Raw genomic sequence first — 71,135 nt, forward strand, 5'->3', positions numbered from 1 at the left:
TGGAAGGCTTTCAAAGAAGGAAAAAAAAACTCCTTAGGTTCAACTTGGGGCATTTATATCCTCATATAATGAGGTGATATAAAGCCATAGGCTTCATCCAATAGGGGTAGGATGATGCGAAGCAGACGAAAAAATTAAATCATTCGGACCCCTAGGCTAAGTCCCTCCCAGACTAGGAAAAATGGATAAGCTACATTTGATTAAGTTTGGTTTTGAATTGGTTTAGTCGAATCTGGTAAATGATCCAATTGTTAAGCAAACTGAGATTCAACATGCATGCAGTCTCAAGATCGAACATAAATTCGATATGTGATAAGGGTTTGACCTTAATTATATATAAATGTCAATTTTTATGCCTATCATATCTGAATTCAGTTTTAAAAAATAAGGTCAAGCTTAGAGACTGAACTTGAATCTGATTACGCGACATCTAAGCAATGGGAGAGCAAAAAAATTTTAGCTAAGGGGTACTGATTCATCTTATTATTGGAATTGATTGGGTGCATATAAAGCTACAGGACATTGACATGGGTCTGGTGCGGGCACCCCATATAACTAGGCTTGAGTCCAACACATGATAAATAAAAAATTTATAAAAGATTACACAGGCTCGGGCAGGCAGTTGCTCACACTAGCCCCATGGTAGCTCCGCTATTGTGTCTAAGTCAGTCCAATTACTTATAAGTTTGATGTGACTTGAATTTGAACCGTTTGCAGTACAAGTATTTTGGCTGAGGGTTTTCTCTCTCAGGTCCGAGAAAACATGGCTATGGGCATCAACATGCAACACCCCCAATCTCAAAACCGTGGATTTTGCCTCCTTTGAGGATTTGAAATTCATGGTTTTAAAATATTATGTTCGATAAAACCATAGGTTTATTGGCATATCCGACCCTCGGGATCTTAAAACCAAAGATATCAAATGCAGCTTAAGAGGTAGTTTGGTATCAGGGAGACGACGGTAGTGTCCTGCACAATCTGCCTCAAGAATCTGGTAGATTCATAGAACATTTTAACTAGCTTCTATTTTTCCCAAATGGTTAGCCACAGTTCATGAGTTCTAGTTTGTTACCCACTAGCACAAACTACATGAGGTTAAGTTTCCCCTTTGACAATTGAAAAGAGGAGGTCAAATTGAGCAGGCATTATATGATTTAGCCAGGTCCATTAAATTGGATGGCATCCAAGTCCGACCCACCATTTACTTTGCTTAAAAGAATTAAAAGAAGAAGATTCTTACACCTAAAAGAGCGAACTTTGCAGCTAGTCTTTTACTTCCCTTAAAAGAGGAAGATGCTTACACCCTGAAAGTGCAAACTTTGAAGCAAAAACTAAACTTAAGTACCTCTTCATGAAAGAAAGCTGCAACTGATTTTGTAATACGTGTTTTTTCAGCAGATTCTTTTCCATAAATCCTCGTCTTTGGGACCTATTTAAGATCTTGATGATTGACTTCAGTGGCGGAGCTGGGATTTTTTTGGCTGACGGCAGTTTGAGTCGCCAACCCAAGTCGGTCTGATGTGGGCATTGCATGTGAATGAACCCAGGTCTAGTTTCACTGCAATGGCATTTTTGAAGGGCTAGTGTGGGCAATTGCCCGCACTAGCCACACTTAGCTCCCCTATTGATTGACTTTGTTCAATGGTGCCAAGCAACCTATTCTTCCCAATTTCTTATAAGACCGAAGCAGATGAACCTGAAGAAATTATAACTTCCTCTCTGATAAACCTTATATGATTGTATCGTATTGTTCACTTCCATGTGTTAAACAGGAGGTAAGAGGGACCTCGCTTCCGCCGCTCACTCTGCCATTGTAAGGTTCTCGAAGCTTTCTCATGACGCTGTCCTTGTAAGAATTGGTGACATGGGGTCACCGGATACATTCATTTATTTTTAAAGGGTTCTTAATTCGTCTTCATGTTGTTCAAATCACAAGCTAAATATTCAAATCTATGGTAAACGGCCAAGAAAATATAACATTCATGCATGAACAATCCCCACTACTGGATTCTAACCCATGATGTTCTGTCAACTTGGTGACTTCCATGAATTTCAACCATTAAATAAAAAGATGCTTTTATTTGTTAACCGAGAAGACTATGATAAAGATAACTGATTAAAGTTGTTGGCTATAAAGATGCCAATCTAATGAGAAGACGAAGAGTGATTAGGAGGGAAAAATTCCATGAATGACAGCAGAAACCGTGGGAGAATTAGGTCAATTCGTCATATACTTACATATTTGTCTTGTTTTGATGTATATATATATATAAAAAAAGAAATGCCTGCAAACTTAGCAAATCATGATACATTCATTTATTTTTTAGTGAATTCAGAATAGAGGCTGATGTTAATTAAGTTGACAGAACTCAAGAGGCGTCCCCTATTTAAGCAATCAAGTTATCCAAACATAAATTTTCTTGTCCGCTTGTGGTGTGAAGGGCCATGAGGACATGATTAAATCATTCACGCTGTTAAAATCATGATCGAACTAATTAATTAGTTCCGATCGATCCGGAAGGTCTGATCTCAAATCCACAAATCTCGAAATCCTTCTTTAGTGCCTTATGATTCTGCACCGTTTGTTAATAAAAGCGAAGGAAAAAATTAAGGAGTTTGTGCAACATTTAGCTTGGTTTAGGATTAAAATCTCCAACCAGATCTATTTGAGTAACTCGGATCACTTTTCCAATCTTGATGCAATGCAATTTTCGGGTTTAGATCTTGCAAGATCCGGCACATGTTTGACCCGTTTCACACCCCATGCATGCTGGCTTGGCGGTGAGCAGATCTGGACAGAGACCACCAAATTAAATCCATGCATGTGAAGTGTTGGAATCTTAATTATTTGAGAGAATGATCTTAGATCTCGTCATTTGTTAAATAAGCGCTGCCGCCATGAGCTGGTTTTCCAGGTAATCAAACTTTCGGACTTTCTTCCGCGAATGTGCTTATATATATAATGCATGTGTACAAATTACACGGTTGCGGAATGAGCGAAGCAACTTGAAGACCAGCTCAGCCCAATTTGCTAAAAAAATGCTTATTCATGATCGTCAGCTAAGCATTACTCTATAATGTTTCATTATTATTATTATTATATATATATATATATATGTTTATATAAAGTAAAATTGAATGGTGATTCTGGATTTTTTTTTTTTACATGAAGTCTAGGCCATAGATCTCTCCCCTCTCTCTCTCCTCCTAAATATCTCTCTCTCTCTCTTCTCTTATAAACTCACCACATATGTACTCCTTTTACTTTCTAATTGGGGTGACAAAAAGGATGTATTATACTACAAAAGGTGAAAACAAAAGGTAAACTGCTTTGTTTTTTTAATAAAATTTGAGGTATAGTGATCGAGTTCATGATCAAACTGGGGCTCCCTGATTCGGGGGGATGCTAGTTCGACGAAATAGGCCAATTCATCGATTCACTTGAATATTCAAGAATGAATCAGCAGAGAAATATTTTAAAGATAATTTCTAAGAATAAATAAAAAATGTATGAGGTTGATGTATTTATTTACGACTAACTAGCTAAAAGTTGTCACGTGGAAGTCTTGAACTGGCATCAAAATCGAATTGGGGTTTGCCACGAACTGAATTCTTCTAACTGACCGATTCTAGCAATGGTACTGCATGTAGAGAAGATGAGAAGGAACTCGAAGAACAACAATAAGAAAGAAGGCCTGTTTAACTAATTGTCTGACGGTCGATGCAAATTCTCGAGCAAACAATACACATTTAAGAATCCAAACTAAAAAGTGTTAGGATTTGGCATCTGCCCAACTTATTCTCTATTTTAAAGCGACCGTACTTCCTTGCAGTCGACCGTAAGGCACACCATTAATGCTTCCTGTAACGGTGAACGTCCACTGTAAAAAAAGTAAAGAGCAGTAGACTCGGCAGGGATGATCGTGGGCCTGAATCATGCAGGAGTTTCCTGATCGACCCTATGATAATCTGCTCGCCTGCTGTGCAAGTGCAGCAGGAGTGATCGGAAGGTGGGTGTTCCGGCCGGTCGATCTCTTGTCCTCGAGGGGAGCAGGAGATCTAGTTGCAGCACAGGGATACGGTGGACGAAGCATCCGATGTCCTTGCCGGCGATGCCCTGACAAAAGGACCAGCGCTTGTTCCCTCCTCCACGATAGATGAAAAAGAGAGAGGGAGAAGCTGGCGAGCGAACTCACCTGTCCCTTTCCCCCATGAAAGCAACACATCATGTGGGCCATGTGGAGAGAGATAGAGGGAGGTCCTGTTCATCTCTCATGCTGCTGGCTGGGCATGTACCATACAGTAGCCAGTCCACAAGTTTCTTTCCTTCCATCTTCATTTTAATCAGTACGTGGCCTTTAAGAAGTAATTGAAACAAGAAATAAGTTTCCATGGATTTTATGTCTCAAAAGATGTGAACTCTTTTGGTGGACGGAATTGAGCTTTTAGAGTTTGTATGCACAGTGTTTGCAGCTTCTTCGATGGTCGGACTTCCCCTTCCCGGCCTGCATGGTTCTATGGCCTGTTTAGAATGCTGCCTCATTTAAGACCAAATACATGATTCCTTTTCTTTTTTTCTTGGGTGTATCGGAAAAGAGAGAAAATCGTCGATATTTGGAGCTAATTTTGATGTCTGTCTTCTCGCAGATCATGTGTTTGATTTTTGGCAGGTAGTAATATGTGAAAATTGAGAGTGAAGAAATGCCATTTAGACATCCAAATATATATATATATATATAAAAAGGAGCACGAAAAATAGCATAAATGTTCTTTTTGAGTTTCATCTGACATGTGCAAGCAATCATGTGAAAATTACCATACAACAAATGGCGGAGCCATATGGTTCCCCACACCAGCTTCACAATATTTGTTTAATATGTGTGTTAATGTTTTGATATATGGTTTCTTACACCAGCTTCACAAAATTTGTTTAATATGTGTGTTAATGTTTTGATATATTTGTTTATTATACATATAAGTATCCCAAACAAATTAATGCTATTGAATGAATGCCCCCACCAAAAAAATTTTCTGGCTCCGCTAATACATACAACGACTTTTCCTGTTACCAAAGTGTTTTGCCTTATGCCCCCACCCCCCCGGGAATTCGTTCACAAGGCTGTCAACAGCAAAAGGTTGAATGCTCGAGTGGACGGGATGTTAGTTTAACTATTCAATCATTATTTGAAGATTTAAGTAAGCTAATCTCGGGTGGATCGATCACTTAAAGTTACTACAGATTCAACTATAGTTTCGGATAGGTGCGAAAGTTATCCCACTGCTCGAGCGAAAGCTGAAGTTCCTTTCCTTTTCCGTGCCTTAAGGTCTAAAGCTATGTCTATGTCAGGACTAAGTGGCAAGATGTCTACATGCTTCAACTTACATGTAAGACCCACCTTTCATGTAGTTAAATCAAACAGGTTGTTCAAAAATTGTAGTGAAATTATTGAAAGAGTCTTACATCCTGATCTTATTATATGCACGATAAACTTGTAAGAAATGATGATTGAGTGAGTTGCAATGGGTTCACTGAACCTTAGGAAGTAGGAACTGGTTTCCATCTGAAATAATTGAGTCATTTTCCCACTCTTTTGACAAATTTCTCATGGTGTTTATATGGTAAGATTTGATAGTCACAGCTCACTTGGGAAAAAAACTAGGTAAAAATAGTCCCAAAACAAATTTAAAAACCCAAAAAAAGCTCTTTTTTCTTAATTTTTTGTGAAGATTTTGTTTCCCTGAAAGGAAAAAATAAAGTGGAAGAAAGACCAAGAAGAAGGCAAGGTAATTAAGGCTGGCAAAGTCTCAGCTGGCGTTAACTTGACACTGCAGCAGTGGATCAGGACATATTCCTTTTAGGTAAAAGGGGTCAATGCAACTTTGGAGATATAACAGCTTCTTTAAACAATTCTTTTTTTTCACAAAAAAAAATAAAATGTCTAGTTTGGAAACCATTACTCTAGTTTCTGTAAAATAAATGCAATCTAACGAGTATAAAAAATGTCTGTTCCCCTTTTTTTCTGGGGAGGCTGCAATTAAAATAAAAAAAAGTATACCTCAATGAAAAATAAATTGAAAACCAAAATTATGAGCAACAAATTTAATGACAAGTACTGCTGGTTGCAGGCCCTCGTTCAGGCAGCCTCCATTGAAAGTGGGGCTCGAGTCAATTAATTCAAAGATAAGGCACTGTTTGGCGTTAGTGCTAAAAGGTGGGGCCACGAAGGAAATTATTTTCCAAAATAAACTAAAAATTCCGTCGATATAAAACGCTGATATCTCAGCTCTAATGGGTATGAGTAAAAACAAAGTTACGAGGAGAAGAAGAGGAGAGAGAGAGAGAGAGAGATGAAGTTACACGCGCTTCGCAATTAAACGTAAATTAATTATAAAAAGACGCGAATTGAAGGCCAAAAGAGAAGCCGATAACACAAGGCAAGAATGAAGGCATTATTATTATAATCATCGTCAGAAGTCAGAAGGAAGGAAGGAAGCGAAGAAAGAGAGGGAAGGAGGGAGGGGTTTTGGAACGTCGCCGTTGGAGGGGAGTCGGAGCGTCGACCACTGTGTCGATCCCGGAGAGTTGCTGTTGAGAGGATCAGGCGTGGTCTTTCTGGTAATCTCCGGTTGATCGTAGTTCGTCTTTAAATTGTTTGTGCTGACTTGAATTTCGATTTGCATTTGGTGTTCTCTGTTGATGGCCTTGTTGTTACTATTCTATTGAGCTTCGTCGTGGGAAATGTCCATAGGAATTTAGGGTTTTCGGTATGCTGTTTGTCATTGTTGTCGTTTCTGGTTAGTCGCGTTTGTCGTCTTTGAAGGGTTCTTGGCTTGGGGAGATCAAGATTGATTGCGTGGGAGCCAGTTGTTTGAATGGCATTGATGATACGAAATTTGCTCTCCCGCTGGGGGTGTTGTGGGTTTTAGAAATTTATTCTGTTTTAGGGAGATTGTCTCCGTCGCGATTATGGGGTTGCGACATGGGATGGTGATCTTCTGTTCTTTCCGAATTGGCGTGGCTTTGCTGTCGTTTTGGAGGTGTCATCAAGTGCTTACGTTGGGACGACGTTTGTTTTTTCTGTTGGCTTCCAATCTCCAGTATAGTTTTGGATTTACTGGCGTTGAATTTGGGAAGGACTTGATGCGGCTTAGCAATTTAGCTTTGATTACGTGGAGGCTTAACGGTGGTTGCATTCAGATGTTATCCTGTTGATATGACTGCGGAGGTAATGCTTGTGGAACAGTGGAGATTGATGGCTTATTCATCTAGATTGAAATTGTTGATGATCTTTCCCCGCACGTTGGTCTTCGCTCACACTCGAGCAACTTGAACGAGTTATCGCTGCGGGATCATAAACAAGTATGATATATTTTTGGAGAAGGTAGTATTTAAAAATACAAGATTTTCAGTACAACGACTACCTCGACAAATTGTTCAAATCATGATACTTTAAAATGTTAGTAATGTCTATCATATACTTGCAGACCCTTTTAGGTCTTCTGTTGCTCTGTTTCTTGCAACTGTACATGCCTCATTTACCTATTCGCGATGGGAACAATGAATAGAGAAATAAGAGGACATTGTGGAGCTGGAAAGCTACTGTTTGTTGGCTTTGTGCCTACACGTAGTTCTTTAAGGTCTGGGAATGGGTGTTTCCACTGAGATTGGCTTTTTTGTGACAGGCGCTTTTGTATCTGCCTGTTATTCTTGATTTGCTCTTTACAGTTTGCAGGGATAGGTTGATTATCTCGTTTCAGACATGCCCACAGAAATCTCAACAGGATTCACCAGTAGCAACCTTATATTATGAAATCATATAATTCAAGCCCATGAACCAGCTCAATTTAGTTATAACATTACCATGAATTGTCAATGGAGCTTTCATCAACTCACTTGGTGAAGCCACCAATGGAAGTTGAGGATTCACTATAATCTTGAGTGGGCGGTAGTCCTTGAGTCAGTTTTCATCTAATTTGAAATTAGTGTGTCTAGTTGCTTGGCACTTTTAGTGGTGAATGGAATTGAATGGGGAACAGGACACGAGATTTTCCAATAGCTTGGCTCTACACATCCAGGCAGAATGATGTTCTCATTTAGAAATTGGGTGTTTTAGGAAGGCCCATATTATCTTTCTTCAGGTAAGACAAACCATGTAGTGGTTTATTTGCACTGCTTGGTGTACCCTTGTTCCATCGTGGGCCCTTGCACTAGTATTTTACAGACTTCACTAGTCTGCACTTCAACTCTCACGTGAATATGAAGAGAACGAAAGAAAATGGCCAACCTAGTTATGGATTATGCAGAAATTTTGGGCTAATGGATTATACAGAAATTTTGGGCTAATGTATGTTGAGGATTGCACCGAAGAAGGTTAAACAAGTGTTCACATTGAATAGAAGGTCAATCTAGTCATGTAAATGAAAATATCTGGTTTTTGCAACTTCCTCTTTTTGCCTTTTCCTCTCCTTTCGTTTTTCCTTTGCTTTTGTTTTTTGGGATTATGAGGCAAGCAATTACTCATTGTCATTCAAACTGGCTATGGGTTGAAGTATTCTTCTTTCTATAAACAGTTGTTCTTGCTGCCTTGTTTGTCTGTCCACTAGGTGTAGGAATGACAAGAATGAACTTGAAACCAACTATGACTTTCCCATTGTTGGTTGACTTTGATTCTTTTTGTTGCTATCAGAAAGATGCTTAAATAATAGCATGTGAAGCACTGTTGTTAATATTGGTGTATATCAACTTGTTTCAGCTGATCTGCATCCGATTAAGGAGGTGACAAGAAAAGGGTGCAAAATGGCCCCATTGAAATATTGGCCGATATGGGGCCTATATTGGCCAAATTTGTGTATTGACTGATATAGCCTTGTATTGGCTGATGTATTACTAATATTACAAAATTCAAGTGGTCAAGACTATCTCAGCGAATATAGATCACTTTTTAAGGATTCCAGTACTAGGTGGAATCTCTTAATAATGGCATTGATCTAACATGGCAGTCTGTGATGGCCATACTTACGTCAAACTTTTTGCTGATGTGCACATATGTGAAGCAGTACACTGTTTTCTGCTTCTTGAGATTAGTCCTATATCATGTGTTATGTGAGTCCCATATTCTATGAGCATTTTATATGTGAAGATTGAAGAGTGTGTTAAAAGAGGATCTTGCATGTTACACATGGCATAAGGTTGATCAGTATTTTGGTTAGCGTAGCTGTGGGCCTAAAGTGTAAATGGAATTGATGAGTTGTCATCTCCTGCTCAGGTTTATTCTTTTTCTTTTCTTTTCTTTTTTTTTTGTTGAGAGAGGTCAATGGTATCAGGAATTCATGGTTCTGTTTTTTTCAGTTGTTCATATTCTGTAGGGTATGTTTCTGAGCAACTTGTCAGAACTATGATTTGCTAGTTTGGTGCCTCTTTTCTTTTTAACTGCATAATCCAGTCAAGCAGGATTTTTTGTGAGTTTTTTGCATTTTTGTTAGTTCATTTTTCCGCAACCATCCCTTTCACTAAGGCAGAGCCTAATGCATTGAGTAGCCTTACATGATGCTTTGACATATCTAACTGAGATCTAACAAAAACATGTTTTATTAAGTTAGATTTACAAGTATGGTTGCTGAAAGTGTCTGCTCATAGATGTCATGCAGCTTCCTAGATGTTGATATCTACTTGCTCCACTCCCTCTTTGGCAGTCCATGCAGGGACTTACTACACATTCAAAAAACTGAAAGTTTTGAGAGGAAAAAAAAACTTGAATTTACTAAGACCAGTCTGTTGACTAGTCCGACCAGTCGGTTGAGTCATCTGTCAACCTTGTGTTGCCAAACCAGTGATGAGTGGGTCCAACCAGTCAGGTAGTCGGCTCTGTGGTTGGTCACCCGACTCATCCCAGTTGACTTGGACTGGTTTGAACTGACTAGTGCTAACTAGTGCCAATTAGTCTTTTTAGAGTCTTGATTCACCTGTGACTGGCTTACCGATTTTGGCAATTTAGGATAGCTAGATTCATATGATTGTTCTTGATTGAGTACGTACTTGTTTTCTGAGAGCAGTTTTTTTTTTTTCCTTCCTTTTCTTGGAGTTAGTTCATAGATACAGGAGCTTTTACAACACACTCAAAATGTTTTTACAGCCCATTTACACCCTCTACTTTAAGAGTGACCAGTTTATGGTTTCAGTTATTTGTTGGATTGTCTTAACTTGGTTATATGGCTACATTACCAATTTTCCGTATGAGCTTCTATCTTTAACCACGAATTTTCAATACTAGCACAAGAGAGGCTTCATAGTTCATCTCAACTTTCACTATCTTTTTTGTGCTGTAATTGTTGGGCACTGGCAGTATGCTGTATTAAATTGTTTCATCTCAGGAACAGGTACACAATAATGTGTCCATAATTTTTTCCCAAACTGTTGTAGCTTGAGAATATTTGCTCATTGAGCTGCAGCTATGAGAACTAGAAAGCAAGTCAGTGAAAACATTCTACAGTATATGTTGTTTCCCTCCTTTAAATGTCATGTGGCTTGTGCTAACCCTATTATTTTCATGTTAAAGATAGTCCTTATGTGTCTGCTTTCTGAAACCTTGTTATGTAATTCAGCTTTTGCTACATCTCATTTGAGTTGCATTTATTGTTATTATGATTCATTGATGAATTTATGGAAGAAAGGAACTGGAACTGCTATAAAAGGTGCACCACAATGAGTCTCTCTCTCTCTCACTCCATGTATATAAGCAAACATGCAGGATCTGCTCACACGGACACCAACATATTCATATTTATATGTATGATTGAACTTGAGGTTTCGGCGTCAAACTTGCATTTATAATAGTGATTGCTTTGGTTTTCAGTTTCTTTGTGAACAGCTTAAGGATCTATTTCCAGCAAGAGGAAATAAAAACCAATGGGTACCTGAAGAGAATAAAGAAAGGGCTTGGGACCAAATTCTCCTACTCTTTCTCCCTCCAGGAGATTGGGAGTATCCTCCTGTTCTGATTTTTCTCCAAGGAGAAATTGTTCTAAGGAGAAGAAAAAGGAAAAGATGATGCCGTATGCAGATGAAGAACGTACTGAAGACTATCTGTTCAAAATTGTTCTTATTGGTGATTCTGCAGTTGGAAAGTCAAATTTACTGGCTAGATTTGCTCGGAATGAATTTTACCCTAATTCAAAGTCGACAATTGGAGTTGAATTCCAGACCCAAACATTGGAAATCGAAGGGAAGGAGATCAAGGCCCAAATCTGGGACACTGCAGGTCAAGAACGTTTCAGGGCAGTCACCTCTGCATACTATCGAGGTGCTGTTGGTGCTTTAGTTGTATATGACATCAGCAGACGTCAGACTTTTGACGGCATTGGCAGGTGGCTCAATGAATTGCAGAGTGAGTCTCTCTCTCTCTCTCTCTCTCTGTGTGTGTGTGTGTGTGCGTGTGTGTATTCTGTAACTATGTGTTGTGTGAATGTTTTTTGTAGCAAGGTTTGTGCACATGTTCTGATTCTTTACAATTTGAACAGCTCATTCTGATATGAATGTCGTCACAATACTGGTTGGAAACAAAACTGATCTTAAGGATATGAGAGAGGTAACTACGGAAGAAGGTAAGGCTGTAGCTGAGGCTCACAGCCTGTTCTTCATGGAGACATCGGCACTTGATTCATCTAATGTTGATGCTGCATTCCGGACTGTTGTGAAGGAGATATATCGCATATTGACTAGGAAAGTATTCCAGTCCCAAGAGCTGAAGAAGCTTGAGAACAAGCTAGGAAACGGGAAGACAGTGGTCCTGCAAAGCAGTGAGAGTGAAGCACCCGCCAAGGGATGGTGCTGTTCTTCCTGAGCACACTTGTTTGTCATGTTTTCTTTCCCTGCATTCTTTCTTATTCCATTCTCAGTAGTTTCCTTATGATGTTTGCCCAACCTGCTCTCGCAACTGTATAGAAACTGTGAGACCCCTGCTGTTGGCAAGTCCTGGTCCAGTTGGGTGGTGTTGGTTGAACATGTGCCGGGACTCTGAATGTGGATCTTATCAATAGTCCTTTGTTTAATCAATCTTACCCATGTTTCTTTTGTCCTGTATTTATTTGTTTTTCCATGCAATTATCAAATGTTATTATAGATCACACAGTTTCTTGGGATGGAGGACGAAGTTGTTCCTTCTATTTTCGGTACCGAATCTCCTCCGAGCTTGTTTTCTCAGTCGATGCTTTCATCCCGCATTATATTTGGAGCTTCTATAAAATCTAAATTGACTGCCACTCCTACTTCTGTTGCATGTGAATTCATAGTTCGTCATAGACTACCGAAATGTGGTTGCTGGGGCAGCAAGAATCCCTAGGGCAGAATTCAACTGATGGAAATGTAGAAGAATAAGAGAATCGCATGGTTCACAGGCAGTGTCAATGCAGTCGAAGCTTCCACGCCCGTATCTGAAATGTTAGTGAACGGGATAAAATGATCTGCCATTGTTACTAGTGACATAATCTATGCTGAATCTGCAGAACCACGGGCGCTGAGCCTAGAAATCAAGACCATCAAGTTGAAAGCGCTACCACAGCAAGGCCTATGTATTGGCATAATCTGGTAGGCATCTGTTGTTACTGTTAAAGGAATATGTGGTTACTGGCCTCATTGGCCTTATCTTTTGAGTTGATAACCAAGGATGGTGAGCCCCATCAGCTCGGAATATTCTGGAATGTTCCAGCAGTTGGTTGGTCGTCATAGCCAGCGATGTCCTGACTGAGGGACTGGGCTTCTTGTGTTTGCTTCCTTCTTTCAAGTGACAAGGACGCGTGCCACCACGTGAGCAAGTGGAAGTATGGAGTACTGGGACTGCCATGCTCTTCACTTCTGTCCATCTGAATGAGTTTTTGGCGACTCGTGGCGATGAGCTGGGCAAGCCGAATCAGAACAAAAATTGCAGAATTCCATGTACGTTTTTTGAAGTCAATATAAAGGACCTTATTCCAGTGGTTGGTTGTTTTAAGCTCTTGGACAATGTGTGTCTTGGTAAACAGGTATGCAATTCGATTTCAATGTATTTTCTTGATGGAAACAGCTTAACCTTGGGCATCGGTAGCTTTGCAGTGGCGGAGCGACATATGGGTTTGTGTGGGCAGTTGCCTACACAAACTATGTGGGCATCTGAAGGTTCGATTCTCATGAATGTTCGCCTCTTGCATAAGCTAAAGCAGGTATTTATCTTGAAAATGAAAGACAATGATCATGTAATGTTCCCTCATCTAGGCGAGTTCACTATGTATGTTCTTATATCACGGAATGGGTGAGGAACAAGACCGAGTACTCACAAAAGTCCCCCCCCCCAAATACTTGAGCACTTTAAAATTGAAGAAAGTGGAGGAGGTTGCTGCTAATGTGGCAAATGCAGGTAGCAACGCTGTCGTGTATCGTTTCTTATAATGTTTCAGCCAAAATGGGTTGATTGCCTTTTGACTTGTGTCGCCGTTGTCTTCATATTGAATAATTCTATAAATGTTTTATTAAGATATGATATTAATGGGAGGGTTACGATATTTTAAAAAGGAAAAGCAAGCGGTTTGTAAATTTGGGACGAAAAGCAAGAAAAAGATGAGGCAAGGCTGGCAAATGTTGAACTGGCGTAACTTGAGGGGCGGGGCCAGATACCCTCATGCACGCAACGCATCATCCCCTTCGTGGGGATAAGATAAGCTGACATGTCCAATACATGTGATCTTCTCTCTTTATTCTGCCTTTTTTTTAACAAACTTCAAATAATTTTTTATTTTTTATTTAAAAATCACTAATTGTTAAAAAATAAAACTTGTTCTATTAATTAAGAAATGAAAATATCCAATCCAAGAAAGTCAACAGTTCAATATGTGAGTTATGTTTTCTACACCTACAAGTCAATATACAAATCCTAAGAAGAGTTGAAATCCTTTTTTGCCATCTGTTCGATCCGCTCCTCACAATCATGCAGCAACCTAAAAGTTGTAAGCCGGAGCATCGAGATGGCTGGAGATCCACTTGCCATCCAAATCCAATCTCATCATATAAACACTAGGGTTGCATTGGAGATCCAGAGTGATCTCAGATCTATGAATTTAAGATCAGATCCACCCCTACATCCTTCCGATCCGACCTATATAACATGGATTTCAAATCACATTCTGAATCAGGATATGGTAATTGATGACTGATGATGAACTGATCAAACTAATGGCCATATCCAAACATGGGATTCGGGGAACTTCCATCTAAAGAATCCGAATTTCACCACTCAAATTCGGATTTGGTATCCAATTTGATTTACACGTTAAATTGCGGATTCATATCCGAAAGATGTGGTAGTATCTATACTCGATCCACATCCGAACTATTTCAAGAGGATTTGGACCCAACATCAGATCCGAAGAGCCTGACAAGGACCGAATCCGACCCGATTATTCGTTAAAATATCGGAAATACGTGAAATAAAAAACCGGCGGTACGAATGAAGGGATTACGCCCGAGTTTTTTTTCAAGTATTTTAGATGAGGAGCTGAGGGTTTCATTCGTCGTCTTTCGTGGGAGCACGAAGGGGAGACTGAGGGAGACTCGATCCCTTCTTCTTGAGCAGAAGTAGGCGTCCTGCAGATCCGCCATGGCTTCCTCCGGTAATCTCCGTCGGCCGAATTTGTGCTTGAATTTTTTATGTGAAAGGAGATATGCTTCGACTTTCTTGCCGTTATCCTCTCCCTTCTGTTGCCCTTATATGTTGGATGACTGGAATCCTTGTTGTTGTTTCAAGCTTAGGGATTGAATGAGTTCCGTTTGTTTCTAATTGTTGCACTTTCTGCGTCTTGGTTTCAAGCAGATCCAGAAACGACCGAGTGGGGAATATTTCCGCTGACAGTGAAATCGGAAGAATTTCGTGTTCTTCATTCGTTTTTTTGGGAGTTTTGGACCTTCTAGATTGGGTACTTTGGGTCTCGAGTGACTGTGAATAACGGTGCGGTCTTATGCGTGAGATTATCTCATTTTTATGTGGCATGTAATTTATGAGGTTTATTCCGACTTCCGAACTGTCGATTTAGGATCGGTTTTTGTTTGCATTTAAAGGGAAACTGGGTGTTGTCTAATCTGTACTGTTTAGTTTGATTTGGGTCCAAAGGACATGCTTTTCTGTTATACGTGATGTTGGATGCGGTTTAGAAAGCCAGGCTTTGAATGAGTTCTCAATTAGGAGTGTTTGGGAAGGCGGATGTGTGAAGACGGGTCATTCGTGGGTTGTCCATCTTTCAGATGCCTTAAACAGTGGTTGAACTTCCGTCATGATAAACATTGCGAGCAATTAACGTGTCACATGCGTCTCGCTTAACTACTATATGTTGGAACTTTAATTGCTTGAGAACAAATGATAAGGTTGTCGCCTTGGTCATGGACATTTTTCGTGTTCAAGCCCATGAAATTTAGGAGCTTTCCAGAACTTTTCGAGTTAGAGAGAAACCTGCTATAAGGTGTAAGTGAGATACTGAAAGAAATCTTGTTTCATGGAGAAGCAAAGCCACGCCGTATTGGCATTCAACGGATAATGTCAAATTTGTCACGGTATCTATTTGTGCCAAGCAGGCCACAAAAAGTGGTTCACTCAGTGTAATTTCTTCTTCACACCATAACAAGGAACTAATTAGATGAACGATATGCTTTTAACTGCAAATCTTTACAAATTTGATAGAAAGAACTTACGAATTATGTCTTTGTAATACTTCAAGTTTTTTTTTTTTTTTGCCGTTGCTTAATAGTTGTAATTTGCATGTATGTACAGAATGACAACAGTGTAATTTCAGTCATACTTGCATTAACTAAAATGTAGCCTGTACTTTTTGTCTTTTATCTTCCTGGTTCCTTTGTAATTGTTAAATCTGGTACCTCAACGATAGAGTTATTATTGTTCTAATTGAATATGTCATATTATTACAGTTTAAAATTTTAAATTGTGTTGGTTCTGTTTGTAATTTTTTTTCTCTTTGTCAAATGATAATACAGCTAGTTGCATTGATTCGGCAACACTTGCTAGTTGCATATGTAGGACCGCAGATTGTTTCACAATTCTGTGCTTTATTTCTTTGGCGAAAGAGAAAGTGAATGATTGTACCATGTGACAGACAACATGTTTTGTAGTTTCTTGTTAAAGTGAGAAAAAGTAACTGTATGGGACTTAGATGTTTTTTTTTTTTGGAGCTTTATAGAGCCTTATAAGCATCAAATTTAGATACCAAATGAATCTTTCTCTCTCTCTCTCTCTCTCTCTCTCTCTCGGTCACACACACACATATGTTAATTTTTAGGTTTTTTTTTTTGCTTGCAGATGAAAAATCTCCCAAAGGTGAAGCACGTTCTACCGATTCACAGTCTCCAAGTGGAAGGGCACCTTCTGGGACTATTCCAGGACTTATGCCAAATCCATTTGACTTCTCAGCAATGTCTGGGTTGCTTAATGTATGCTCTATTTTCATTTCCTTGAGACTGAAAGTTAGCATTGATATGACTTTCACTGTATTTTTTTGCTTCAAACATGCATTTATATCAACTATCAATTATTCAAATTTTCAAATGTTTTCACTTCTCTAATCTCAACACTTAGTGAGTTCGTGCTTACTTCTCATTTATTTATTCTCTTTGATGAATCGGTGACTTTTATTATGTGTCATTACTGAATATGCCTACGTGGTATAATGCATTGGACCTTCCTTTGTCGCAATAGATTTACTGGGTTCCTAAGTCTTAGTTTTACAAGATTTCTTGCTTTCTCAGTTATGAAATGTTTTTGATGGGTGTGCTTCAACTATAAAATTAACTGTGGTAAATGATAATGTCTTGTTCATGCATTATAATCTAGTAGATCATTTTTCAATATTTAAATAAGCATGAGTTGACAGCAAGAGGATGCTTGTTTGCTTTTCTCCTCAGGCTTCAATTGCACACTTTGGTGCAAGATGATTGCTTAGATTTTTAAAGTCTCTGAGAATCTGAAGTATTTATGAACATTTATATTCTTAAACATAAGCATGACCAAATATGCCTACCTGTTCTTACCAGGACCCTTCTTTTTAGTCCTCTTTGGATGTGTTTTAAGAGCATTACTGCTGGTTCTGTATGATAATCTGGTGTTATGTGATATTCTGGAAACAGTATGCAATTTGTCATTCAGCTTCAACTTAAAGTAGATTTTTTCTCGAAATTTAAATATGCCAAATCACAATGATTTGCGTGATGTTTTTTTTTCACTTGACTAGCTCCTTCAGACTTATTTTTGTTGATCATTTACCTGTTATTGCGTGCATCTTTCTTTTTCTTACCTAAAATTTTCCACCTGCAGTTGGTTGAAATGTCCTGTGGAAAATCACAACCATTTTTCCCTTTTGCTTGTAGCATGTACTTAGGAATATAATAAAACTTAAGGGGCCCGTTTATGCAATTGGAACTTGCCTCTTATTGTCAGTCAGAGATTTTATGTGGCATACTATTGGACATTTAAAACTATCCACGTCAATTTATAAGATAATTTTAGAACACAAGGGGTTATTTTTGTCATGGTTAGCTGAATTGTTGCTGAATCATTTTTCAGGATCATTGAAAGGTGACTCCTGAAGTATCTTTGGCTATATTGAGTACTTGACTCTCTTGTGGTGGTGCTTGAATTATTGTTAACGATCCATACTGTTTCCTTCAAATGGGTTATGGACTTGATAATGTTTTTAATAAAGTAAGACACCTCTTTTAATGGTTGCTATTGTCTTTGATGACAAACTATCTGACAATGAATCAGGAATCACATATATGTTGGTTCATATGACTTTCATACTTTTCATGTTTTGGCAATTGGGCTTGAAGCAATATGGATTTGGAAATGTGTCATGCCACATGATGCTGCTTATATATATATATATATATTTATATCTAGAGAGAGAGAGAGAGAGAGAGAGAGAGAGAGAGAGAGAGAGCTTTGATTGATGTGAGCTTCGAGCACTCTCTAGAATCTTTGATGATGACAAAGATATTTGGTTTTTATACATTTTTAAACTGTTTATCTTCGATCATCAATAAGGCATTTGATAACTGAAAACAGGACCCCAGCATAAAGGAATTAGCAGAAGAAATTGCAAAGGATCCTGCTTTCAACCAAATGGCTGAGCAGCTTCAAAAGAATGTGCAACTTGGTGGTAGTGAAGGTTTTCCACAAGTGGATACGCAGCAGTACATGACTACAATGCAACAGGTTATGCAGAATCCTCACTTCATGACCATGGCTGAGCGCCTTGGAAATGCTCTGATGCAGGTAACTGTTGGGCTTAAGGAATTGCGATATTGGGAATGTCAACATGAGTAAGTTCTGAAATTTAGTCAAAATCTGATCCCTTTGTTTTGCAGGATCCTGCCATGTCAAACATGATGCAGAGTTTGACTGATCCTCAGCATAAGGAGCGTCTTGAGGAACGGATGGCGCGCATTAAGGAAGATCCATCTTTGAAGCCTATTCTAGATGAAATAGAGAGTGGAGGGCCGGCTGCTATGATGAAGTAGGTCATGATGTTTAAGTTGTTACGTGGAGTTGATATTATATTATTGTGGCTAATACATACTTCAGGTACTGGAACGATCCGGAAGTTCTACAGAAACTCGGTCAGGCAATGGGTGTAGGTCCGGCTGGAGAGTCTGAAACGTCTGCTGCTTTGTCTGGAGCTGCAGAAGCTGAAGAAGAAGAAGAGGCAGCTGAGTTTGATGAATCTTCTATTCACCACATTTCTAGTGTTGGTGATGTAGAGGTGGGTGGGCTTCTGTTTGTGTATTAGTTATTACGCGATCCTTTCAAGATTGTTAATTGTGCCTGGTTCAGTGTTGTTGTCTGCATGTGTTGTGCGAGTTTCTGCTTAGTTATTGAAACACTGAGATGCATGTGCAAATGATATACAAGGCCTGTCTAAAACATCAAGAATTAGGATCCGCACGACTTATGTTCAAAAATTGCAGTTCTTGATGGATTCTGGCATTCTGCTTGTTTTGTGATTGCGTGATCTTTGTCCTATGCCTTTACTTGTTTCGTGATGTTAATTGTCAGGTAGCAGGTGATTAATTTCTCTGTATGGTACTATGTGTTTCTCATATTTAGGGACTTTTGGTGTCAAATGTTGTATAGCCTTGATGGTGCAACTGCCTCATGCTAAAATTGACAAATGGCGATTGCTACTATAGTGTGGACAACATGAGACCTTTTGTAGTCGTATCATGGGTGATTGGACAAAATCACAAAAATTGCCCACTTGGGTCTCTGTTCCTGAGGCCGGTGGCCTTTCTATTTTATCGGTAGGTCACTTGGGCGGTTCTTAAATGTATTCTTCCATTTCTTTGATATCTAATAACTATTTAATTGGACGACATTGGACTTGGTAACCCATGTTTGTGGATTGTATGTCCTTTGTTATGCTTTATCATTTCATACATTCACAGAAAATACATTATTGAAAACTGAGGTACTCCACTTGAAGGGTATATCATCAATATTGTATGATAAAGACATGAATGTCCAAATACCGTCTATGTTTTTTCATGATAAAAAACTGAGGTACTCTACTTCAAGAGAATCCTTAATATTTGTATCATAAAGATATGAACGTGCAAGTACCGTCTATGTTTTTTTCCTTGGTCATCAATTTGAGTCTGGCCTAAATTCAAAGGTATCTGCAACTCTCACGATAGACATCTGACACAATTGATTTTAGTTGGTTGTGGGATAATTTGGCTTTTCTTGCTTCCTATTCAATGTTTGAGCTTTCCATGTTTGGGTTAACAGGGTCTGAAGAATGCACTAGCCGCTGGAGGGGACAAAAATGAAGAAGACTCAGAGGGTCGTACAGCACTTCATTTTGCTTGTGGTTATGGCGAGGTATGTCCATGCTCCGGTTTCAGGGTCACATGAACCATTTATTTCCATAGATCCCACGTTTGATTAAACATTAGGGCTTGTTCTTTACGTCTAGTAATTGGCTGGCCATGTGTTCCGGGATGTTTGTTGGTAGGGTTTACTGGACTTTTCCAAATGTTACAGGATGTTTGTCAATAAGTTTACTAACATCGCCAATTACGCATGTGATATTCGAATCGTATATAGTGGGTACTGTGTTCGCTTCGAGGGCCTTTGTCCTTCGTCATGCTTTGAATCGTACATACTGGGTATCGTGTTTGCGTCATCCTTAATGCGCTGGTATCAAGCGCGGCATGGACAAGTCATCTTATGTTTCCCCACAGGGATAACACATCACCATGTCACGCGGTGTCAATGTGTGTCATAATCCAGCCAAATGCACGTGTGGAATTTCTGTGGATGTTGTCCAGAAAAAACAACCATCTGAAATAACCTGAGCCTGGAAGTTCTCCATGTTCAGTGTCTCAAGGTTATTAACTTGATAAGTTCAATAGTACACGCTCATATTAAAATCGTACCATTTTGACAACTAGTTTCGCCTCAATTTTTGGATTCCACGATTTTTCTCTAGTGGTTGCTTTTGATCGCCTATTTGTTGATCTGGTAACGATTGCAGGTGGAGTGCGCTCGAATCCTTCTTGACGCCAAGGCATCAGTGGACGCTCTCGACAAGAACAAGAACACCCCCCTCCACTATGCGGCAGGATATGGCAGGAAAGAGTGCGTCGCCCTCCTCCTCGAGCACGGAGCTTCTGTGTAAGATTCTCAATGAACAAAATTCGCCCACCATTGTTATTGTTGTTATTTTCCCCCGACGGTAATACGCCTGTTGAATGTTGGAAAAAAGGAAAAATGGCTACGGGCTTGTACCTTTTGTTGGGCCGGTAGACCAACCACCACTTGCTCGCAAAACCCATTCTCGCTTTGACCTTTTAAGTTGGGCCGTCTCATGGGGAACTATCATCAATCCAAGACCGTAGTTCTGTTGAATTGAGATCTGTTGCCTCCTGTTGCATAACATGTAGGAAAAAGAAAGATGGGTATTGTGGCCGATTTGTGTTTGCAATATTCTCAAATTGTCTAGTTTTTCTCGGTCACACCACTTTTCCTTTACTTGGCAGGACATTGCAAAACTTGGACGGGAAGACGCCTATAGACGTTGCCAAATTGAACGAGCAGAAAGAAGTCTTGAAGTTGCTTGAGAAAGATGCGTTCCTATGAGGGGGATGCCCCACTTCAGAACATAGATCCGCTTCTTTGGTGGGTGCAGGGGCTATCGAGTTGAAAGAAGAGGGGCTTTGGTTGAACTTATTACCTATTCTTCTTTTAATTTACTGGTTGCTTGCAAATGTTTTTGCCTGTTTAGTGGCAATATGACCTTTTGTGAAATATTTGCATTACGATGTATGGAGTGTTTATTTTGTTATTCCAACGCGAACAGTGAGTGTGAAAACAGAAGATCTTGAGTGTGAAAACAGAAGATCTTTGCGTAATTCAGCGGAGGAAAAAAAACACAGGTATGAAAACCGAAGATCTTTGCGTAATTCAGCGGAGGAAGAAAAACACACAGGTAACGAACAAAAGCAGATGATAGCTCAACAAGCGGAAATTACAGACAGCAAAGGCGGCAGGAAAGAAGTTTATAGTTCCTCATAGGCAGCCTTGGGGTGCTCCTTGGAGTCTCCGACTACGGCGTCCTTCGCAGCCTGGTAGGTCTCGCTTGCCTTGTCTTTGGCCTTGTCGTAGGCATGGCTGGCCGTGTCTTTGGCTTGTTGACTGCCTTCTTTGGCCTTGTCCTTGGAGACGTCGTAGGCGTAGCCGGCCGTGTCTTTGGCTCGCTCAGCGGTCTCCTTGGCCTTCCCCATGGCCACATCGTAGGCGTAGCCGGCTGCGTCTTTCGCTTGCTGAGCCGCCTCTCTGACTTTCTCCAAGGTTTTCTCGTAGACACTGCCAGCAGTGTCCATCGCCTGTGAGGTCCCTTCTTTAGCCCTTCCCTTTAATTCGTTCAGCAGCTCATCGGCTTGCCTGATCTTCTCCTCTGCCACCCTTTGGCTTTCTTCCGCCATGCTTTCTGTTTTTTCTTGTGCATATTCTTTGTTCTCCCTTGTTTTCTCTTTGGTGCGACTTGCTGCTTCTGCAGAGGTTAAAAAACCATCTTTAAGATGGATGTATGGGTGGCCTCTATGTATCTGTACATATCGAGTCCTTTGTTGCTTACCAGAGACTGCTTGCTCCAATTTCTCTTTGGCAGCACGGATTTTGTCCTGTGCTTGCTGAAGGTCTTCCTGTGAATCGTCATGCTTCAGACCAAGGCCCCTGTAACTTTTTCCCAAAACGTTAGAGAGAGAGAGAGAGAGAGAGAGAGAGAGAGAGAGAGAGAGAGAGAGAGAGGTGTCCATGTTGGTAGTCTGGTTACCCTGATATCTTGTCCTTGGCCCATTCGGTCCACGACTCGGAGGTTTCTTTGGCCTTGTCTTTCCCAGCTTGAAGGTTCTCTTCGGCGGTTCGCTTGAGCTGTTCAGGTTTCTCCCTTATGTTTTCACTTGCGGGTGTGGCCTGGTCCTCCACTGAATCTCCAGCACTCCCAGTACCGGCAGCACATGAGACAAGCAGTATGAGAATCAGCACGAGGAAAGCAACAAGTAGAGACGCCCGACCGGCGATGACAGCCATCGTGAACAAAGAGGAAGACGAAGCAAAATAGCAGAAACGGTGTTCTGGTCCTGCGTAGCGTAAGAGTGTTTTGAAGAGAACCGGGCGTTCTCGAGTGCAAGAAGATAAAGCGGGAAGAGGGACGCTGGGAGAAGAAGGGTTTATGAGAGAGGGCGGGAGTGGTTGGTTACATGTGGCTGTTTGGCAGAGAAGTGGCTCCGTCTCAGCACTGGCCACTCCACGCGTCATACCATGAGGGTTGTGATGCATGGCTTCTCTGTCAACCGCTTGTTCATTTGAGCGCCCTCCCTTCATCGTGCTTTCTAGTCCTTGCTAGTACTGAGGCTCTCTCTAAAGAACGCGTTGGGCGCAAACATTGGACAGACGTTGGGTACGGTTGTCGTGCGTTGCGTGGTGGAAGTGTTATGGTGGCTCGTGTTCGCAAGATCACAGGGAAAGAGTTCATGGCGTATATAAGCAAATACGGAACAGTGACACGTAAAGGAATATGAATAAACACGAGCTCTTTGAAGTTTGAAGGTACCATAATGACCAGTGATACACCCTGTGCTACTAAATGGGAACACATCCGAGGAAGAAAAGATAAATAGCAAGCGTGATATTTTAAGAGAGCCCTAAACAATTGCTCATCCTTTCGAATTGTAATGAATTTGGTTCCCCAGCTCAGGCTTTCTTCACTTTCTGCGCCGAAGGAGAGAAGAATAGCCGGAAAACCCAAGCGGCCAGAATCGACCCGACCAGAGGTGGGAGCCAGTAGACGTAGAATTGCTCCCATGTGTTGTGTTTCTTCCTGATGTAAGCCCATCCATATGCCTGCACCAACCAACAATGTCCACAATAAGATAGGCCAGCATTTTCTAAATCAAATAATACAATATCACGTTCACATTCACGTAACATTAGGGCCAGTACAAGAAGAACAATTATTCCGTTATTGAAACTCAGAGTCCATAAATGATAGGGAATTGGAAAAGTTTAAAGGCGCACTATCAAATGGTAAACATATCGTATCGTATATAGGTGATTTAGAACAATAACTTGTTGCTATATCTAACATAGAATTGAAATTCTATTCTAATAGGGTAGCTTGATCCCGCTTCGACAATCTCAAAGTCCCAAATTTTACTGCTTTTAGTCTTAAAAATCAATGTGCTTCGCATATCAACGGACTGGCACAAACTTAGCTCGTGTAAGTTAATTTCTCATAACCTTGAGTTTGTCTCAGCTTACTGTGGAAGGAAGCCAAGCTCAGGGCCATTCTCATTACATGCCAAGGCAACAGCTGGAGCAAGACAATTAATATCTGATGTTGCTGTGAAATGAACGTTACCAATGGAAGCAAGTGCGTTCTGCTCCAGTCGAGCCTGCAGCCTTGACTAGAGTAATCCCCAGCAGCAGCCAATGGGCATTCTGAAAAACCTTGATCTCTAATGGATTTCCCTTTGTAGCATTTATTTCAATTTCAAGTGACAACAAATTAGTTGAGGTGGGTACGCTCATGCACGCCATTTCAAAAAGCCTCGCCACTTCTGGTGGGTACGTCAGATCATGTGAAACATGGAGGGTACACTAAGATAGTTCGAAACACTGTGCTCACGTCTGACTACTGAAGGCTGCCCAATTCCATGACATGACAAGGAATCGCCAAGAGCAATGTGGATCTCCTGAGTTGAGGTAGAAAAGATGACACTAAAATTGAACTTCTATCGACTTCCAGTTGTAACTTGAATCGTGCATCAAATGTCAACGTAAAAGTGTGTGTGTGTGTTCATAGCTCATCCACTTAACAGAATTGCGAATCCCTAATATCGATTAAAAAAAACTAGAAACATGCTATGAATAAGGAAAAACACTAAAAACTCTGGACTCATGCAACCAACCTGTTTAGATGTCATGTCCCCTGATCTTCATCTTATATCTTACTGTGATCTTGTGCACTTCACACTGTCACTTTACTGGGTTTCTATCTTTTATTCTCTGCGCCCCTTTTTTTATGTGCCACATCGTTGGCAACCTCGTGAATCGAGTCCAGACCGCCTCTTTTTTTTTTTTGTTTGGGTAACAAGCATCTTTCTGTGGGCACCTTGATTTAAATCGGAACGAGTATGAAAGAAAACACATAGGAAGCATGCCTGAATTTTATTCTTTTTTTAACAAATCTTCGTCTTGGAGAAACAAAACTACATTTGTTAATAATTCTGAACTGCTAACCATTTGGGCTCCAACTCACGTCGACTCAGATGACTTCTGTTAATTTTTATCCGGTTTGCCAACTGTTGCACCTTCTGAATTATGACTCCGATCTTCTACGTCCTCTCTGAATATCCTTTCTTCCAGATGCAAGATCCTTGTTTCCCAATAGCTTGTAAATTCTACCTGGTTTATAGTTGCCTTACATATTTAGGCACAACAAAACAGCGTTTTAGTTGAACAATGTATTTGACACCTAAAGGGGCGTTTGATGGTTTGAAATTTTGATTCAAGAATGAAAATTCCATAACCATAGTTCCTCCTTAAACTGAAATGGAATTAAATTTCAGATTTCGGTCTCCTAATTCCAGAAACAAAATACTAAGTTTGTTTAACAATTCCAATTTCTTAGAAAATGAGCACTTTGATTCTAAAATCCCTTAAAACTCTGAGTAGATCAAATGCCCCCTAAATGAGGACCCTTGAAGTTTCAGTCTCCATGGAGTTGAAGCCGTGACCATGTTACTGCAACTTAAACATCTATGGGCAAATTCCAACAATCTAATCTAACAAATACTACTAAAAACTAACCTTTCATCCGCTGAAATTAGTGCATTTACGCTTCAACATCCATATACCCCTCTTGATTTTGACAAATGTGTGATCCCTAAACTTTGGAAACTGCTCTGGAGGTCCCATTGGTGAGTCGGTGACCAAGCAAGCTGATCAAGAAGAGCTTCTCTGACAAGCAGAGACGGTTGAAACACTCCTCTTGAAAGTATGTCTCTAGAGAAAGGACAACTCCAAAGCATCAATGACCCTCTGAAAGTGTCTCCTAAACAGTGCCACCACATTTTTGTTTTCGAATTTTAATGGCCCAAAACTCAGTTCCATCCCCATACATCCGAATTGATGTCAGCAAAACTATAAAGCATGAGAGAACAAATAGCAAAACTTGGTATAAGCCAATCAAGGAAAGCAGGACTTGGTCACCTACGAAAACAGAGACCCTTAACGAAGCAATTTCAAAGCAACCACCGGGGAGATAAAAAAGCAGGAGGCTGAGCTTAATAGAAACTGAAAATCGAAAAGCAGGAAACAGGAACGGAAAAATTAAAGGGGCAGCACGAAACAGAGTATGGAGAGCTGCGAGCTTACGTTCACGGGGTTCAATGACGGCCCAGTGTAGCTGGATCCGGCAACGATGACCCCTACAGTTGCCATGGATATCAGTAATGTCTGCAGAAACGAGCTTTTCGGGCCCTTGAAGATGATGAAAAAGACAGTGAGGCTGATAACGAAGGTCAATACTCCTTCAGCAATGGCTGCCGTCTGCAAATCGACCTGCACTGCCGGGCCGGCCAGCATGTGTTTGTACTTTGCAGGCGCGTATTCGGCCATCGCCAATACACCGCCCACTGCCCCAATTGCCTGTGGAAGCAAAACAACATCAGCAGGAATGCACGAACAGGGGCATCGGATCTCCATTAAAGAGAAAGAGAGAAGAGGAACAAATAACCAAATGGAATTGAGGGGAAGATCTCGCTTCCACCTGAGCGGGAAAACGGATGGCCATGGAAAAGAGGCTGTCGTTTCCCAAGCCGGCAGCGTAGAAGGAAGCGTTAGCCGTCGGATTGAAACTGGCATCACCCAATAAGTCTCCGACGACGTTGAAGACGACGACGAGAAGGAATATGAGGGCCGTCATCACGAGGAGATCGAGGGGAGGCTGGACCTGGAAGTAGGACGTTATGATGGTACCCAGAGGAGCCAAGGAAGCCGCCACGATCACCCACAAAAAGGTGATTACTGCATCCCCGATGGCCAACCTGACCACACCCATCTTCGGTCTTGTTTCTTCTTCTTCTTCTTCTTCTTCTTCTGTTGTACCTTCTTCTATTGTCCTTGCCCCGCTATCGCAAAAAGCACAGCAAAGGCGATGAGGGGTCAGGCGATTACTCTGAATCAAGGGGAGAATCAGATAAGCAGAAAAGGATGGCAATCCTTTCAATCAATCCCGCTTTCTGCGGATGAACACCAGGGAGTCTGGGATTCTCCCAGAGAATGCCTAAAGAGCCCCTCCTCCAAAACTCCCCACCAACATTTTCGGAACCAAGAATGCCCGGATTTAGCTTGGACGAAAAATTAATGACGACAAGCCGCACCGACCACCGTCGCTTTTCAAAGGGAGAGGACATTTTTCCACGCCATGATCTCAGCATGTTCATCCCGATTGGTGAACTCTGAAGACAAAAATGCTCTCAATGACTCAATAAAACAATAAACAACGCCCCAAAACATCTGGCATGTGCTAATCCAATTCCGCACTTTCAGACGTTGCGGCCTTGTGGGTAGAGAAGAAGGATTTTTCTCATTTGAATAATCTTCTGCAATCCTATAAAAAATTCAAAAATTTTGTTGCATCTATGAATTTTTTTTTTTTTACTAATATCTGACAAATTAAGATCTCCAGGCTGAAGTTGTACCATATTGGAGTACAAGAATTTTTTGTGCGACCATTTTTGCAAAAAAATTGTTATCTTTCAAACCCAAGTTAAAAGCTAACCAAAATCACATGACAGGCAGTAGTGCCTTTCTTCATCAAGTGTTTAAAAATGGTTAGCTTTTCTCTGTTTACGAGTGCAATGAAGATCATTCTTAATCCCGAAAAGATTGACCAGAGGCAGCTTTCTTCAAACCTTCGGCGGGAAGTCTGAAACTTTCAGAAAAGTGGAGATACTAGGGGGCCAAAAAGCAGCTGGTCCCTCAACAAAAGAGCTGGTGTTTCTCCTTCAAACTGGAGCCAAGGGATCGTTTGGCCAATTGGACCGTTAGTTCCACGAACCTGCTCATTTTTTGGGGCAGGTTTTATGAGAAACATACAAGAGATAAGAGAGAGAGAGAGAGAGAGAGAGAGAGAGAGAACTGAAAATGAATTCATTCCATGAATACATACAAGGGCCAGCCATGGATGTAAAGCATACAACAAATTAGAACAAAAAATGATGAGTAAATTTAGATGTAAATTCTGGGCCAGAACGCCTTAGCCTTAGCCTTGGCAATGGAAGTGACGTTTGTTCAGAGACTGAAAAGTAAAACTTTGAAAGCAAAACACCTTTCCTCTCTAAAGAAAACATTATTCTTCATCCTCCTAATATGCCACTATAATCTCTTGAATTTGTGGATCTCCCATGAACCAAAAAAGAGGTCACGCGCAAACAACTGATCGGACAAGAAGGGAGAAGGATGATCTCATGACTCATGAAAAGGATTTCGTGCTTCTCGACACTAAGTGAAATGTACTTTCCTCAACCTTGTCACATAAAACACACAGGCTTGCTAAAGAAAAACCCAAAGATTTTAGGTTGAATTGGGTTTTAGAGAGAGAACCAAGGAAATGAGAACAGGTAACAAAATTTGGGACAAGAAGTCTCCTAAATATAAGAAAGAAAGAAAGAAAGAAAGAGAAAGAGAAAAAAAAAGAGCAACAAGCGCGAAAGGTTTTTTGTTTCCATTCTTGTGAACCTGAAGCATACATTGTTACATTCCAGAATATATTTTGATTATCAGTGTACTGTTCGTTAGCATTCTCTTCTTCCTTTGTATTGCATGATCTTCAGGAGAAGTTGCCTTTTTTCTTGATATCATCTTGTGTAAGTTATATGCTTCATAAGGGTGAACAGGAAAAGTATTTCATCTTATCACCCATATAAAATATTTCATCAAGAAATTTCTCTGGACTTTTTAAAATTTGTGATTTTATTTATGCCTAACATTTCCTTTATTTTCTTTTCCTTTTAATTAAGGCTGGGCATCGGGCCAGCCCGGCCCGAAAAAGATGCCCAAACAAAAGCCCGTTAAAGCTTTCGGACCAGCCCGAGGCCCAGCCCGAAACTAACCGGGCCGGGCCGGGCCTGTGAAATAACGGGCCTCGGGCTTTGGTTTATACCCGAGGCCCGGCCCAGCCCGATATGCTAAACCCTCGTTTTCCACCACAATGAGGATCAGAGCAACTCCTTCACCAACCCTACGGGCCTGCAGGGGTGAAGTTCTTCAGTAGGGGGTTAGCATGTTTCTTGGTTATCGCTGAAACTGAAGGCCTCATTTCCTCCTTGAAGGCACAGACCCAATGCCACACCGGGAGAAGGAATCGTTGAGGGAGATGAAGGCAGTGAGGTATGGAGAGAAATTCCTCTGATTCTTAGCTCAATTGAAGGGTGATCCTCCGTCGAATTAGGAAAATCTGACAGAATTCATCAAGGCGATGCGCCATTTCCGGCGACCCATTGAGAAGGGCCATGATTGGGGCCAGCCACGGTGAAGGCACAAGGTTCCTGGGGTTCCCTTCAACATCGTCTGGGAGGTCGGCGTAGGGCTCCAAGGTCTGCCATGGGGGGACTGAGAACGGATGGCCGTCCATCGCCGGTGAGTACCATCGATGGAGAAGAAGGTGGATAAGAAGCAGCGGTGGCTGGAGCAGAAGGTTTCGGCGAGTAGGCGAAGAGAGGGTTTTAAGGCCTGCATCAAGAGGTTTTCATGCTCTTCTTCTCATTCTTTTTGGCTTCGACTGATGGAGAGGACAAGCTATGGCGATGGAGAGGACTGGAGGAGGCATTCCAACTGTTGAAGGAAAGTAGGAAACCAGTATGTTGCTATTGCAGACTGCAGAGCAGCAGAGTGAGTAGAGGAGAACGAGCGACAGGAGAAAAAATGAGAATGAAAACGAAGGTTCTGCCTAAGATCATTTTCTTGATTTTTTTTTTTAAAGCTGTTGTCGAGTGTCGGGCTTCTTCTCGGGCCTTTGACGAACACACTCTCAAGCCCGAGCCCGGCCCGGTAATTAACCGGGCCGGTTGGGCCCGATAAAACAGGCCCGTTAAGTTCTATTTTAAGGCCCGAGCCCAGGCCCAAGCCGGGCCGGGTACCGGGTACCCGGCGGCGGCCCGGCCCGGTGCCCAGGCTTACTTTTAATGATCAAGAGAAAAAAAAAATGGGCCCCAACCACAGAGCATTAGTATGACAAAATTAGCTAGAACACGGCTTTGAAAAAGGATGCATTAGTACTTGATCAAAATTTTCTAACTTGAATCCTTTGAGAACCCCTACTTATCACTTGCTCACCACCTACTATTCCTTGTAAAGTAGTGATTCACACATGAAGCTTTGAAGGACAAAAAATGCTTCATACATAGCAAAAACATATGTTGGTATATATATATATATATATATATATATATATATATATATATATATATATATATATATATATATATATATATATATATATACTGCAAAATTTTTTCTTATATAAACAAATCAGTTTAGATAATAAACATAAATTGTTTGATCATTAATAAAACGGATGAAAATGATATAAATCAAATTCAGCATGTTATTGTTGTGTCAACATTAAAAGACGTGAAAGCAAGGGCTAGGGTTCTCTGGTGGCCGACCGGTGCCCTTCTCGTGGCCGGCCGGCTGGCCGGCGATCTGTTATTCATTGGCGATGGAAGGAGATACGCCTGATCCTAATGCTGGCATAGAGATGGATTGCGGAATGGAGGAAGGAGGGACTGCTCGTGTTCAGACTGTTGCTCCTTCCATAGTGACGGCAGTTGCAAAGGGTCCCTCTACGGCAGATGCAAAGGGTCCCTCGTGGGCATCCATTGTGGAAGGGTGCAAGAGTGATGAAGAAGATAATCTGAAAGAGGTGGAGATTCGAGAGGTGGATGGCAGCAAGGAGCTGTTCGTTCCCAAATCAGCACATCAGAAGCTTAAAGCCCCGTTCCGGTTCTCAGCCATTGCTACGCTTTCAGGCGGTCGCACCCGAAACAGGTTAGACTATGGTTTTATTTTCTCCTCCCTTCGTTCTCTTTGGGCAGGATTAGGTCCGATTAAGTTCTCATCAGTAGGTAAGGGATTGTTCCTCATTAGGGCCTCAATTGAGGCTGACCTGCAAGTGATTCTAGTGCCTGGACGCTGGAAAGTTGGGGGGCGAGTCCTTGTCGCTAATCGATGGCAACCTGGTTTGCCTCTAAAACTCGAATCATCGAGTAGGGTTCGCATCTGGGTGCGGCTACCAGATCTTCCACCAGAGTTATGGAAAAAGGGGATTTTCCAGAGGCTTGCTGAAATGATGGGGGCAACGTTTGCGGAAGCTGACACATTCACTAAGGAGGTCGCTAGTTTGGGGTATGCGCGTGTGCTCCTTGAGGTTCCGCTGGGCTTTATTCCAGTGAATGAAGTTAGAATATCGTTTGAAGAAGGTGTTGCCCCGGCGCAAAGTGTTGAATATGAATCGAAGGTGAAATACTGCCTTAGGTGTGGGGCGACGTCCCACTTTACTTTCGCTTGTGAGGAGCTGAAGCAAGACCCCTCAGAAGATCCTGCAACAGTAGATGATGGGAAGGCCTGGATGACAGTTAAAAGCCCCAAACGCCGGTCCTTTTCCCGGAGTAAAATGGCTGGTCAAGCTGGCCAGGCCAACAGATTCTCAGCCCTTCACAGTTTGCTCGAGAAAGAGGAGGGTGTCAATGCAGAAGAGGAAGGGACTAGATATAAGCAAAAATCTGAGCACACCAGTAGGAAATCGGTAGAGCATGCTAAGGAGTCACCTGCGAAGGGCAAGGAGTCTGACGTTGAAATGATGGAACATGATAGAACTTGTAATACAGCAAATGCTCCATCCGAATCTATGAGGATGGCGAGCGCAAGCAGCCTTCAAGCCCACCAAAGTAAGGATTCTATGGCTATTGATGATACCCAGAATCAACCCCCGAATGTTATGTTGCCCCATCGGAAAAGCCCAATGGAGAAGAAACGCCAGTTGAAAAGCAAAGCGACTAGCTCTTTCAAGAAGAGGTCCAGCAATCTTCCTCAGCCAGACAAGGTCCTCTCTGGTTTAATGGTTTCTCGCGCAGACGCAGAGCTGCTAAGTCCTCACTCCATGGATCACTTTAGCTTCAGTGCAGCTGAAGCTAGAGCCTCCTCAGCTGCTGAAGATCCAGGAGATCAAGGAATGAGTGTACCTTTACTTAAAGAAAAGAAAACAATTTGTATGGAAGAAACGGAAAATAGCCCTAACAGAGCTGACCTGCTAGGGTGTAGTAGTGTATGTCACCTTCCTATGGGGTCGCAATGAGGTTCCTATCTTGGAACGCTCGTAGGCTGGCCGGCGTCACTGGCCAGCATGATCTTCAGCTTATTTTTCAGCATGCTAACCCAGACATTGCTGTCCTCATAGATACAAAACTGAATGAGGCCACTTTGGAAAAGCTAAGTTTCAAGTTCCCCAGATATCATTCTATTTCTAATATCCATCTTAATGGCCAATGGGCTAGGATTTGGCTATTGTGGGATACAGACAAAGTGCAGGTGCAGGAACCAAAAGTGCAAGTTTATTGGATTTCTATCGTAGTTAAACACCTAAGTTCTGGCAGAATTTTTTCAGTTGTAGGGGTGTATCTCCATCCGGACTTTCGTATTCGGAGGTTCCAGTTTGATGAGCTCAGTGCTGAACTTTCAAGCATAAACAAGCCGCATGTCTGCTTGGGTGATTTTAATGCAGTTAGGGATATGTCACAAAAATCAGGAAGACCCCCTGCCCTGTGGCCATGCATTCTCTTCAATAATTTCATCAGGGCCAATCAGCTCATGGAAATTCTCGACTCCCGAACCAAATTCTCCTGGTCCAACAATAGAATGGGGCCCGACAATGTGCAGAGTCTGATTGACCATTGTTTTGTCACCCATGATTGGTGGGACTGTCGTGATTGGCTTTTCAGTCTTTGCATCTTGCCTCGCACTTCTTCTGACCATAGCCCTATTATGATGGAGGCTGTGAGGAATCACACCTTTACCAGCGGCATGTCGGTCTTTCGGTATTTCAACTATTGGGAACAATTTCCCAAGTGTAGAAGCCTTGTTGCAGACTATTGGGCACAGCAGGTTGGTGGCTGCCCCATGGTTAGATTGGTATCTAAACTCCAACTTGTCAGAAATAAGCTTCGTGTTTGGGCCAAGCAAGGTCCGAATGACCTAGACAAAATTATTGGCAGACTTAGACTGCAGGTGGGAGCGGCTCAAAAGCAGATGGAAGAGGGCGATCCGACAGCAAGCTCCCGTGAGTTGAAGCTTCGCCTCACCCTCTTAAAGCTTATTAAGATGGAGGAGGAGCGACTAAGACAAAAGGCTCGTGTGAGGTGGATGAGAGAAGGTGATATTAATTCTAAATTTTTTCATGCCATTGCTATAGGTAGGCAAAGGAAAAACCGTATCCACATGATTAGGGATGGTGATAGGGCGGTTTCGGATATGGACAAAATTTTTGCTACTTGCACTAGACATTTCAAAGACCTGTTGACTGACAATGCTGGCACTGGACTCCTTCCCTCCAATGTTTCTCCAGGTGCGGTGGTGACTGCAGAAGAAAATGAGTATTTGGTTAGCCCTATTCGTGATGAGGAAATTCAGTGGGCAGTCTTCAGTGCGAATAAGGACTCAGCTGCCGGGCCAGACGGATTTAACAATCAATTCTATCGTTCGTTCTGGTCTATTATTGAACCTGATGTGAGCCTCGCTATTAAGGATTTTTTTCGGTCCAGTCGCATAGTAAAGGGGATCAATAAAACTCACATTGTTCTTCTTCCCAAAGAAGAGGGAGCCGACACTTTGGACAAGTTCCGTCCTATTTCACTTTGCAATAGCATCCTCAAATTCCTGACTCGTATCATGGTCTTACGGATGAGACCCATCTTGAGCCGTATCCTTGATCAAAATCAGTCAGCTTTTTTGTTGGGCCGCAGCATTCAAGACAGCTTCCTTTTCAGCCAGGAGGTGATCCACTCCCTCGCCTGGAGTAAGACTAAGGCGGCATGTGTCAAAATAGATCTTAGCAAGGCCTATGAGAGAGTGAATTGGAAATTTGTGGAGAATGGACTCAAGTTGCTTGGCTTTTGTTCCAACTGGATCAGGCGGATAATGATTGTAATCTCTTCTGTGTCGTCTGCGCTTCTAATTAACGGCAAGGAAGGTTCTTGGTTTTACACAAAAAGGGGGCTGAGGCAGGGAGATCCCTTGTCCCCCTACCTGTTCCTCGTTACCATGGAAGTTCTCAGCCGCAGTATCCTGTCCTACTTGCAAGTTGGAAGGATTCGAGCCCCTAAGGTTAGATGCTTAAGTTCTATCCATTCTTCCTTTTATGCTGATGATATCCTCCTTTTCATTGAAGGAAAATATAAGTGTTTTCAAGGCCTTAGTGATTGTCTTGCTGAGTTTGAGGCTACTTCGGGTCAAAAATTAAACCCCAATAAGACTACGACTTTCTTTTTCAACTGCTCGGAGGTGGAATGTAGTACATTTTGTTCTATGACAGGTTGGAGGAGGGGCGTCTTTCCAGTTATACATTTGGGCTTACCTCTCCAAATCAAGGCCATTTCTGTCAGCCAATGTGAACATCTTGTGATTAAGGTTAACCAGAAGCTTGCTGGCTGGAAGCAAAAGTTACTCTCTTATGCCGGCAGAATCTGCTTGGTCAAACATGTCTTGTCAGCTATTCCAAACTATTGGATGATGGTCATTTGGATTCCCAAGTCTATCTGTCATAAACTTGACAGGGTGTGTTCTAGTTTCATATGGGGGGACGATAGGGAGGCAAAAGGAGTTCACCTTATCAGATGGGAGACTCTTTGTAAGCCAAAGGTGGAGGGTGGTGTTGGACTCCGGCATTTGGCGGATGTTAATAGGGCCAACTTCTGTTTTCTTGGTGTCAAAGCAATCACACAGGTATCCCTGTGGACTGATCTTGTCAAGGTCAAATATTTAGCTAAGAAAAGTCTGTGGCATTATAAAATCAGCGGGAATGAATCCTTTATATGGAAAAGGGTGATTAAATGCTGGCAGCTTATTGAATCTCAAGTTCATTGGAGAGTTCATAATGGGTCTTCAGTCAAATTTTGGCGCGACAGGTGGAATGGGGTCATTATCGCTAACATGATTGCACACGCCCATTGGCCCCTGATTCTAGACACCATAAACTGCTCTATTAAGGAGATTCTTGCTGATCAAGAAACCTATGTCCAAATGTTTTTAGACTCTAATAGCATTTTGATGCAACTTCCAGTCCTTGAGGATAGTCGCCAGGATATTCTTGAATGGGTGGACTGTGCCAACCGTCCCCTGTCACGACACCAGTTTTGGGATGTATTGCGTGTTAGCAGTACCGTGCAACCTTGGAGGAATTTCATTTGGAAAGTTGGAGCCCCTCCCCGTGCTGCATGGACAACCTACTTGGCAGTCGAAGGCCGCCTCCATGTTGATGCGAGAGCCCAAAAGCAGGGCCTCCAACTTGCTTCCAGATGCTATATTTGTAATAATGCTCAAGAAGATATTAACCATGTTTTCCTTCAATGCAAGGTAATCAAAAGCCTGTGGGAGTTGGTCTTAAGGAAGTTTGGGCAGAATAATTTCCAACCTGCAACTGTCAAGGAAGCTCTTGTCTGGTGGACTTCTCGCAAATTTAAAAATAAGATCCTCTTTAAGTGTTGGAAAAATTTGTTGCACATAATCCTTTGGCACACGTGGAAATGGCGCAACAGCTGCAAGCATGAGGGAAAGCACGCTATGAACTTGACTGGTAAGGCGTTATGGAGTTATTGTACTGATTTCATCATTTCTAGAGACTGGACGCTTAGTGATAGGCAAGCTATCCAAACTTGGTTAATGGTTGGGCTTCCTTGGGGATGCTGGAGATGGGAGAATGGAACTGTCTACAATATCCATATTGCGGTGCATCTTAATAAGGACAATAGGGATGTGTCTGCTTTAGTGAGAGAGCATAGTGCCCGGTTTATTTTTGGCATTGCCTGCTGGAGTGATGAGAGTAGAGCTACTGATGAAGGAAGTCTACTTTCGCATTGCCTACGAGCAGTTCAAGGGATTGATAGGCTTGATGGCACCATTAAGGTAATTTGCAACAATGGTAGTTTTATTAGGCGCTGCTGCAAGTGCTTGAGGAACAACACAGTACAACAGGTTTTAGGTGAATCCGTGTGTCTAGAGCAGAACAAGTTGGTTTTTATTAGAGATGACCCAGCGCCTGAGGTGTTCCATTTGCTTAGAAGGGTGGACAGAACCATTACTAGCAAAGTTTGGCATCGGCCCCCTCCCAACTGGAGACCGTATGAGGATATTTTGTAAAGCTTAGGATCACTCAGATCCCATTTTGTTGATGTATATATTATCCTCATTTTTTGCTAATAAATTCCGGGGCTAACCCCAGCATTAGTTCTTCGGAACATTAAAAGACGTGGCACCCTACATGCCATAATATTACATAATAAAATGTTAGGAGGACTTTGAATGACACATCAAAACCAACTTTTTGAGTTAAAAAGTGGCTTTGCTTCCAAAACATACTTTTGGATGATACGAAAAAAGAATTTTGGCAAAACTTATTTAAAAAAAAAAACGTAACATGACACCCGAATTTTATTCAAAAAAAAAAAAATTATGTCTTGGTTCCATTACATAAACACACAAACCAGTTTCTCAAAGCTTTTTAAAAAACCAACTATTTAAAAGGTAGTTTTTTAGAAAACCGATTTTTTTTAGTGCGTCGTCCCAAGACTACCTAATCGTTTCAATATGGGCACTTTCTTCTCTACTCCATAGAAAGTTTTTGTTTTGCTTCCAGTAAAATACACAATGGGAAATGCTTTACGTTGATAAATATCGATAACGGTTTATATTTTCAATATAAGTGCTTCTATTTTATATGTAACAGAAAATGAGAGAACAAAAGCTAGTAAAAAAATGAAGCACTTCATAGTTACGCTTCCAAGAATTTTATCTTTTCTTTTGACAAGAAAAAATTATTCTTTTACAAGCAGTGTAGCACAGCATCTTTTCTTTTTGCCTCATACTTTTTCGTTGAATTTTACCCAATTCTGGATATTTCCTTCCCCGCTTCTGCGCCATGTAATGATTCCAATTATGTCGAGTTATCCTTATTCAACCCATACTTAAAATAAAATTATTTCTTACTTTTAACCTAAAATCATTAGGTCTGTAATTTTAGTAATAATAAATTGAAAAATGTAGCTTTTCTTTTGTTATAATTTCTAAAGAAAACTGAAAGACAATATGTAGCATTTCAAAATTTGTAATAACCTTTAGAATTTATTTACTTTGATTAAAGGGTTATATATATATATATATATTGGTTGATTTTTTATTTTCTGAGAGCGAAAAAGAAAAAAATGAAAAGAAAATTAAGAAGCTTAAATAAAAGTAAAGAGACGGATAATCAAAGTAAGATATGATTAGTCATGCATTATAAGTTCATTTTAAATATACCAATATATATATATATATATATATATATATATATATATATATATATATATATATATATATATATATTGGTTGATTTTTTATTTTCTGAGAGCGAAAAAAGAAAAAAATGAAAAGAAAATTAAGAAGCTTAAATAAAAGTAAAGAGACGGATAATCAAAGTAAGATATGATTAGTCATGCATTATAAGTTCATTTTAAATATACCAACCTCAGCAGAACTTGGTTTAGGTTTTTGGCTATATATAAGGTGCAGTTGTTTGTAGGGATGTCAGTATATCCGATTTGAATCAGATATCCGACCGATTCAATCCGAAAAAATTGGATATGAAAAAAAAAATTAATATCCGATTAAGAAATCAGATTGGAGTCGGATTTAATAAATGACATCTGATCGGATTCGGATATACATAAATATCCAATCAGATTCAGATACAGATTTAGATTAGATTCGTTTTTTAGACAAATCCTGTGCCTAATGCTATTAAATTTTGAAAGTTGGCAAAATCCGGTTATATAAATATAAAAAACAGTTTCAGATCAGATTCAAATTGTAAAATCGGATTTCGGATACGGATTCATATATTACTTTTCTTTATTCGAATATGATTAAGGATATATCCGATCCAAATCCGATTAGTTGACATCCCTAGTTGCTGGCACTCACAAAATGCCGAAGCATATTTAGCTACTCGAGTAATTCACAGGCGCCCAATCCAATGGCAATCAAACAAAATCAGATGGAGCAAAAGTTTAAGTTTAAAATGGTTACTGAATATTTCTAAATAGCTGGAGACAAACTGAGAGGAATTCATCTGCTTGGATCGAGTAGTCGAACATTCATATGGATAAGATTAATGGATTGGATTTTGGTCGGGTACTCGACCGAATTATTGCTTCAGAAAAAGTCAGGTAAGAAACAAATAACGTCAAATTAAGAACTGGGATTGGATTCAGATTTAAAAGATTGATTCTAATTTGGATTCAATTTAAATAAATATCATATGGGTTCTGATTCGAATTCAGATTCAGTTCCAAATAATTAAAATTTCCAACATTCAATATTCATACATTTTCGAAAATTGATGGTACTTTAACTCATCATAAGAGGGTTGAGATCAGTCGTCAATCCAAAAGTCAGTTAGGGATTCAGATGCAAAAACAAAAGTCAGTTTTAAATTGTGGACTTCAAAATGAGATTGAGGTACGATATATATTCTTTCTTGTTTTTATTTCAATCTGAATATTGAACTAGACCTGGGCATGGGGCAGGCCCCGTAAGAACCGGGTCTGGGGCCGATGTCCAAACATGGAGCCCGGGCCTGGGTTGCTCGGTTATAATAAAAAATTATATTTTAAAATATAAATAATTTTTTTTGAAGATAAAATATATTCTTAATAATATATATATGCGCTGCCCAAAAAAAAAGCAAGGTTTGATGTGAGTTTATATTGCTCACGCAGCGTTTTTCGAGCCCAAACCCGGTACCTGCTGGCGGCCCAGCCCAACACCCAATCTATATTCAACATGCAAAAAGCACAATATAGTGAAAAAAACAAGATTAGAGGCAGTAGTATTAGAGTAGATGCTAACCCCTACTCACCTAGGCAAGGCAGTAGGGTCATCCATTGTTTCTTGACCCATACAAGTGGTCCTTTCATTTCTAAAATATTTTCATGGCAAAAACTCTACATACCAAAAACTTCAAAAAAGAGGAAAAGAATAGCATAGCTGGTCACCTTAAGTGGCGTACTGTCGATGCATCCTTAGTTTGATTTTCAATTGCAAAATTTGACATACATAACACTCAAATTAAAAGGTGTGTCGTAAGACAGGCAAGTGTACCTTTGCCGTTCAAGCCTAACCAAGGTTGTTGCAAATCAATAGCTGACCTTTTATCGGCTTGTGGTCCAGCCATTTCTTAGTGCTTGGATGTGTTCTTTTCTTGACAATTTGGACAAGAATCGCATAAAGATTCAAGACATTCTTCACATATGAGGATCTAACGTGCCTTTAATAAAAGTGACGAAGGCTGATCCTCCAACAGTAATTGTATCTCACCTAGCTTTGTAATCTTTGAGGACAATCAGGGGTGGAGGCCAGAAATTTTTCATGGAGCGAACCGAATTAAAGTTTCTAAATTTTGACAAGGGCATAAATATTATTTTTCAAAACTTTTATATAAAACAAGTGATTTTTTTTTTTTTTAAAACTGACATGTAATTTTTTTAAAAAAAAAAAATTGAGGTAGGGCCAGGGCTCATGCGGGCCTACTTTGGCTTCACCCCGAGGATAATCAATTCTGCCTTCAAGTATCATAAAGCGCCTCTAGTCCGAATTTAAATATTCTATCTTTCTTTTCTTTTTGTTTTTCTCTCAACTGTTCACTGTAGAAAAATGAACTATCAACATGATTCCTTCGGGCTCCATGGGTACCTTACTTACTTTGCTTGAAACTCAGCTACCAAGTGTGTGGATTGAAATCATTGTACTTTTTCTTAGAGTCCTTGAAAGTCATAAAGTTACTACTTTGATAGTGCATGAGTGATAATTGTTGCGATTCACAAGCATCGAATAGGGACACTCACATGCTATACAACCCACAATTAAAGTGCGTCACATACGTGATTCTCTTAACATTGCATATGAAAATTCAAATTCATCCACCGCTAACTAAGGCCGTGATTGTTCATTAAGAAGGTGATTCCAGAATCAACAGTCACGGGTTCAGAAATCACAGCCTCTGATTTCTCGACAAAGACATGCTTGTAAAAGAGAGATGCAAGGAGCCAAGTAAATTAGATAAGCAAATCTCAATCATTGAGCATGAGTGCCGACTAGCACTCATGTGTATTCTTAGAAAATTTCCTTTTAAGTGGTACTAGTTAAACCCTAAAGCTGATTCATACTTGACTGCATATTACTTAGTGAAAATGAGGAAATATAAATGAATTATATGTATTGATATATGAGTTGCTTTTATGTGTATTAAATTCCATTAATCAAGTTAGTAAGACAACTCATAATCGATTTATATAATATCAACTCTGCAGATTCAGTGTGTGTAATATAAATAGCAAGGTAGCTGGTTGAATAAAATGGTGGTGCACTGACAACATGATGTGGAGGCAAGAATTTTTCATAAGAGGGCCAAATTATAGTTTCAAAATTTTAACAGGAACCCAAATATAATTTTTCAAAATTTTATATGATTTTTTTTAAAAATTTACATGTAAATTATTTTTTAAAAAAATTGAAGAGGGGCCTCTCCTTGGCTTCGCCCTTAAATGTGGATAATGCCATAGACATGATCTGTACAAACCCAACCAAGGGTCTGAATTAAGACAGAAGTTTCAGTACTTGAAAAAAAAAAAAGGTTTTACTGACACTTGAAAACATCAGTAAACGACCGGAAATGTCGGCAAAAGTTTGATCGACGGTTTTTGAATTCCGTCAGTGTAGATAGCGATACATGTATGTCGGGACATATTATGTATCACTATTGGCATGATTATGAACCCCAACTACTTGGCAAGAATACTAAACTGCTGCAACGTATAAAGTTGGAAATCCAACAAGGAAGTTTAGATTGTAACATAATACATTCAATTATTTGCAATCTGTCAACTACGTACACGTCACAATGCCATGAACGTAGAACTGTGCATGAAAATAGAAAATCTCTTGATTGGATAAACCATTGACGACGGAGCAGAAGAAGAAAAAAAGAAAGCAAAATGCATTAATGTTCAGCTCCCACAAGAATTATTGCAGTTCCACTGTACTTGTGAGCTGGTGGCCCCATTTGTTTCCTCTCCTTCGTTTTCTTGCTTCTTCGAGAGCAAATTTTGATTAGAGGCGCATCTTTTGTTTGCAGTCTTAAAACAAAACATGGTTCTTTCTTCCTTTTGGGAGTGACTTTTCCCTTGCTGACATTTTTCAGGACTCCTTTCATTATCGCGCTACAATAAAGAAATAGGCACTCAGTTTTTTGTGAAAAATTAAGAAAGAAAAACTGACCTATTAACAGATAAAATTAACGTTTCATGTGAAATGATAACATACTGCTTATAAAGACAAAAACATCTTTCTCTAGGCAAGGCAACAGATTATATATTTTGTATAAAAAAAAATTATTAGTGTTTTCTACCAACAGCAGTTTTTTGTTTTTTATTTGAGAATTTCTTTATGAATTGAGTACGATCTATTTGTTAAACTGTGAGAAGTTGAGGTGTTGATTCCAAACTGTGCTTCCAATGTGAAAATGATTTCTTATTAGTAATATATTATATTATTTATTAAAGAAACTGTCATGGGCCCTGAGGAAAAGAAATAACAAAAAACTATATGGAGGAAGACATAACACGTGGTGAACGGAGGAGCGCAGCACAAGGCCAAAGAAGAAGCTGTCATTTCCCAGGAAACCATGAGCTGTGCCTGCCAAAGGGGAGAGAGCTGGTGGGGGCACCGGCCCACCCTCCTCCTCCGCCTCTACCAGTCGTCACATGATCAAAAGGTGAGCCCGATCTCTTTTTCTTTTAACTATTTCATCGACCAACTTTATAGATGATTAGTTGATATTGATGATTCTTGTTTGGCATGGAGCAACAGTTCTTCTTCTGTGTGTGCCTTTTGGATGGATGATCATGCAAGCTTTCCGTCGATGGATCTGGTGATTGCCAGTTTCTGTTTTATCTTATCTGGCGGCTTAAATAAATTAAGAGACAGAGTTGCTGAAGCTTTGATTTGAAATCAATGCTGTAGTTTTTGATTCTTATGTATTAACTGAGATGGAGCAATTACACCGATTTCTGAACCAGACGATCCCCAACATCCAGAACGATGAGGCGGAGGCTTTTCGACATTAAATCCGACCTCCATTATTCGTCTGCTCTCTCTCTCTCTCTCGGCTTTTGGAGTTGAAGTGGCTTCAGCTTTACACATCACCTCAATTATGCAGCCACTTTCAGTGTGTAACATGTGCCCATCTTCTCATCCAGCCTTTCTTTTGTGGTACTCCATGCACGAAAGATATCATAAAGGGAGATTTGGTTGAACTGGACATACCATCTATCATTTCATGGCTGACATTTTATCTCAAGTTAAAAGGGCAATGAGAGGGACTCACTTTCTGGTTTGACAGCTGCGAGTAATCTTAAGACCTGTGACGAAAAATTAATAAATAAATAAAAGATAAGCTTGTATTAGGATTATGACCAAAATGGAGGACGTAAAATGAACAATTGCTAGACGGTATGGCCAAATTGGGCATTAGAGCATTTTATTTGGGTCCTTAGCTGATTTTTTTGGTTATATATTGGGTATATCAATATGAATGCCTTATTTTCATTCATATTATAAACTTTCCAATGGTCGAAGCAAGAGCAAGTAGACAGCTGGTTCTTATTTCGAATCTTCATAACATCAATAATGATAAAGATAACATCCTAAGACACCAAAGATAGACGAGCAATGAGAAACCTTGCTTACCCTAAACTATATTAGACAAAACATATCGAATATACAAAATAAAAAGCAAATTAAGAAATAAATAGTGCATGATCACTTGTCACACGTTCTGTATCAATCATTAAGACGAATTGAATTGCCACTGATTAAATTCCATTAAAGGAATTCAAGTAAATAATATTTACTAGAAAGATGCGAACCTAGTAAGTTGAGGTAGCGTTACAGAACGCTCAAATTCATGGGCAGCTTGGTCAATACACGTTTGCTAAAATAACGTTTTTCTCAAGATTTAGAGCACTGGTACCGGCTAATTATTTACAAAAAATGGCGGCTTATATATAAATTTTAATAGCAAAAAAGTATCAGGGTTCATAACGAAATAGAATAGCCTAATATCCATTGTTCTGCTGAGACTCTATCTTGTGGAAAATCAGTGAAAACCAATTTCATATTCAAACATAATTTTAAAGTTAATTTCTTTTCTTCTACAAGATTAACCAAGGGTGGAGTAAATAGTGATGAAAAAAGAACGAGTGAAAAGGAAAACCAATGAGAAAGAAAAGTTAGGAAAGTTAGGTGAAAAAGTGAAAGAAAAAGGCCGAGCCATAAAATCAAACGTGGGTACATCATTTTTCACAAAAATTTCGAGAGCAACAGTCTTGTCTTCAAAAATATTTTTATTCATGACTTACGGGATTACTTGCTTATAAGCTAGATTGACTGAGAGGAATGAGGTTAACAAATCTCATCTATTTAAATCTTTCTTGTGCAATAGTAGAAATGGAGATTAAACTCGTTTCAAACTTTTGTAGAGCCAAACTTTCAAGCTTTTTTGTATTGTAAAGATAAAAAATAACACTTATCAACAAATCATGTATTTTATTTTTATTTTTCATTTAACAACTATAAATTGTCGTCAAAATTGGTTCACAATATCCCCACCTTTGCTCAAATGGAAATCAAGATTTGGAAGAGCAGATGAGTCCGAATACGCATCTATAAGATCTCTCGTGCTCGGGCCAAGAATTTTGGTATCGGAGAGGAAGAATCCCGTCAGAGTACGGTGGGCGGCGGTGAGTGGTAAAGAGTCAACAGGATATTACACCGGTAAATGTAGGCCGACAAGTCACTGGCGGAGCCTGAGCCTAGTACGCCGGTGGTGGCGGTGATGGCACAGCCGGCCGGTACCCCACAAAGTGCCCCGCCCGTCATGATTGGACTGCTCCGTTGACGCTAGCGGCGCCCTCGTCGATGCTAGCCTTCATAACCGCGTTCGTCTGTCACCTCAGCTCCCGCTCCACGACGAGACCACTTTCTGCAAAAACGGGGCTGCCTGCCATCAAGGTTTAGGAAAACCATCATCAGCTATCTTCCATCATCCTCCGAAGATCGAAACTTATTCTTGGACGTTTCCATGGTACAGAATCACCCGCTTCCTTACCAATGTGTGTGTGTTTTTATATTTGACCAATGGCTAAAGGTTATATAACTTTAAACTTCCCTTCTCTTCCCTTCTTCCTCCTCCTCCCTTCTCCACCCTTCTTCTTCCTCCCTCCTTCCCTTCCCTTTCCTTCCCTTCTTCCTCCTCCTTCCCTTCCCTTTCCTTCCCTTCTTTCATTTCTACCAAACGACGAAATTTTTTTCCGAAAAAATATTTCTTACTTAACAAACACAAATGAAATTTTTTTTCCTATTTATCAATTCCAGAAATATATTTCTGAAAATTTTTTTCCGTTTCCATGGTTTCCAGCCCTCAAACGGCCCCTTAAGAAACCTATATGTAAATGAGAAAAACTATAAATATAAACACTTTTTATGGGCTTGTATGACCAATCGGCCACACAATGCCCACACCTGCCTTTCCTTTTGCCCCTGTTTCAACCAATAGTGGAGGTACTTGTTGGTTAAGGTGGGCCACTGCCTATGAACCCATTAAAAATCACACTATAATGTTTGAATCTTACATTGTTATGTCTTTAAATTTATATGCAATGCCCACACCAAATTTGTGTCATTAAAAATCACATTATAATATCTCAACCTTATATTGTTATGACTTTAAAATTATATGTAATGCCCACACCAAATTTGTGTCACCAATGCAAGTGCCTCGTGAGTATAAAATCTTGTCTCCGCCATTGGGTTCAACCTTTTCACAACACCATTGATGAGCACAGGGCTAGCTCACTTGTTCTCTTCCACCATAAACAGGTAGATACCGATATTGAGATGAAAAATATGTGTAAGTCTAAGATCTTTACTTGGTTCTCAACGCTGGAGCAAGACCATATCATTAAAGCTACTTATTCTGATTCAAATCTCTCTCCCTTGTGGGTGGTTGGGGATCTGTCTCAGTTTTAATATACTATCAGTGATGGATCAGCTTGGTTTTTAAGAAGTAGATATGCAGTGATAGAGCTGTTATCGTCAGCATATGTAAAGCTGCAACAATAAATATTATCAGCTTTGGTAGTTTGTCGTCGACTAGTTGCAGTGATTATTATATGCTCCTCTACATGGACGAACTGTAGTTTCTACCTGTATAAAACTGCCTGTAGAAGCGATGTAAACTAGTCTTGAATTTTTGTCACGTCTCAAACAGTCGGCCAGTTGCATTAAGGAGGCCGACGTCAATTTCAAAAGCTTATATGCAGGCAATCATGTGCATTCATTATTTTTCATTCGTCGAAAGATCTGCTTGTCATCAGATTTCTCTCGTAAATATAAATATAAAAGGGAGAGAGAGAGAGAGAATCACAAGGGTTCACCTAGTCAGCTAAGATCATCAACTAATTACATGTTTTCTGTTGTCATGGTACATTGAGAACTAAATTTTGTTAAGACTGTATTAAGTATATACAAGTACACATATCATTTGTCATTCAGTTTTAATTGAAGCAAAAATCAAACATAAGTCCCCACACACTTATCTTTTTTATTTTTGTACAAAAAATTGACCATAAAATTTTATAATCTTGAAAATAAATATGATCTCTGCTCTAACCATGTGAGATGTCATGGATGGTCCACATATATGAGAGATATATGAGAGAGAGAGAGAGAGATTTTGAAAAGCGGCCAGTGGGAAGGGTCTCACTCGATTGGAGCTTTCTGTCGTCTCTGTAACATCGGCAGCGACACGCTCCCCTACCCTTTTGTTCTTCCTCCCTCTCTTCTCTTCTTTCTTCAGTCAGGCTGACAAATGCAGCGGTAGTAATTTACACGCAGCAGCCATCCACACAGTCCCTTTCTTTGCTTCTCTCTATACGTCTCTCTGGTCGATGGAGACGACGACAGACGAGGGTGGTAGTGCGCCAAACACAAGGAGATGGTACCCTTCTCTGCCTTCCCTCAAAACCAAGCACCACCGCCGCACCACCTCCATTGGCGGCGACCCATCGCCGAAGCTCCCTAACTGCGCCTCTTTTACTCTCGCATCCCCCGCCCGCAACAGCATGGAGAGCCACAGGCGCACCCCCGCCACCACCCCCAACGACATCGCCTTCCTCTTCTTCAGCGCCGCTCACTCCCTCCACCTCTCCGGCGACGACCCCCACAAGGCCCATCGCTACGCCGAGAAGGCCGTCCGCATCCTCGACTCCAACTCCACCTCCGGCCTCCAGCTTATCACGAGCCTCCACCTTGCCGCCGCCACGCTCACCCGCCTCGGCCGCTGCAAGGAAGCGATCCACCTCCTCCGGCGGTCCGTCTCCATCTCGACCGCGTCCCCCGACGACCCCAACTGCGCCCATGCCTCCTTTTCCGGCTTCATGCAGCTCGGCGACACGTACTTCGCCATCGGCCGCTATGCCTCCGCCATGGAGTGCTACGAGTCGGGGCTTTCCGTCCAGAAGCAGGCGTTAGGGGACTCCGACGTGCGGGTGGCGGAGACGTGCGTCTACCTCGCCGAGTCTTACCTGCAGCTGCTGAAGCTAAAGGAGGCGGAGGAGCTCTGCGGGGAGGCGCTCGCAATTCAAGATGGGGTGTCTGTGAGGAGGGTGATCGGACTGGTTCAGATCGCCAAGGGCGAGTACGAGACGGCGCTCGACCACCTATTGCTGGCTGTGGCCACTCTTTCTTCTCTCTCATCATCGTCGCCGTCGCAGTCAACGTCCTCGTCCTCCTCGTCCGCCTCCTCGTCGCTGTCGTCTATAGTGGAATGTGCCTTCCTCGACGCCATCATCGGAGAGGCCTACCTGGCTCTGGGAAGGTTCGACGAGGCAGAGCTTGCCTACCACAAGGGCCTGGCAGCCTTCGTGCTCGTCTACGGCGAGGATCACACTTCGGTGGGTTCGCTGTACGTGAGCCTAGCAGACCTGTACCTGAAGAGGGGCTCCTTCAACGACGCCAAGCTCTACTGCGAGAAGGCGCTGCTGGTGTACGCGGAGCAGATGGAGAGGCACCAGGACGACGGCATCGACGGGTGCCGGCAGGAGGAGATTGGGGTGGGGCTCAGCCGGGTGGCGTCGCTCTTCGAGTCCATGGGGGAGGTGAAGCACGCGGTGTCGCTGCTGGAGAAGGCGAGGGGAATGATGGGGAGCTCGCCGGACGAGGGCAGCGTGGTGGTCGCCGGGGTGGAGGCCCAGATCGGGCTGCTGCAGCTGATGTCGAGGAGCTACGAGGACGCCTACGCCTACTTGGGGAGCGCGGTGGCGAGGCATAGGGCGATGGCGGGGGGAGAGAGGAGCCTGGTGCTGGCGGCGCTGCTGAACCAGAGGGGCGTGGCATGCGTCGGGCTCGGCGCCATCTGGGAAGCGGCCGAGGCGTTCGAGGAATCCATGCGCATCTTCGAGCGGGTGTCCGGCGCCCACAACGTCGATACTCTTGACGTCTGTCTTAACCTCGCCGGAGCCTACGACGCCATGGGCAGGTAACTACCTGTAGAGCTTCTCTTTTCTTCTTTGATGTACTGGTTGTGACTTGTGAGAGGGAGAGATCATAATTTCCTTCTAGGCTCACTGTTCAAGGGGGTGCATCATGCATGTTAAAGTCAATTTCTCATGGTTTTGAAATTGCACCAGTCAGAAATTGCGCTTTTATGCACTTGTTTTTAAACAGATTGGATGCTCAGAATAAACTGGTGAAGCTCAAATTCTTATAAATTGAACAGTCAGATCATATTTTTCTCAAAAAGAAAAAGTTTTCATGATTAAAAAAAAAACGTAGCTAGGCATCATTCTAATTTCTATATTAATGATAAAGTGGCGTATGCAGACTTGGATTTCCCCGGAATTGGACATGATCTGAGATCGAGTTTAAAAGTACTGGTTTTCAAGAGGGTGTGAATATCCCTTGAACTTGGCAGATGAGGATAAGCTATCAAGGGTCCTCCTTGGGTAGAATAGCTAAGTGGGTAAATTACTGGGAAACCCGCCTACTTTGAAATCGATTGACGTTATCTACCGGTGTCGCTATCAAGATATTGGAATTAGAGGACCACAATTAGCTGAAGTCCAGATCTGAGTAAATCGGTTTGCCAACGACGGATCTTGTCTTTCACCGGAGTGGTGGCCTACCAAGTTTCCGGGAAAACGACTGCGAGGTTTTCCGAGTCTCGGAAAAAAGGGTCCACCACCATGAGGATTGTAGAGTTAGTGCTTAGTCTTTTCTCTTCTTTAGTATCAAGCCTGTGCCAAACTCCGCCGGATCCTGATTTCCGGTACCAACCCTAACCATGGCCTCTATATGGATGATTACGGGGAACGTCCAGCTTCATATTCAAAAGTTACATGTTCCCCCGCAGCCATATTGGGGCCGTAATTTTCATTATAGGGAGACACATAGATTTCATGAGAATCATCCAGGAAACGGATGATGGAGATTTAAGTTGCGAATCAGAAAGATTAAGTTGCAAATAATCTGTCAAAAAGTTATTTTTTAAAAGTTTGAAACACCCTTTAGATAAATGTTTAGTTTAAGGAGATTATTTGTTTTTCTTCTTTTGCTCTCTCTCTCTCTCCCCCCCTGCCAAGAGTATTTTTAATTCTTGAAGAAGAGGGTATTTTGAATTTTTGAGAAAACAACTTTAACCTGGTCTCTTTTAAATCAACAAGTCCATTGGTTTCCATCAATCTGTACATAAAAGTTTGAAATCTGGTAAAAAGTTTGGTAATTACCTACTTTATATAGACATACTTTATATATATATATATATTTATTACTATTGATGGACCTGTTCAATGAGATGTAAATCTGGACTGTCCACTGTCTCGAAGGACTAGCATAGAGAACAGGTACGGGTACGGAGAATTAATGGCCTTGGCCTTTTAACACTCGATAGTATGAAACAATCCGTCCTGTGACCACGAACTCTCCACTCATAGTAATGGAGGAAAAAGATGTGTATATTATAATTGTTTAGGTGACATTTAGTGGAGACAGCCTAACTTGCAGTCTTTGACATTTTGCATGCGTCTCTTTCTTCTTTTTCCCGTATGTCAGAGGAGATGACGCCATTAATCTACTGGAAAGGGTGGTGGATGAGGAGGAGAACAGATTGGGGACGGCTCACCCGGATGTGGAGCACACCAGGCAGTGGCTGGCCGACATGCTGAAGGAGGCAGGACGATCCAGATCCAGGAAGGCACACACCTTAAAGGACCTCCTTCTCCTGCACAAGAAGAACCGCGGAGCCGTCGGCGCTGTTGCTGCAGAACCACGCCATTGACAGATGACCAAAAGCTTAGAGGTTTAGTTACAGTAAAAATTAAGAGGGCGAAGGTGGTGGTGGGTTTGCTAATTATTTTTCCTTATATAACCAGGTTGCGTTGTTCTCGGGTATTATTATCAGAAATATAAAAAATGAGGTTGACGTCTTCCATTTTGGCATGGTTGTGAGCATGTGCTTCGCTGCCCTTCTCCTGTAAACTAATTTTTTAAGCTTTAGTTTATAAGAAGCTGCCGAGAGTCTTTGTCTTCTTGTAAACCAAAAGGCTGCTAAACTGTTCAATCGCTTAAACTTTTAATACAGAAAAAGTTAAGTGCTTTGAAAATTAAAAAACAAATATTTCCACTTTGATCCAGCAGTATATTCAGAATTCCATACCGGAGTTTCATTTTGGAGAAATTGGTGGGTTGACGACAGCGAAAGTAGTCCATTATGAGTACTTTGAACACCTTGTTTGGATTTAAAGCTTGCGTTTCTCGTACTCCAGAGACAGACGGACATGTTTCATTTTGGCTGTCTGTCCTGAGGGATACAAAATGTACATGACAAGATGCCCGTATTGTGGCTATTCAATGCGTTTGTTGATTTTCTTTTTTTTTAAAAAAATTTACCCGACTTTTTAATAAAACGGAGAACTCATCACTTTATTTTTCCTCATAAAAAAAAGAAAGTACGTCCAATTTTGAAAAATTTTCCCACCCATTTCTGGGTATTCAATGTTCGTGCTTAGATTTGGCATTTTTATGCCATTCTCAGGTCTTTGGCACAAACCAAAGTTGTTCTACTTGTACAGTAATTCATTAGGAAGCTTTTTAATCCCAATTGAATCATTATTCAGTGGTGGAGTAAAAAAAATTTAAGATTGACGGACGTCGATGCCAGCAGAGCAGGCCAATAAGTTATGGTCGCGTTAAACCATATACAAAAGATGCAAATAGTCCTCTACAATATATGTAAATAAAGGAAATAAGCATATAATATTAATATATATATATATATATATATTTAAGTATGTGTGAGTAATTGCAGACACAATCACACTGACTCGGCTAAACGGTGCTGACTGACTTCATATCAACCTTTGGCACAACTAGGGCTGTTCACGAGTGAGTTCAAGCGGAGCTGAGCTCGGCTCGAACTCGACTTGAGTTCGATTTCATTAACTCAAGCTCGACTCGCCTCAAGTACTTAAAACTCGAACTCGACTCGATTAAAATCGAAGCGAGCCAAACATTTCATTAAAAAATTATTTTGGTAAAGGAAAAGACAACAATATATAGACTTGAACATGAAACCTCTCATGTACAAGCCATGTGTATATACATTTGAGCAATCTATTTTTTTTTTATCAATAAATGAGTCGAGTTCGAGTTAAGTTTATTGAGCGAGTTTGGGTCGAGCTCTAATTAGCTCGGCTCGTTGAACAGCCCTCGGCACAACCGGCCGTACTAAAGATTTTTTTTTTTCTTTTTTAAAGTACCATATTCTTATTCTGTTGTAATTAAAGTTTTAGAGTCGATTACATGATCATAAGTTCATGGTTCCCAAAAGATAGACAGTTAATTAGCCTACTAAGTATATTCAAAATTCTTCACCACATTAGCTAAATAATTCATTCTATTGGACTTGGAAACGAGTTCATGAACTGATGCACAGAGAAGTACATAAGATCTTGATCACCCATAACCATGAAAAACGGATGTTCAAGAAAATTAGGCGAATCCGAAGGTCTAATCAATTGGAAAGGCCCTGCAAATTCTGTATTTTGTCAACACCAAAGAATTTCCAAGAAGTTCGGGAAAGACTCCAAACTCTGTCCCACTGGAAAGTTCAGGAACAGGCAACGTCTACCGACTTACACCTGACGACCCAAGGTCTTGTCCACGAACTTCTATAAAAACCTTCCACGCCATTGATGCCCCTATTCATCCGAAGACTACCCTCTCTCCTTCTTTCCCTGTAGTCTCTCCTCCTTTCCAATACGAGCGGTCTATGTGGCCCTTATGTACAGTCTGTCTTCAAGAATCCACTGTGGTACTGATGTTTATGAAGGAAGAAGCGCACTCTCTTCGGGCCATCCACAAATGCCACTGCCCAATGGTTCGTGTCATCCAATTGTGCTGCAAATTCAATGGTCACCATGACACCTTGGAGCTGTTGCCAAGGAGGTTTCCACGGCTCCTTACTTCTCCCATCGTTCCTCTTCTCCTTCTCAATGATCTGCTCCCTCTGGGAATGTAATACTGATGGAGCCCTTGACGGTCCCTGCGACATTGCAGCCTTGTTCTCCTTCATGATTGGCGACTTCATTTTTTCCTAAAAGGCAACAAACAAAAACTTTGTAAGTGCTCAATCAAACAAATGGGCAGCAGAAATGGGCGGTTTGTTATTTTGAGAAAGAAAGAGAGAAGACTTTTTTTTTTTTAAAAGGTTTGACCTGTTTTTGAGTGATAATTGTTTGTTTTCTACAGGTGATTTAAACCTTTATCCAATAAATTTTTTCATGCTAAACAAACGTTTGAAAGCTTATTTCTAAAAGTATTTTCTGGACCTTCCAAACACAACCTCACTCAATCGGTGGGAAAAAATTTCCTACCACCGAAATATTTTTTCATGGTAAAAAAAAAAAAATCATAGAAAAAGAAACCATTAAAACCCAAAAACTTTACCACCGATTCAGGTTGTATTTTGGCCACAGATTTGTTTTTACCATGGAAGAAATTTTTGGAATAAAGGAAACTTTTTTCCCACCGATTCAGATTGTGTTTGTTAAGTCGAGAAAATATAAGCAAGGAAAAATTTATTGGATAAACTTATATATCACCTCAAAAAATAAACAATTAACACCGACCTCTCTGTCCGTGTCTCTCTCTATATATGTAACATTTGAATCAGAAAAACAATTTGGTTGCCCCTGGTAGCGAATAAATATCCGACCACCCACCCGTTAGTGATCTTCACAAGATCAATCCGCGGTTGAGACACTGATGCAATTGAAAATAAAATATTCAATGTTTTACGGTTGATGGATTACGATTACAGACTTCCTGATACTGATCACGAAAAGGTGGTCACTGATTCTTTTCTGTTCAAAGGTTGGAAGCCTCAACGTAGGTGGGTCCCACCTGATGAAGGTAACGATTCTTCTTTCAAAAGTAAAAGAGGGACGAGAAAAGGAAGAGAGTGAGGACTCAATAAAGTGACTAAATCTCTTGCATTAACACAACAAGAGTAGTGCATAGTTTATTTACACTGTTACAAGGCTGGAGCAGTATGGTAACAATTCAACGTTGTAAGGCTGATGATTATGGTAACAATAATATGTTACAAGGTCCAACGTTACAAGGCTGATTAATATGGCAACACCAATCTGTTACAAGGCTGGAGACGTGTGCTAAAAGTCCAACGTTACAAGGCTGGAACCAACATTGTAACAAAGCAACCAAGGAGCTATGAGTAGAAATTGCAATTTGAAAAATCTTTCCTTAGTAGAGTCAAGCCTTCACCCGATAATCTTTTCTTGCTATGTTGGTGCCGTTGATTTCTTCTCATTATCATTTCTTTCCTTAACATGCTCCCTCAAGCTGAACGTTGGTTCAGCCACGTTAAGCTTGTCTCAAAGTATGTTGAATGAACTAGTGCTGAGAGCTTTTGTCATTCCATCAGCCAATTGTTCAGCAGATCGTATGAATCTAACTTGAATATTTCTTTGATTGACGTGATCTCGAACAAAGTGAAAATCTACTTCCACATATTTAGTTCAAGCATGAAAAACTGGATTAGCTTTGAGATATAATGTTCCAATGTTGTCACACCAAAGGATGGGTGAAGATGAGAAATTTATTCTCAATTCTTTGAGAAGTAATTTTAACCAAAGAAGTTCAGTAGCAGCACATGCCAAGGATTTGTATTCAGCTTCAGTGCTAGATCGGGCTACAGTTCTTTGTTTCCTAGATGCCCAAGATATGATATTGTCTCCTAAGAATACAATGAAACCACCTGTAGATTTTTTATCTTCTGGACTTCCTGCCCAATCGGCATCTGCAAAGGCACACAGTTGCAATGCTGACGATGGTTTGAGGTGTAATGCATAATGACTAGTTCCACTCAAGTATCGTAGGATTCGTTTAACCATTACCCAATGATTCATCATAGGAGAATGCATGAATTGACAAGCTCGATTGATAGTAAATGTTATGTCTGGTCGAGTGAGGGTGGCGTATTGTAATGCCCCCACCACACTTTGATAGAGTGAAGGATTATCAAAGGGTGTCTGAGATGACTCATAACCTTTATTAAGCATCGGTGAAACAATAGGCTTTGCCATGACCATATTAGCTCGTTTGATGATACTTTCGATATAAGATTGTTGACATAGATACAACGACCGAGCTGTCCGTGTGACTTCAATCCCAAGAAAATAGGATAGGAGTCCAAGATCTTTCACTGAAAATGTATCATGTAGTTGACGAATAACCCAATCAGCCAGAGATGGGGACGACCCAGTAATGATTATATCGTTAACATAGACAAACACATAAAGTTTATCATTGCCTTTGGAATAGATAAATAGTGATGCATCAGATTGTGAGATGAAGGAACCAAGTTGTTGAAGATGACAACTAAGCAAATGGTACCAACCTCGGGGGGCTTGTTTGAGGCCATAAATGACTTTTTCCAGTTTGCATACATAAGTGGGATGTGCTTGATCTTCAAACCCTTCTGGTTGAGTCATAGACATATTCATCAAGATAGCCATTAAGAAAAGCATTGTCAAAATCAAGTTGTCGAAGTGGCCACCCATATTGCACAGCTATGAAAAGTAAAACCCAAATAGTAGTGGGTTTTACTGTTGGGCTGAATGTTTCCTAGTAATCAATGCCTTCCTCTTGTAAGAAACCACAGGCAACAAGTAGTGCCTTATGTCTAGCTATGGTCCCATCAATGTTACGTTTAATTTTGTACACCCATTTTGAGCTAATGACATGAAGGCCAGGATGCAGGAGGATGAGACGCCACGTTTTGTTGTGCTTGAGTGCTTAGATCTCTTGTTTCATTGCTTGCTGCCACTCACTATGCTTGACTACTTCTTTAAAAGAGTTTGGTTCCGTATGATCTAACATAGCACAAAATCTTTTTGGTAGCAACGAACCAGTCATCAACCTTGTGACCATAGAGTGAATGTGATGTGAAGGTCGAGTGATCAATGAATTTTCAGCAAGCTCTTGTATAGTTTCATGTTCAACATCCTGCTTAATTCCATGTCCAGCAATCGCTTGTATGGATGAATGAGAACCAGTACTATATATAATAAGAGTTGATAAAGATCTTGGTTGCTGCTGTATGGACCTATTTATAGCATGGTCTTGTGAAATGGACATGTCATGACAATAACTGAGAAGCTGAAAAATCAATGTCATGTGGCAAGGGAGAACTTTGAGATGGTAATGAAGCATGATTGACTAATGAAAGAATATTATCTTGGTATGCTGTCTCGACTAAAGGAGGACCCGTGTCTTGAGAGGTGCTATGTTCAAGATTAACAATCGTACCTTGATCAAGTTGAACGTTGGGTGTCCATTGTGAAGAATCAAAAGATGTTGATGACTGCCCGTTATACACACTTTCATCAAAAATCACATGCCGAGAAAAAAAAATTCTTTGAAGTATGACATCATAACAAATATACCATTTATGCCTACTTGCATAGCCAAGAAAAATGCACCGTGTGGTCTTCGGTTGGAATTTGGTGCTCTTAGATAAAAGAGCAGTGGATAACATATGGATCCAAAAACTCGTAGATGAGTATAATCTAGCACTTTGTCAAACAACAATTGGAAGGGAGTCTTTCGTTTAAGCTTGAGAGTCGGGAGCCGATTAATAATGTATACTGCAGGCTTGAAAGTTTCAACCCAAAATTTGTAGTCGAGACCGACATCATGCAACATACTCAAACCAGTTTCTACAACATGTTTATTTTCCCTTTTAACTATACCATTTTGTTTAGGCGTATAAGGACATGAGAATCGATGAAGAATTCCATGTTCTTCACAAAATGATTCCAGCACTTTGTGGCAAAATTTGCCGCCATTGTCAAATTGAATGGTTGCAATATTTGAGTTACGTTGTTTTTCCACCAAAACTTTAAAATTGTGAAAGCAATCAACCACTTCAGATTTTATCCTTAGAGGAAAAATAACCATGAGTAGCGAGAAAAATGATCAACTATTAGAAGGAAGTATTTCAAACCATCCTTAGATGACACGGAAGCTGGTCCCCAAACGTCCATATGTAATTCAAGAACTCGAGAAGCATGGAAATCTGAAGAAGGAAATGATTGTTTATGCATTTTGCCAATAAGACAAGATTCACAAACATCTTTTTCAGATGAAGAGTTTATTGAAATTAAACAACTAAAATTTAAAAGATTCACAATCCTTTTATTTGCATGTCCTAACCGGCGGTGCCATAGTTCATACGAAGATGCATCGTTGTGCCTTGAAAACCAACTGCTTAAGGCTGCTCTTTCTTGAATGTCACCAGCTCTCTTAGGCGTAATGGGGTAAAGTCCACTACGCTTCTTTGGTCTCTAAAGAAGAATCTTGTTTGTTTGTCGATCCTTGATCACAAAATCATATGGTAAGAACTCAAAAATACAGTCATTGTCAGTAGTAAATTTGCCGACCGATAAAAGATTATGAGCAATAGTGGAGATGTGAAGAGTATTCTTGAGTTGAAAAGAATTTCCACCAACATCGACCAATAGATTACCAGTATGCTTAATAGAAAGGTGAGTACCATTACCAATCATGACATTCCCTTGTCCATCCTGAGGAGCTTTGTTGTGCATCATATCATCACTTGCTACAATATGATTCGTAGCACCGGTATCCGGGTACCAATATTCGTTTATTGAGTCTTGTAGACTCATGGTGGAGTAGGCTTGAGGAATGTCATAGCACGTTCTAGCCGAGTGCCCTTTTCATCCACAATATTGGCAAATAATTGGCTGATGTTGATATTGTTGATTGGTAGCATGTTCGTTCATTCGTTTCTGGGACTGATTTTCGTGTCCTTGGAAAAAATTTCCACGGCCACCTTGATTCCTTCCTCCTCGGCCACGAAAAAACCCTCCGCCTCGGCGTTGCCTGCGAAAGGCCCTGAATGTAATTTGGTTAACAACTTGCGATGCTGGCTGAACAAATTCAGTCGAGTTCATTGAAGTCAACTTAAGTAAGGCAAGTTGTTTTTCTTGATTCACGAGAAGATCAGACAATTCAGCAAATGATATTTGTGACGATGATGGACCAGTAAGCATGGTTATGAAACTTTCATACTCTAACGACAACCCATTAGGACTGATTTGGACTAGGTCTTGATAAAAAATATCTTGACCAGCAATGGATAAAACATTCGAAATAAACTTGATTTTATCTAAATAAACTTGCATAGACATACTTCCCTTCTAGAGAAGAAGCAACTCCTTATGTAGCAACATGATTCACAGAGGAGACTGAGAACCATAAGATTTTTCAAGATTCGACCAAGCATCATGGGCAGTTTTGGCGCGCATGATCTGCCCCAACACAGCTTCCGTAACCGTTGCCTTGATCTAACTTAATGGAAGGCGATCTATCTTTCTCCATGCGACAAATTCAGGATTCACTTCAGTCTTGCCGTCCTTTGTAATTTCCTTTTGTGGTTCGACTTGAGTACCATCAACAAACGAAAGAAGATCTTGAGAGTCCATTACTGACTCTAGTTGACTTCGCCATAACAAGTAGTTACCTCTGTTGAGTTTAACAGAGACCAATGTAACAGCAGCATTCCATTGAATTGGTGATGCACTAGCCATGGGACTTCTAGAGAAAGAAGGCCTTGGCTCTGACACCATAAAAGAGGGACGAGAAAAGGGAGAGAGTGAGGACTTAATAAAGTGACTAAGTCTCTTGCGTTAACATAGCAAGAGTACTGCATAGTTTACTTATAGTATTACAAGGCTGGAGCCGTATGGTAACAATTCAACGTTACAAGGTTGATAATTATGGTAACCATAATATGTTACAAAGTCCAATGTTACAAGGATGATTAATATGGCAATACTAATCTGTTACAAGGCTGGAGACGTGTGGTAACAATCCAGCGTTACAAGGCTGGAACCAACATGGTAACAGTGCAACCAAGGAGTTATGAGTAGAAATTGAAATTTGAAAAATCTTTCCTTAGTAGAGTCAAGCCTTCACCCGATAATCTTTTCTTTCTATGTTGGTGCCGTTGATTTCTTCTTCTTAACATTTCTTTCCTTAACAAAAGGATGCTTCAGAAGTATGTAAAATAATGGACACAGCAAAAACAGATGTCTCCTCACTCCCCTTATGAAAACTGCTGGATCTTATTTTGTTCATTGGTTGGTTGACAATGAGATTCTGAATTTCATTACTCTTCAATACCATTAATGTGCAACATCATGTTCTAACGATGCACCAACAAAGAACAATAGTAGAGGCAAGCGAGAAGCCTACGAAACCCATGATTGGAGAATGAATTATGGAACATGATCCAACTGACCATAAGCTGATCCCCTTTGGACAGTACGCAATTAAAAGAAAGAGGTCATCACAACTTTCCTAGTCACAGTTCACCTTCATGGCGTGTTTAATCGTAAGAGCTCAATCACTAATTTCAATCATATCAGTCTCAAGTAACTCAACTACAGAAGGAGCTCAACTGACTGAGCAGTTTGGTATTCAGAGAGAGAGAGAGAGAGAGAGAGAGAGAAAGAAAGAAAAATAACATTAACATAAGTCCAACAAAATAAACCATGCAAAAGTTTTGGATTGTTAGGTAGGACCCCCACCCCAAAGAAGATTATGAGGAAACCAGTTGACACCAGGACTTTGAAGCAAGCTATATGCACGATGTATAGAGAAACACCTTCACCATCTTGTGCCCATGAAGAAAAATGCTCTATGAAATCCGTATTCAAATTACATTTAATGAAGGTAGATATTCATGATCTCATCAAATGAGATACTTTTCACCTATTAAGGAAAGAAGAGAGACTATACAAATTGTATTTGTATCGCAAGGCCATCACACAAATTGAATTGGAGTCTTGGATAAATGCCTACCACTTTAAAATGAGAGAAGTATTTCTTTTCTTGATATCTGGGATTTCTAAACCTCCACGAGTAAAAGGCTGAGTAACATATTCCCAAGCCACAAGATGTTTCTTCTTCTTCAGGTTTGTCCCACATCACAAAAATCTCTTGAGAATATGATTGATCTCCTTTTCTACCACAAGAGGACATGATTGATCATGGTTGCCCCACCAACTAAGAACAAATATCTCTATTTTCAAGAAGCCAATCTATTGTTAATATTGTCTATGATTGAAAACCAAAAGGGTGTCTTGATTGCTTGAAGTTAAAGGGGAACACCCAGGAACTTGATAGGAAGTTTGACAATTCGACATTGAAAAATATGAAAGGTGGCAAACATAGTATATGCATTAACATTGAACAATGTAATAGACGTTTTACCTTCATTAATGTCAAAATTAGATGTCATAGAGAAGATACGAATAATGAGCAATGTTGCCATCATCTGTTGAGGAGTTGCTTCCCCAAAAAGGATCGAGTCATCCGCATATTGAATAATATTAGATGAGAGACCAAAAAGAACTCACTTGTGACTGCCCTTTTCAATAAGACCGCTAAACCTTCCACTGCAATATTGAACGAGGCAGGAGATAAGGGGCAGCCTTACTGAACTCCTTGTTGTGGTATAAAGGAGGGCCTTCGACATCCATTGACCATGAGGTATAAAGGAGGGCCCTCGACATCCATTGACCATGATAGATACCTCTGATTTGGTAAGCAACTCTTTGAACCAATAAATATATCATCTACCAAACATCATATAGTCCAATAGTTGCAACAAGTAAGCCCAAGATAAGCAATCAAAGGCTTTTTTAAAGTCCACCTTGAGCATGAAGAAGGGCGCTTTGACTTATTCATAGAGTGATAGTCTCAGAGGCCATAATAAAAGCATGACAATTACCTCTCATTGGTATAAATCCACGCCGATCATGCAAAATTAATTGAGGGAGGAGTGGTCTAGTTCTTGCATCAATTACCTTAGCAATAATCCTTCTCAAAGCCCCCATTATGGAGATTGGACGATGGTTTGAAATATGGTTGTCTCATCCATGCATGGGAATAAGTGTGATTAAAGTGTGCATGTCCTTTGGAAAGCGATGCATTCCGATGAAATTCTGTAAAAACATTGCATACATCTTCATCAACTATCTCCCGATGCCATTTAAAGAAGTCAATAGGAAAACTGTCTGGTCTTGGTGTCTTGAGCTTGGACGTAGCACTGATAGCTGAAAGAATTTTTGTAGGAGCAAAAGGAAGTTGCAAGGCTTGAGCTTGAGAGGGAGGTAGAGTATGAAAGTCAGATGGACCAAGAATGCACATTTCTGAATCTTGTCATGCATACAATTTCATAAAAAAATTGGTTGCAGCCTCCACTAGCTCATGTTGTTGGTAAGTTATCCCTGCAATGTGAAGAGAAGTAATACGAGAAACATGATATCTTTCAGAACCAGACTGATGAAAGAAAGAATTGTTGTCGTCGTCCAGTGCCAACCAACAAACATGCGATCTTTGCTTTCATCGAACCTCATCACGAGATCTTCATTCTGCAATTAAGCAGGCAAGCTCATTGATTCTATCTCTAATATCTGATTGCCTACTAGAAGAAGCTGGAAGTGTAATATTGGACAAGTGCGATACTTCATGCTCCCAAGACTTGATGTTATTAAATTTAGCTACTTTATATTCAAGCAACCACAACCTCATATCATATGCGAGTCTTTTCAGTTTCCTGCAAACATTAATGGTGTTTCTTTCATGCAAGAACAAAGTTGAAGGAAAGACCCCTTGCCAACTAGTTTTGACAATATCCTTAAACTGGGGCATGGTATTCCACCAACACTCGCAAGTGAAATGTCTCGCTCTAAGAAAACCAGAGCTCTAAGAGAGAATGATGGCTCCATGGTATGAAATAGAAAGAACATGAGAAGACACTGCAATGTTCGGAAGGAGCTGCAGAACATCTAGGTTGACGAGTACTCAGTCAAGAATTCATAGGCAAGGGAGCAGCCTATTGTTAGACCATGTATATGCCTCACTAGAATGCGAGAGTGCATAGAGGCCATGTTGTTGGTTGAAGTCATATTAAACAATTTCTAAAAGATTACTACTATTACACTATCATATCTGGAAATGCGTATGATGGTAATACAGGAAGCAAACTCTTTAGGAAATTACTTGGAGCATTGGGTAAGGAAGTCGTGGACAATTGGCCCATTTATCTCTGTGATATGAATGCACCTACCATTATGCAAAATATTGCATTCAAAATAGGACATATTTGTAGATTTCTGGAAAAGAAATGTATAGAGATGAAAATCCAAAAACAACTAAAAGGAGACCATTCCTTTTGCAAAAACATTTATACAACTCAGAATTATGGATATAATCCTAAGAAAAGAAAGACTGCTAAAAGAAAGGGTAAAAAAATTGTTACAAAATTTAAACCCAAAAAACCTAACTGAAAATATTTTTTGAGAAAATCAAAAAGTAAAGCACCATACTTAAATAAGGACAAACACGTCCGTAAGTATGACAAGAAAATAAATTACAAAAACAAATTAAGTTGCGTTATTTGCAAAAACAATGATCATTTAGGAAGCCATTGTCCTAAATTGATGAATACATATTCTAGAAAAGCTTTGTACCAACCGATACTGATATAACCCACTGATTCGGCTTTGTAGCGACCAATACTGATATAACCCATCAGATCGACACAATGGATGACTTTGAAGAATTGTTAAGTTCAACAAATGAATAAAAAATCCAAAGTATGTGAACACAATTGGAATGATGCAGATGGCAATCTTAACAGATGTTGTTCTGTTTGTTGCTGATATCCTATTATAGAACACAGATGGAAATGCACTTTGTGTTACATTGAGATTTGTAGATTATGTCTAAGTGAACTTAAACTAGATTTAGTTTTGTCTGTTACAGAAAACAACAAACCTAAGTATAAATTCGAAGAATCTAATCTTGAAAAAAGAATTAGAAGGCTTGAAAATTTTAGAGATAATATTGAGGAATTTGAGACACAAACTCAAAAATAGCTTCTTGAACTTCAAGAACATATTAACCATCTCCAAAAAGTTATGGAGAAATGAAAGGAACCTCTAAATACTGAATATGGTAATAAAATAAAACTTGAAAAACCACCAACTTTTATAAGTTTTGTTCACCATAAGGATTCTGATGACCCTTATTTTTACCAATTAATGGTAAAATGTAGGCTGATCCTTGAAGAAACTATTATTGAAGTTCTAGCACTCATAGATACAAGATGTATCATAACAATCCTAGACGAGTTTTAGTTGATCCAAAGTACACCAAGCTTTTGGGTAAACCCATAATATCTAATACTGTGTCCGGCCATAATTTAGAATATACAACATTTAATCCAAAAGATGGAGTAAAACTCCAACTTATAAATGAAAATGGAGATTTTACTAACCCATTTTGTTGTCCAAAAATTTATATTGGCAACCTTCACTGTAAACTTATACATTGTGTTATAGGCTTATGTTTCCTTATCGGTGTTAATCATAGAATGTTGCTCACTAAAAAACAATTGCAGATATTCCAAGAGCCCCTTACTTTGTTTGATGAAATCCGTTACAAACCCAAAATTTTTACAACTACAGATAGTGTCCAAACTAGAGAATACGAGAGAAATGTGGTGGGACCTTCCAAAAATCCACCTCCACCTCCACTACAAGACGAATGCACTTATCTTACTAAAGGACAATGCAAAAAGGAAGCCATGATGTGTCAAACCATCATGCGATAAAAAATATATATCCACCTTTCTAGAACATGAAGTAAAATACCACCTGATCCTGAATGATCAAGGATTAGTTGATATTGATTTTGATAGATTTGGAACATTTGAGTATGTTCTAGATACAAAAAAAATTCTAAATTGTTTCGAGCTAGTTGGAATCAACTCAAGTTACCAAGAAATTAATGACCTAATATTTAGGTTACCAAAGCTTGAAATCATATGTGATAATCTCTATAAATATTGGGAAAAAAATCAAGTAACATGTAAGCTTGATATAATAAATCCCCAACTTAAGGATAAAAACAGCAAATATCAAACTCTCTCTAGAAGAAAAGAAAAATATGACAATTGGGATAAGAGATCCGCTTAACTTAAAAGTTAATAGAATGAGTTCTAGCCCTCACTGGTCTGCAGTGTTTATTCCGAACAAGTAAGAAGAAAATCAAGAATGGTCATCAACTATAGAAGGTTGAATGACAATACCCTAGATGATGGGTATAATATTCCAGACAAATACTCCTTGATTCAAAGAATCCATGATAAAAATACTTCTCAAAATTCGATTGTAAAAGCAGATTTTGGCAAGTCAGAATGGAAGAAAATTCTATATCATAGACTGCTTTCACATGTCCCCAAGGACATTATGAATGGATTGTAATGCCCTTCGGTTTGAAAAACGCCCCTAGTGTTTTTCAAAGAAAAATGAACCTTGTTATGGAAAGTTGCAAAGATTTTTCCACAGTCTATATCGATGATATCTTAGTTTTTTCAAAAAGTAAGAAGAAACATATTATTCATCTCAAAAAGGTATTCAAAACATTTGAGAAAACTGGACTTAAAATTTTTAAAAAGAAAATGGAGTTAATGAAAACTCACAAAATTTTTTGGAACTGAAATTGGCAATGGGTACATAAAACTCTAGCCACATATAATTGACAAAATTATAAAAGATTTTCCTGATAAAATTGATAATAAAAAAATGCTTCAACAATTTTTGGGAATCTTAAACTACGCAAGGCCTTACATCCCACAAATACATAAACTCGTATTAGGACTTTATGCAAAGTTAAGACCAAATGGTGTCCTATTCTTCAATGAAGAAGACATAAACCAGGTAAAAAAAAATTAAGGAATTTGTAAAACAAATAAAACCTCTAAGGTTACCACTTAGTTCAGATTATTTGGAAATCCAAACAGATGGATCGCATCTTGGATGAGGAGCAATATTGCTCACTAGACCTTCAAAATATGACTCAAAGACAAGTGAAGAAGTTTGCAGATATGCATCTAGTGAATTCCAAGAAAAAGGTAATTATAGAACTACTAACAATTAAATATGCATTAAAAGCATTCAAATTATTTATCTTAAGAAATACTTTTACGATTCAGACTAATTGTGAAGTCATTGTTAAGTTTCATTTACAGATGCATTGAACACATAAAAAATCATCCACAAGAAGATGACTCAATTTCAGGGATATTGTAACCCAATATTCTTCTCAGTGCACTTTTAAGCACATTAAAGGTAAAGACAATAGCATAGCTGACATCTTATCCACATTGCTTAATTTGCATGGTAAAGATGGAGGATATTCTTAAAGAAATTTCAAAGACAGTTGATATGTTCTTTGAGCGTAGAAGGCAGCAGCAAAAACTGTTGACTGAATTCTTTGAAAAACAATTAGATTTTTCAGAGCAACATGATGGTGTGATTGATCACCTCTAAAATTTAGAGAAAAAGTAGCATTCTTGGTAAAAATAAAAGTAGTTACAAAGGTTGCAAAACCAAGTCCTCAAATGGGTAAAATCATTAAGGATCAAAAGTTGCCTCTAAACCGAAAAACTAGGAAAGAGAAGTTTTAATCCCCAGAAATCTCAGTGGCTGAAGAAAAGTTGCATCTGACTCAGGAAGCTGAGAAAGATAAAAATCTATTCTCTGTGTTTATCCCAGTGGCTGATAAAGGCTAATGTTCAACATTCACATTAGCTGACATAGTTTTAAAACCACAAACTGCGAAGATTCAAAAGCGCTTTTGTAGGATTTGTAACAAAAAAGATTCCAAAAAATCCCAACATAGTGAATTTATATGGACAAAATCTTTTTGAATTATATAAACTCCCTATGGAAGACCCACAAAGAAATTTTTTAACAAAATTTTTAGGGATTTATACTAGAATCGTTTGTCTTCAAGGTACTCCACCTGAGTGCATTGCAAAATAGTTTAGTTTTGCATCAATCAATAATATTTACTTATCCCCTTCTTTCAAAAAAATAAAGCTATTATTTCTTGAAATTATGAAGGTGGTAAAAGTATTTTCTATCAATAATCCGGTAGTTTCTAATGAAACTGTTATCCCTTTAAAGTTCTTTTCAGCCGGTCTTGAAATTATTAAAATGAGAAATGACCTTTTTAAAGAAAAATCTATCCTACACCTTACCCAAATTGGGATTGCAGGAAAAAATTGCAAGTTGAGCTTTGATACAGCTCAAGAGAAAAAGTCTTACTCCTGTAATAAGGATCTAATGAAGATAATTCATTACAAGAGAGCAATTGGATGTAAGGCTTTTGTTAAGGCTGCAAAAGCCTATATGGAAAACGTTATTTGGTGGCATCATACCTCTAGTAGCCGTTGTGCCTTGATTAGTATTTCTAAAAGAAAAGATCCTTCTTCTTTAGCAAAATTATAGGCATTTGAAAGGAGAATTGATATAGGAGACCATACATGTTCTCAAGAAACTGCCAAGTTCTATTGCAACTTAATAAAGCATGAAAAACAGACTTGTTATGTCTGTGGTAGAGAGAAAGTTGTAGAAGCCAACTTCGAGAATGAAAAGGTGAAAACTTTTAGAATAAGAAGAATGGCGCCAGACTCAGGCATCATGTAAGATATCGCGGTATTGCTATCAAAAGAGGACGCCACTCAAAGATATCATCAGATTCATTAGAAGAAAGCACATCCTCGTGAAAACTATATGTACGACAGGTAGAAAAAGAAAAAATTACTTTTTTTAGAAAGAGAACAATAATGGAAACTTTGTCATCACAAGAAGACAAAGACCATCATCCGCACTCAGAAAAGAAAAGATTTCGAGGGCAATAATGAAAGCTTTGTCATCACAAAAAGACAAAGATCATCAACTACACACAAGAAAGTAAAGATTTCGAGCGTAATCATGGAGCCTTGCCATTGCAAAAGACAATGACCAAACGATAAGAAATATAGTGGAGAGTCCCACTATAAAAGATACCCAATGTAAGTGCGTTAGATATGATGCATACGGACAAAACATCATAATGTAATAGTTAGGTGATAAGGTGGTGAGGGTCCACCTGTAACCCTTAATCATGTACATAGTATCTCTCCTCCATCTATAAATAAGGAGGGAGGCTGCCGAAAGGGATCATCGATCAAGTACACAATCAAGAGAAAAAGAAGGAAAGAGATAGTCCCTTTGGACTTGTGTATTTCTAGTCATGTCTGGAGTTGCAATATCCTTCAGTCTAAGGGAAGGATGTCAAAAGTTCAATAAGATGTGAAATCTTTGCGGACATATCTTTATTTGTAAGTCTTTTTTTCATCCTCTTGTTTTTATTTTCTTCATGATGAAGACCTTATTCTTGCATAAGAGAATTCTAGGCATTTGCTGACAGCTCTGTGCAGGGATACAATACTGTTTATTTCAATGTTATAGTCTAAGACTTTATATTGGTTAAGCTGAAATGAAGTACTATAGGGTAAAGTACCGCTTACACAAGAAAATGCCGTTAGGGAAAAGAACCTGCCGTATGCAGTTAGTAGGATAAGCTCAGCCATGCATTCAAACCTTAGGGAAGGAATAACAGTATGCCCAAGCTTAAAAAAAATCTGAAACAAGTCTTGAAGATAAATAGAATAAAAGGTAGAAAACAGGGGAAGAAAACTGTGTCTTACAGATAAGGCAGTTCATAAGATCTAATTCTTTTAACTTTAAAGTCCAAACCCTTTAGAGACAGAAGAAGGTAAGCATCCAACTCATACCATGCGTGAAACTAGAACTTTACCATTCTATGGTAGATCTAGAACCCTGAGGGAAAGTTCTTATTCAGAAAACTAGTCCTTCCTGACCTTTTAAGCAAAAACAATCAGATGATGAAGAGATAGTGCTTCTTTTAACTACCATCATAATATGCAGTTAGAGAGAAATTGCTGAAATTCGAGAAGATCAGCAAGAAAGGGAGGTTAGGCAAATCCTATATCCTAAATCCTGAAATCGTGTATACGCATTCAGAGTGCAGGCTTCTACAAGGTAGATACACATACAATAGAGAGGTGGTTATGTCCATTCTAAGCAATCAAATAGAAACCATTAACCTATTGAGTCCAGAAGGAGCTCGTAAATTAAAGGAAAAGGGATGTAATCTAATTCGTATAGGTCTAATCACCATAAAAATCAGACCTCTTCATAGGAAAGAGACTGGTACTAAGTGTTTTGTCATGATTCTTGATAAACGCTTCAACAAAGCTGCTAAAGCAAATTTGGGGAGCAATGAAAATCGATCTCAACCAAGGAGATGAGATTATATATTTAGTACCCAATACCTACATGAGTATTAGGGATTTCCAAAAATACCTTTGAAACCATTAACCTATTGAGTCCAGAAGGAGCTCATAAATTAAAAGAAAGAGGATATAATCTAATTCATATAGATCTAATCGCCATAAAAATCAGACCTCTTCATAGGACAGAGACTGGTACTAAGTGTTTTGTCATGATTCTTGACAAACGCTTCAACAAAGCTGCTAAAGCAAATTTGGAGAGCAATGAAAATCGATCTCAACCAAGGAGCTGAGATTATATATTTAGTACCCAATACCTACATAAGTATTAGGGATTTCTAAAAATACATTTGTGTAGGAATCTAAACACGGGGATATGAAGATATGACAGACGAAGATAACCTTCTAATATCTATTGTCATAGTAAGAAGATTAAGTAACAATGATCAAGTGAAATATAACTTGAATATTGACGATATTGTATATGCGGTAGCATCACAAGGCATTAAGTTGATCAAACCTAAATCCTACAATTCAGATGTGCTTGCAGAATTAAAATGGGAAATAGAAAGATTTATAGAGGATGAGACATCCACTAGTCTTCCTAGGAGAGCTCTTCACTATAGAAATAGTGAAGGACAAGAATTTTTTAGGTTTGCATCTTACGAACCTAGCCATCAGCTTCTTAAAGAAGATGAACAGTCCCTTCGAAAGAAATCAGATCACGAAGAGATGAAAACCTTATTGCTAGTAGATTAATTTCATAGAAGGGACTGCATGAATTGAAGAATTGTTAAGTTCTACAGATGAATAAAAATTCCAAAGTATGTGATCTGATAAAGTTTCATTTACAAATGGTGCAAGATTTAGAATCTCTCTTTGAATTTATACTTAGGTTTGTTGTCTTCTGTAATAGACAAAACTAAATCTGGTTTAAGTTCAGTTAGACATAATCTACAAATCTCATTGTAACACAATGTGCATTTCCATTTGACTTCTATGCTATGATATCGGCAACAAACAAAATAATGTTTGTTTAGATTGTCATCTCTATAATTCCAATTATGTTCACATACTTTAGAATTTTTATTCATCTATATAACTTAACTATTCTTCAAATTCATCATCTGTGTAGATCTGATGGGTTATATCAGTATTGGACTGTACAAAGCTTTTGACTAGAGGGTAATCTTCTTCATCAAAAGTAATATCCTTAGTAAAAGCATAGTCTTCTACTGAGACAATTGAATAGATGGATTCTGAGTCACTAACGTATTCATCTACGCAAATGAGTTCTTGGTTAGTGGTATTTAGTAATACCACTTCTCTAGAATATGTGTTCGTCACTTTAAGACAATGGCTTCTCAAATGATCATTGTTTTTGCAAACAACACAACTTAAGTTGTTTTTATAATTTATTTTCTTGTCATACTTACAGACATGTTTGTCCTTATTTAAATACAGTGCTTTACTTTTTGATTTTTGAAAAAGTATTTCTTGTTAGGTTTTTTGGTTTTAGATTTTGTAACAATCTTTTTACCCTTTCTTCTAGCAGTCATTCTTTTCTTATGATTATATCCATAATTCTAAGTTGTATAAGTGTTTTTGCAAAAGGAATGACCCCCTTTTAGTTGTTTTTGGATTTTTATTTCTGTACATTTTTTTCCTAGATATCTACAAGTATATCCTATTCAGAATGCATGATATCTTTGAGTGGCGTCCTATTTTGATAGTAATACCGTCATGTCTTGACATTATGCCTGAGTCTAGCGCCATTCTTTTGATTCGAAAAGTTTTTACCTTTTCATTCTCGGAGTTGGCTTATGCATCTTTCTCTCTGCCATATACATAACAAGTATGTTTTTCATGCTTCATTAGGTCACAGTAAAACTTGGTAGTTTCTTGAAAACATGTATGGTATCTTATATCAATTCTCCTTTGAAATGCCTGTAATTTTGCTAAAGAAGAAGAATATTTTCTTTTAGTATTTCTAATAAAGGCACAACGGCTACTGGAAGCATGATGCCACCAAATAGCGTTTTTCATATACGCTTTTGCAGTCTTAACAACAACCTTAAGGCCTACTGCTCTCCTGTAATGAATTACCTCCATTAGATCCTTATTGTAGGGGTAAGCACTTTTCTCTTGAGCTGTGTTAAAGGTCAGCTCGTAATTTTTTCCTACAATCCCAATGTGGATTAGGTGTACGCCAGATTTTTCTTTAAAAAGGTCATTTTCCCTTCTAATAATTTCAGGACAGGCTGCAAAGAACTTTAAAGAGATAACAATTTTATTAAAAACTACTAGATTATTGATAGAAAATTCTTTTACCGCCTTCATAATTTTAGGAGATAATAACTTTATTTATTCAAAAGAAGGGGATAAGTAAATATTACTGATTGATGTGAAACTAAACCATTTTGCAGTGAACTCAGGTGGAGTACCTTGAAGACAAATGATTCAAGGATAAATCCCTGAAGAATTTGTTACTAAATCTTCTTGTGGGTCTTTCAAAGGGAGTTTATATAATTCGAAAGATTTTGTTATTTCAGGATTTTTAAAATTTTTTCCATTACAAATCCTATAGGTTTTTGAATTTTCGCAGTTTGTAGTTTTAAAACTAGATCAGTTGCTGTGAATGCAGAGCACTAGCCTTTATTAGCCATGGGGATAAACACAAAGCACCCATTTTTATTTTTCTCAGTTCCCTAAGTTAGATGCAACTTTTCTTCAGCCACTGAGATTTCAGGGGTCTGAAGTTTCTCTTTTCTAGTTTTCTGGTTTAGAGACAACTTTTGATGCTCAATGATTTTACCCATTTGGCGACTTGGTTTCACAACCTTTGTAACTACTCAAGTTTTTACCAAGGAAGTTACTTCTTTCTCCTAATTTTGGAGGTGATCAATCGTAACATCCTGTTGCTTTGAAAAATCTGATTGTTTTTCAATGAATTCAGCCAACAGTTTTTGTTGTTGCCTTCTAAACTCAAAGACAATATAGCTGTCTTCGAGATTTCTTTAAGAATATCCTCCATCTTTACCCTGTAAATTAAGCAATCTGGATAAGATGTCATCTATGCTATTGTCTTTACCTTTGATGTGCTCAAAAGTGCACTAAGAAGAATATTGGGTTACAATATCCTTAAAATTGATGCATCTTCTTGCGGATGATCTTTTATGTATTTCATGTATCTGTAAATGAAACTTAACAATGGCTTTACAATCAATTCAAATTGTAAAAGCTTTTCTTAAGATAAACAATTTCAATGCTTTTAATGCATAAGAAATTGCTAGTAGTTCTATATCTATTGAAGATATATTACTTTTTTCTTGGAATTTTTTAGACGCATATCTGCAAATTTCTTCACTTGCCTTTGGGTCATATTTTGAAGGCTTAGCGAGTAATATTGCTCCTCATCCAAGATGTGATCCATTTGTTTGGCTTACCATGGACTACTTTCACATGTCCCCAAGGATATTAATGGATTGTAATGCCCTTCGATTTGAAAAACGCTCCTAGTGTTTGTCAAAGAAAAATAGACCTTGCTATGGAAAGTCGCAAAGATTTTTCAATAGTCTGTATCGATGTTACCTTAGTTTTCTCAAAAACTAAGAAGGAACATATTATTTATCTCAAAAAGGTATTCGATACATTTGAGAAAAATAGAATTATAATTTTCAAAAAAAAAATAGAGTTATTGAAAACTCACATAAATTTTTAGGGACTAAAATTGACAATGGGTACATTCCACATATAATTGAGAAATTTATTAAAAATTTGCTTGCTAAAATTGAAGATAAAAAAATGCTTCAACAATTTTGGGGAATCTTAAACTACGCAAGACCTTACATCTCGCAAATGCATAATCTTGTATCAAGACTTTAGGCAAAGTTAAGACCAAATGGTGTCCTCTTCTTCAATGAATAAGACATAAACCAGGTCAAGAAAATTAAGGAATTAGCAAAACAACTAAAACCTCTAAGGTTACCGCTTAGTTCAGATTATTTGGTAATCCAAACAGATGGATTGCATGTTGGATGTGGAGCAGTATTGCTTGTTATACCTTCAAAATATGGCTCAAAGACAAGTGAAGAAGTTTGCAATCATGCGTCTAACAAATTCAAAGAAAAAAGAAATATATCTTCAATAGATATAGAACTACTAGCAATTTCTTATGCATTAAAAGTATTTGTATTATTTATCTTAAGAAAAGCTTTTACAATTCAGACTGATTGTAAAAATATTGTTAAGTTTCATTCACAGATGCATGAAACATATAAAAGATCATCTGTAATAGATGACTCAATTTCAGGGATATTGTAACCCAATATTATTCTCAGTGCACTTTTAAGCAC

At 39.4% G+C, this 71,135-nt stretch overlaps 5 protein-coding genes across 6 annotated transcripts; 3 read left to right on the top strand and 2 right to left on the bottom strand.

Moving 5' to 3' along the window:
* The first annotated feature begins 6,328 nt into the window (after positions 1-6,328).
* On the top strand, positions 6,329-12,123 carry LOC116254388 (ras-related protein RABA5a). The gene is made up of 3 exons (XM_031629768.2): positions 6,329-6,616; positions 10,854-11,384; positions 11,518-12,123. Exons 2-3 carry the CDS (start codon positions 11,045-11,047, stop codon positions 11,838-11,840), a joined length of 663 nt encoding a protein of 220 aa, XP_031485628.1. The 5' UTR covers positions 6,329-6,616; positions 10,854-11,044; the 3' UTR covers positions 11,841-12,123.
* Positions 12,124-14,477: 2,354 nt separating this feature from the next.
* On the top strand, positions 14,478-21,372 carry LOC116254250 (ankyrin repeat domain-containing protein 2A-like). The gene is made up of 8 exons (XM_031629495.2): positions 14,478-14,637; positions 16,332-16,462; positions 18,093-18,302; positions 18,395-18,543; positions 18,612-18,789; positions 19,815-19,907; positions 20,563-20,702; positions 21,068-21,372. Exons 1-8 carry the CDS (start codon positions 14,625-14,627, stop codon positions 21,165-21,167), a joined length of 1,014 nt encoding a protein of 337 aa, XP_031485355.1. The 5' UTR covers positions 14,478-14,624; the 3' UTR covers positions 21,168-21,372.
* A 98-nt stretch (positions 21,373-21,470) lies between these two features.
* LOC116254249 (late embryogenesis abundant protein D-29-like) lies at positions 21,471-23,021 on the bottom strand. 2 transcript variants are annotated; one of them, XM_031629494.2, is made up of 3 exons: positions 22,363-23,021; positions 22,165-22,262; positions 21,471-22,080 (listed from the first exon to the last, which is right to left on the bottom strand). In XM_031629494.2, the coding sequence occupies exons 1-3, from the start codon at positions 22,911-22,913 to the stop codon at positions 21,587-21,589; spliced, it is 1,143 nt and encodes a 380-aa protein (XP_031485354.1). In that variant the 5' UTR covers positions 22,914-23,021; the 3' UTR covers positions 21,471-21,586. The 2 variants fall into 2 exon arrangements, with proteins under 2 accessions (XP_031485354.1, XP_031485353.1); XM_031629493.2 differs by having other exon boundaries at positions 22,165-22,268.
* An 86-nt stretch (positions 23,022-23,107) lies between these two features.
* LOC116254251 (aquaporin SIP1-1-like) lies at positions 23,108-27,084 on the bottom strand. Its single transcript, XM_031629496.2, has 3 exons — positions 26,362-27,084; positions 25,968-26,240; positions 23,108-23,432 (listed from the first exon to the last, which is right to left on the bottom strand). Exons 1-3 carry the CDS (start codon positions 26,650-26,652, stop codon positions 23,283-23,285), a joined length of 714 nt encoding a protein of 237 aa, XP_031485356.1. The 5' UTR covers positions 26,653-27,084; the 3' UTR covers positions 23,108-23,282.
* An 18,435-nt stretch (positions 27,085-45,519) lies between these two features.
* On the top strand, positions 45,520-49,449 carry LOC116255091 (protein KINESIN LIGHT CHAIN-RELATED 3-like). The gene is made up of 2 exons (XM_031630842.2): positions 45,520-47,499; positions 49,071-49,449. The coding sequence occupies exons 1-2, from the start codon at positions 45,911-45,913 to the stop codon at positions 49,294-49,296; spliced, it is 1,815 nt and encodes a 604-aa protein (XP_031486702.1). The 5' UTR covers positions 45,520-45,910; the 3' UTR covers positions 49,297-49,449.
* The last annotated feature ends 21,686 nt before the right edge of the window (positions 49,450-71,135 follow it).

This window comes from Nymphaea colorata, chromosome 5 (assembly GCF_008831285.2).
Source record: "Nymphaea colorata isolate Beijing-Zhang1983 chromosome 5, ASM883128v2, whole genome shotgun sequence".
Taxonomy (NCBI): domain Eukaryota; kingdom Viridiplantae; phylum Streptophyta; class Magnoliopsida; order Nymphaeales; family Nymphaeaceae; genus Nymphaea; species Nymphaea colorata.

Coding starts and splice junctions, on each gene's coding strand:
- LOC116254388 (XM_031629768.2), top strand. CDS start 11,045: ATGATGCCGTATGCAGATGAAGAACGTACTGAAGACTATCTGTTCAAA. Junction 11,385..11,517: donor GTGGCTCAATGAATTGCAGA/GTGAGTCTCTCT, acceptor CAATTTGAACAG/CTCATTCTGATATGAATGTC.
- LOC116254250 (XM_031629495.2), top strand. Junction 18,544..18,611: donor GGGCCGGCTGCTATGATGAA/GTAGGTCATGAT, acceptor TACATACTTCAG/GTACTGGAACGATCCGGAAG. Junction 18,790..19,814: donor CTAGTGTTGGTGATGTAGAG/GTGGGTGGGCTT, acceptor TTGGGTTAACAG/GGTCTGAAGAATGCACTAGC.
- LOC116254249 (XM_031629493.2), bottom strand. CDS start 22,913: ATGAAGGGAGGGCGCTCAAATGAACAAGCGGTTGACAGAGAAGCCATG. Junction 22,269..22,362: donor GCCAAGGACAAGATATCAGG/GTAACCAGACTA, acceptor TTTGGGAAAAAG/TTACAGGGGCCTTGGTCTGA. Junction 22,081..22,164: donor ATTGGAGCAAGCAGTCTCTG/GTAAGCAACAAA, acceptor TAACCTCTGCAG/AAGCAGCAAGTCGCACCAAA.
- LOC116254251 (XM_031629496.2), bottom strand. CDS start 26,652: ATGGGTGTGGTCAGGTTGGCCATCGGGGATGCAGTAATCACCTTTTTG. Junction 26,241..26,361: donor CCATCCGTTTTCCCGCTCAG/GTGGAAGCGAGA, acceptor TTGCTTCCACAG/GCAATTGGGGCAGTGGGCGG. Junction 23,433..25,967: donor CGTCATTGAACCCCGTGAAC/GTAAGCTCGCAG, acceptor TGGTTGGTGCAG/GCATATGGATGGGCTTACAT.
- LOC116255091 (XM_031630842.2), top strand. CDS start 45,911: ATGGAGACGACGACAGACGAGGGTGGTAGTGCGCCAAACACAAGGAGA. Junction 47,500..49,070: donor GCCTACGACGCCATGGGCAG/GTAACTACCTGT, acceptor CCCGTATGTCAG/AGGAGATGACGCCATTAATC.